This window comes from Cavia porcellus, unplaced genomic scaffold (genome assembly GCF_034190915.1).
Source record: "Cavia porcellus strain 051 isolate PalLab524CR breed Dunkin Hartley unplaced genomic scaffold, mCavPor4.1 scaffold_14, whole genome shotgun sequence".
NCBI lineage: Eukaryota > Metazoa > Chordata > Mammalia > Rodentia > Caviidae > Cavia > Cavia porcellus.
This window is the reverse complement of record NW_026947497.1, coordinates 54890498-54962586: the sequence shown is the minus strand read 5'-3', so window position 1 is coordinate 54962586 and position 72089 is coordinate 54890498. Positions and strand designations below refer to the sequence as shown.

The following is a 72089-nucleotide window of genomic DNA, read 5'->3' as shown; positions in this document are numbered from 1 at the left end:
GAAAATTCCATGAGCCAATGATTTGGTTCACTGACAAAAATCAGTGGGCAATGTTATACTAAGATGCTAAAAATTAAAATAATTGATTAAAAGATAATTAACAAAAATAGTTACTTAAAAATATAGTTATTAGTAATATTGTTATTCTGTACTGAGCTCATTAACCTAGTAACCAAGCACCAACCACATAGTTATAAATTAACTGACCACGTAGTTCTGCTGTTCTGTAATGCATCATCTCCCCCACCTTAGAGACCTGTGTACAATGTCAACTTTTGTTCCCCTTGTAAGAGACAAATGATGCTATGTCAACCATTGTTCCCAAATGATGCTATGTCAACCAAATGTTCCCGGAATTGGCAGACCAAGGGCTATGAATTGGCTAACCTCTCACTGTGAAATGCCTCTTACCTCAAGCAAAGGGGAACAAGGCCCACCTTATTTCTGTTTCTCATCACTATGTACTTAATGATCAATGAGCTAATCATAAATGAACTATAAAAATCAGTCAAAATGCTAACTCAGTTGCACAGCTTTGCAAATTCCATATGCACTGTGTCGCTGGGCCAGCTAAAATAAAAGTGCTTCTTTTAAAAAAGACGCCTTACCCCATTTGTCATCTTGGGGTCTTGCCCCATTTTTCATCATGGGGCCCTGTTTTTTTAAATAAAGTACAACACTCTTAAGATGCCAGAGAATTTGCCAGTGTCTCCTGGTACTCAGGATTGTAGGATTCCAGAGGGAGGTACGGAATGCTCATTTCATTTCATGATTTCTTTTCATTTCTTTTTCTTTTATTTTTATTTGTTTGTCTTAGTCTTTCTTTTTATTTCTATGTTCACTTTTTCCCTGTCTCTTTTTCTTTACTTTGTTTTTTCTTCTGAGTGTCAAGATCTACTCTCCAATTTTTAGGCAAAAGGTTTTCCTATCTTGATGCTTGTGATCTGCCAGATTTTTTTCTTTTCTCCTTTATTTCCTTGAGATGGTGCCTCATTGTTTTGCTCCAGGTTGATCTCAAACTCCTGGGCACAAATGATCTTCCTGTCTCAGCTTCCCAAGAGCTGGGACTATAGATATGTTCTTCCATTCCCATCCAGTGTTTTAACTGTATGTAGGACTTTAAAAATTTCCATAAATTTCTGACATTTCTGGATTCCATTATTCATCCATTAGGTTACAATAATCATCTGATTCCTTCTTTAGTTTCATGTACTACATCCTAGATATGCTTAAAACCACTCATCTTTGTGCCTATAACACAAAATTATAAAGCAGATCTCAATATTGCACACAGTACAGTGATTTATCTATTTCTTTAAAAGTGAAAAGCCTCAAGTTAGGATGTAGACATCCAGTGAACAGACACCACCCAGTGAGGTTCTCAAGGTCACTGTGTTTTCATTTCAACAGGTTCCCACACGAACAGCAACAAGTAATCAGTTACTTATAGATACCTGTGGCTCAAGTGTTACTCTATGAGATTTAGCTCAGTGGCATAAGTGCCTGTCATGCAAGTGTGCGGTGATGAGTTCAATCCCCGGTATCCAAAAAAAAAAAAGAGAGAGAGAGAGAGAAAGAGGGAGAGAATTACTGTAAAGAATATAATGCCAGGTGTGGTGGCACACTCCTGCATCCCAGAACTTAGATGATGAGGATATAGGGCCATGAGTTCCAGTTCCACAGGGGAAAATTAGTGATTTAGTGAGATCCACTCTTAAAATAATAACATTAAAGGGAATACAGATGTAACTATATATGAAAGTATTTTCAAGTTTCAAGGCTGTCTCTGGGAAGCTAGAATTAAAAGTGGTAAAAAATCTAATACTTCAGCCTTGGTAGGAGAAGTAGATGCAGGAGTTCCAGGAAGAGGCAGAAGAGGAGCTAAAGGGGTCAAATTCAGGAGAGCTGCACCTGCCTTCTGCCTCCAGACTGATTATAGACTTGCATATGACTGACCTTGGGCTTGTGTAGATATTACTGTGGAAAACACTGTAAGACCTCCAACACAAGCACACAGCAGGCCACACAAACACATCCGAGCTCAGTGAATGCAGCCTCATTTCATAATCTTTTGTTCTACACACAGGAAATCCTGGCAGCAAGAATCCAAAATAGCAATAAAAATCTTCCACTTTACAAGTATTTTTTTCCTAAAAAGTACAACATATGGCAATACAATTTTATTTGGTAATGTAACTCTACATAATATCAAGCAGATATAAGTATATTCAAATAATTATAGTAACATTAACTTTATGTGTTTTATAATCATCAGAAGTAATTTTTAAAAATTGCTATATAGTTAAAATAGTTAATTGAGTATATCATATGACTTTCAAAATGCAAAGAAACCTGGCTAGTCCCAAACCTGCTCATTAGTTTAAACTGAACTAAAAATACATTACTTTTGCTCCTTTGAGATTGTGTTTTTTCTGAGGAATTAATGTTTAATATTCTAGTGAATGTCCACAGGAAAACTTGTGTACTTGCATAATCTTTGAGTGTGATACTTCATTGAAATATTATTCCTGCAGCACACAAACCCTAGTTATAGCTTGGGACACTGTTGTTGAGCAATTGCAGCTGCCAGCAGCCAAAGCAAGAAGCAAAGCTCTGTGAGGATCCCAAAAGCACCTTCCCACTAGCTCAGAATTGACACCTCCCCTGGAAAGAAGCACTACTAATAAAGGTACTCTTTCCCATTTAAATGTATTTATTAAAATGTTAAAATTGTAATATAAAATATACTTTCTTAATAATGTTATACAAAAACATCAGTAATTTATATCCCACTATAATTTCAAAGTGGTGTTAGGGCACATTTTATTTGAAGCACCTCTCACACTTGTGATGTGCTGGGAACACATGTCAGATGTACTAATGACAGGTGCATAGTCGCACTGCAATTATTCTGGTTTTCACCTATACTTACTGGTACTTCCCTCATCAAAAGGGGGAATTTGTGCTCCCTCTCATTGGAGTAGGGTGGACATTTGACCATGGAGCAAGGGAGGTTAAAGCCTTCTGTGTTAGACTGGTGAGACCTCCACCAGGCTCATGTACAGACTTCATCAACTGAGAAAACTGAGGGCCACCTCAGGCCAGATTCTGCAGCCAGCAGCACTGAATGGGGCTCCAGAAAGAGCCTGCATCACCAGCAGACATGGGAAGCAAGAAGCCTTCAGGATGGAGCCAGCCCAGGTTCCATGGGACCTTAAGGCCCCAGGGCTATACCAGCAACCTTTAGAAATGCAGGGCAGTACATATATGTGGGTTGCTGTTCTTTGATGTCACAAATTCAGGAAGTGATTTTTGCACAACCAAATGAACCTAGCCAAAGTTTGTACTTGAAAATGCTACAGTGGCAATGCCATGTCCTCCATGCAGGAGGAGCGTTGCTGAAGGGTATCCACAGGGGCTTCAGCAAGTGAAGATTCCAGGGTGGGAAGAAGGTGTAGAGGGAAGACTGGAGGGCACTCATGGGGATGATGGCTGGGAGGAAGCCCTGTAAAACTCTACAGGACTCTCATGTGGCAGAAGGTTTTGCAGCTGTTTTGTGTGGTGTTTGTAAGAGTGTTGAAAGCGTAATGAAGATGGAATACTGACGTTTTCTGTTGCCTCTTCTAAAGTGTCAGGTGCCAGAGAAGAAGAATCATGTAGTTTTCCAGTAAAGTTTAGATGCTCTCCCTAGAAGACAAAATCCACTCAATTATAAATTTTGCTTTTCCTACTTGAATCTGTGGACTTGGAAGAGGAAAGACTTAGAGCCAAGTGACCATGGCAGGAAGGCATGCAGCCACACATAGGCACCCTCGTAAGTGACATCAGGTAACTAAAGAAACAGCACCAGCTGAGGTTCTCAAGCTCCTCCATGAGAGTGGGATCCTCAGGTGACAGCACCTACTGTAGTTGCATGAAAATTCCCAGTCAAGAGCCACCAGCTGAGCCCAGCCAGGCTTCACTCCCTAGGCAGTAGCAATGGAGCAACCCCTCTCTTCAGAGACCAGAAGCATTGAGGTTATTTGCTGTGCAACAGTGATAGCTAGAAAGTACAGGAGGTGCAAGAACAGAGTGCAATTGGAATGTATTAGTCAAGTGTACTAACATCTTTTGTATCAGTGGTTCACTTCTAGCCACGGCTCACTGTGGCTTCTGCACAGTATTAGACTGCCTGATACCACAGAATAATTGGAGATGGATTATCAGGTGATTTCAGATGCTAATAATTGTGCTTTTTGATCTATTTGCTGCTCACAGGTAGAAATTCATGTGAGGCATAATTTGTTTTTCATTTTGCTTGCTGCTAAGTCAGACCATGTGATGATTCTTCTTCCTAAGCAGACCTCTTGGAGGATGAAGGTTCTAAGGCGGGCAGATGAGCGAGTGTGGCGCTGTAACATGCTGAACTATTCCACCTTCTTTATGTCTGAATCTTAAAATACATCACAATTTAGATATGACTCATGATGATTCCTTAACCCCAAACTCCACTGCATCATTACTGTTAGAAGTTACTCAATTTGTCTCATGTGTCTGATGTAATAGGGTTCTGTTGTTGTTGCTTTCCTGTTATTTGATATCTGCAAATCAATAGACATCACTTTACTCAGCCAGTGTTTTAGAAGGTCACTAGTGTTTTGTGTTGAAAGACCTTATTTTGTATTCCCAGAAAATACTTTCTTTCTTCTGTACATAGACTATTAAGAAGCAGTTTACAGTTTACAAACCATTTTAATTAATACATCCAGTGTTTTCCTTTGTGAATTAAACACAATTTCATGAGGTGGGAGAGCATCCATCATAAGCTTTAGTTCAAAGAGGCTTAGGATTTCACCTACAAAATAATCCTCTTTTAAAACTTCATTTAAGCTTTATCTGGCATTACAAAGGCTCAAAATCCTATACACTACATTCAAGTAGAAAGTAATGGAATTTAAATTTTGCTACACTGATTTCTGAGTGATGCTTGAAGATTTTGAATTAACTAGATAGATGAATTAAAATCATTGGGCAGTAATCATAAAAATACATTTTGGGTGTGTATGCTACATTATTTAATGGAGAATTTTATTAGTAGTTGTATATTTTTAATGAAGATAGAAGAAGTTGCTATAAATTTCAGTATGAATTGTTAGAGGAGATGATTTTCTGAGAGATTAAATGTGTGTGTGTGTGTGTGTGTGTGTATATATATATATGGAATCATTTCCCCAGTGAGGTTATACACAACTTTTCTTGGAAGTTAATAATCTTCATGGAATCCTATAGATAAAATCCCAAATGCAAGTAAATCATGAGAGGCATTGAATCACTTTGCTCATATTCTGATTAACAGAATTTGGAAAATCCTGCCCTCTCTCTTACACATTTGTATACCTTCTCTCAAATTTTTCATTGCAAGTTTAATTAGTTCACAAGAATTTGTAATATATTGTAAATGTTGGCATTTAAAATGTAACTAAGGGAATATAAATATTACATTGATTTTTAAGCAATTACTATTCATGTTTAAAAAAGTATGTAACAGTTCTTTATTAACATTCAGAATTTTATACATTCCTTTAACCCTTGAACTTTTTTTAGATTCTGTAGACTGTAATAGTTTAAACAATTTTAAACAATGTGTCTGTTTGGAATTTGTTTATTCAGCAACATAATGCATTTAAAATGTCAGTATAATTATTTCCATCCTGCTGCCTAATACTAAATTTTGTAATTTGATGTTTGTTGTGTAACTGGAAGTCTTTAATGAATCATTCCATAATTCTTTTTTTCCTTTTTTATATCATTCCATAATTCTTACACAGAACACACACACACTCACACACATGATAAAGGAAAGAGTTCAGCTGAGGTTCATACATGGAAGCCCAGGCTCCCACCATTAACTCACATCTCCAGGACAGAACAGGTGTGCCAAAGTGCAACTGGGTTACAGTTTTTTTAAGTACGTCTTTTCACAGGAAGATCATGAATCATTACATGGTTTTTCAGAATTTAGATAAAAGTTCAAATTATAATAAATAGAATTAAACAAAATACATACTTTAGAAAGTATTGAAATCTAAAATAAAAATATCATAAATATGATTAAGCAAACCAAACACATGCTTAAGGAAGCTGATGGAATAGTTATAAAAGACAAAACAAGCTGTAAGATCACTAACTCACATGCAGTGAATAAAGGGAAATGGCACGTCCTTAAAAACCAGTTAATATAGTGACTTCTTTTTGCTTCTTAGTTGATAGACACCAAGAGATATTCCGTATTTTAAATGAGGGAATGTGCAGTGACTCACTTAGACTAATTGTTTCATATTTGATAAAGTGAGTCACAGCCATGTTCTCAAACAAAATCTAACTTGAATGAGATTACACAGATGTTTTAGTCTGGGTTTTCATCTACCTTAACATGTTTTGTTTTTGAAGTAATTATGTACTTTGATTGCATTTGAAAAATGAGTGCTGTTTGAATAAATGTCCCTAGAGGTCTCTGTGTTGACAGCCTCGTCCTCAGCCTGGGTTGCTGTTGGGGTGGGGCCTAGTGCCATGTCCTGGTCCACTGGGGTTTGTGCTTTGGATGACACTGCTCTTCACTTCATCTTTCTTTCCATTTCATGGACACTGTGAGGTGAGCAGCTTCCTCTGCACGTGTCTGCTGTGACTGGCTGCTTTTCTAGGCCCAAAACCACAAATGCCAACAGGGCCAACCAGCCTTGGATGACACCCCTACTCTGTGAGCCAATGTAAACCCTTCCTCTGTTTCAGTTGATTGTCTCAGATATTTTACACAGTGCAAAACTAATACAAACATCAAGAATATATATTGATTTATCTGTTTGAAGGTATTTTGCTCTTCAGAATTGTCTGAATAATGTGTTTAAAAATGACTAAAGACAGTGTATAATCTGGCCACTGTGTTCTGACTTGCTTGGGGACCGCCTTCACACTTGTAGGGTTCACATCTTTTCCTAGTTTTACCTGGCCCAAAGTTGCTCTGTGGAGCCTGTTTTTCTTTTCTTTTCTTTTTTTTTTTTTTTTTTTTTTTTTTACTTTAATGAACTTTTGGCACCATTAAAAATTTATGTATGCATACTTAAATTTGATGCTAAATACAATTAAAAAATAACAAGGAAAAAAGAAAACTTTCAAAGCAAGTTGATATTTTTCGCAACACAGCATTTGATCATATACTCCATTTTTAGGCAAATATCAAAGAAATATGCATGAACAAGGAAAAAAAATAAGTTCTATGGATTTATTGTAAGTTGATTATATACTGTAAGAAGTTGCTTAACTAAGCTACCTGGGTGTTTCTGTATTTTGGAAAAATGAGCCATAGTGAAGTCCAAGTATCTCATGGGTTTATGTGAAAAGAGATCCCTGAACTCACTTCAGAATTTAAGGTAGAATGAAATATTGGTGGAAATTAATTACCTTTGTAGACTGTAAACAGGTTATACAATGAGAGAAACCTGAAATAAGGTAATGGTAGGTGCTCAGGAGAAACTGGCAATGTGAAAGTGTTAGGGGTTAGGTGAGGAGAGAGAGAGAAAAGCCATTTTTCTCTTGTTCTTTCTCATTTTGACTGAAAAAAAGGAAACTAGAGTTGAGAATTGCTAGTGCTTATACATTTTAGGTGAAGATGATTTTTGTTTTTAATGTTGTGACATTATGTTAACTGTGGGATATTATGTTAGCATATTCAAAAAGAAATATGAACTGGATATACAGACATGAGAGTTGTGAAAATATTCACGATTAAAGCCACACATTTGAAAATAAGTGGAAGTGAGTGTAGACATGAGGGGGATGATACATTGGAAAGTAAATGGTGATGTGTATGTTGGAGGTCTCTGTAATATTACTAATTACAGCCAGAGCTCTGTATTCAGTTTTTTTTAACATGATTCAGTATAAAGATCATAGCATTTATTTTAATATAGTCATGCATGTTTGTATTCCCTTTCTCAGTGGTGGCTATTTTCACAGTTATCACAGTGGTTTGATTAACCCATCCATTGCCTGGTTCCTCCTTCCAGCATCAATGAGATAGAAAATCCAGCCTGCATCCCACCACCTACAGGGTTCCAGGGATCTCACACTGCACCCTACACATCTCTGTGAATGACCGCCCACATCCACGTGTGTCTGTACACAGGCCACATTTCCTCCACAGTAATAGTCGCAGGATACTGTTTTAATAATCTTGCTTTTGGATTTATGAAAAATTTTATGAATCTATTTTTCTGATGATTATGTAAAATCTCTAAATACTAACTCCATATCACTTTGTTGATTTAATTTTGAAAAATACGTGCAATGTTTTAGTTTGAATGACACTGTCAGATGTGAATAGTGTAGTACCCCCTTCCTTTGTACTTATATCAGGAAAAAGATGGTCTTTTCTCACATCTTTTAGTCAGTATTTCTCATGAGCATAGATAAAAAAGTATTCAATAAAATAGGAATAACTTGTACCCAAATATGGATTAAAAGAGTCACATATCAATACCTAGTGAGATGTATAGCAGACATGCAAGTCTATTTCAAAACGGGATATAATTAGTAGTAGTAATTATAGAAAAAGGCTATGAAAGTCTATTAAAAGTTAAATAAAACCATTTGATAAAATCTCTAAGAACGCTTAACACAGAGCAGCACAGGCTTCACTAGAAAAACTCCTATGAAGGACCTGCAGTTAGCTTCATAGTGAGAAGTTACATCTCTGTGCCAACCCAGGTGATAAATCAGAAAGCTGATCCCACAATTCCTGCTCAGTACTGGAAGTCCTAATAATCACACTATCACAAAAAATTAAATAAAATGTGTACAGCTTCAGAAGAAAGAAATAGCAATGCCTTTGTTTGCAGTGACTTGATCATCTACGGAGAAAACACAAAGAACGAACAAAATTTAAAAATGAATTGTAACAGGTGATGGCTTACAAAATTGATAAACAAAATCAGTTATTTTCCTCTATAAAGATAACAAACAACTAGAATTTTAAGTCAAAAGCACGATGCTTAAGATACTTTTACAGTAATTTGTAAAAAAGAGAAAATATTTAGGAATGATTCTAACAAAATGTATGTAAGACCCTTGTGAGGAAAGCACAAAACTCTTATGAAAGAAATCGAAGTATAAATTTAAAAAGTGATGTATTACTAAATATTAAGTAGACTAAATATTAAATAATAAACTTTTATCTCTATTTTAATTAACAATTTGGAAAGAAGTAAAAGTGTACAATACAGACACAATAGTCTTTCAACAAATGGTGCTGGAAAAATTATATGTGGCATGTATTTAAAAATAAAAGAAATCTACATCACAAACATACTGTTTTGACAATATAAAAAAATCATGAATAGAATGCAAAATGCAAAAATTAAAAAGATACTCTAAGCTAACGATAGAAAATATACATACATAAATTTTGTTTTGGCAAAGAGTTTTTATGTACAACATCAAGCACATGCTTCTTAAATAAAAAACTGGCAAGGTGACAGTCATTAAAAATCATGAGTTCCCTTTCTTTTCTTTTTTTGTCTTTTTCCTTCTTATCGGTACCGGGGATCCAACTCACAACTGCCTGCTTTCAAGGCAGGCACTTATGCCGCTGAGCTCCCCAGCCTCAATGAGCTCCCTTTCTAAGAGAGACATTTAAAGAAAGTGAAAAGACTTGGAGAAAGTCATAATCAACACGTATCTGGTATCCAAAGTATGCAACACCTATTGGGGAATGGGGGTGTATGCCAGTGATCCCAGCACTTGGGAGGCTGAAGCAAGAAGATCTCCATGAGTTCAAGATCAGCCTAGGCTACAAAGTGAATTCAAGGCCAGTCTAAACTACATAGTAACACCCTGTCTCAAAAAAAAAAAAAAAAAATACACATGACCTCTTAAAACTCAACAAGAAGAAATAAGCTATGATTCTATAATGTTTCCTCTACATTAGGAAATAACCTAATTATAAATAAGCAAGAGACAGAGCAAACATCTCATCAAAGAAATTACACAGATGATGAATTAAATATTATCAAATACTTAACATCATTAGCCACTGTGGAACCACAAATTGGAGCAAATTAGTTGCTCTGCTCACCAATCAGAGTGGCCAAATCCTCACATGCTGACAGTGCCAGGTGCTGATGAGGGTGTGGGAAGGCAGGACCTTTCTTTCATTGCTGGTTGAAGTGTAAGATCAGACAGACTCTTTGAACTGCATGAGTGTTCTTAACTCTCCTCTTCCTGTGTGATCAGTCCAGCGATCTCTGCTGTGGTCTTTACCCAACTGAATGTTGTGTCCATACCAAATGCATGCATGGATGTGGAGGTGGCTTTATATGCATAACTGCTAAAGCTCTGAGGCAACCAAGATGCTCCTCAGTAGGTTACTGGGTGAGTAAGCTGCGGTACATTTATATGGCGGAGTAGTGCATTGTAATAGAGATAAAAGAGCCACGAAGCCCCAAAGACAGAGAAGAACCCAAATACCACACTGCTAAGTGAAAGAAGCCAATCTTGTAAGAGCACTTATTATATGATTCCAAATATATGTCACTATGGAAAAGGTGTAACTAAGGAGATAGTTAGGAGAGTGACTTCAGGGGCTCTGTGGACTGGGAGGGAGGAAGAGCTGGCAGAACACAGGGTGATTTCATGGCCATGCCAGTATTATTTATGGTACTTTAATAATGGACACATGTCTTTATGCCGTTACCAAAATCTAGAAAATTTATACTACAAAGAGTAAATCATAATAAAAACCACATAGTCATGCCATAGTCATGTAACAATATAGACTCATCAATTATAGAAATATATAAAATAGAACAAGGCACTGCTAATAAGGAAAACTGGAGAAGGAGAGAGTGACTAACACATTTCCTCCATGTTTGTATTTAAATCTAAAATTGACCTAAAATGCACTCTATCATTTTAAGATGATGTGACTCAGAGGCTTGGCTGAGGCCTTATTAGCACACATGACAGGTTCCATCGCTTCTGTTTCACAGACTTCACCACAATGTGCCCGCTCATACCGAGTTTGTTTTTGGATGCATTCCTAGACATCCATGTGTTCTGGGACTTTGTATCAAGATAACTAACTTGATATGAAAATGAAGAAGCAGATATTTTAAATATTACCTATACCAAGCTTTTTAGGTAGACAATATGATATTTGTACAGATCTGAGTAATTATTTATGTTCAATCTCACTTTCCCGTTGCTCTCTATTACTCTGAACAATTACATACTGACATCAGGTTTCCATTACATGTTTTATTGGTGAGAATAAACCCTGAAAATTCTGATAGTAAGTGAGTAGAAAACATCCTCAAACTCAACCTCAGTCCATAATGATTTGGAAATCTGTACTTTTACCTAGAATTTTTTCATTGTTTTATCCAATATGAAAAATTGAAACATACCGAAAAATTGTACACAGAACATACCTGCATCTGTGATTCAACTTCTCTTTTCTGGGAGGGAGAATGTGATACTGGAAATTGAACTCAGAATCTTATCTTAGCCAGGCAGGTGCTATGCTGCTGAGCTATATCCCCTACAGTACCTCTTTTGATTAATTTGCTTTATTACCTATGTGTACATCAGCACACACTCTTGCCTGGCAACCCACTGGTACATTCAAGTGTAAGCTGGAGACATCAATATACTGCATCCTTAACCACTCAGTATGTAAATAATATAATGAATTTTTTGCTTAGTTCTAATTTCCAAGAGGAACAAATGCTAACTATACTACTGTATGAATTTTGAGAAACACTGCTCCATTACTCAGAGCCTGTTTTAGTTACTTTTCTCCCATTGCTGTGACAAAATACCCAACTTACAAAATTAAGGAAGGAAAAGCTTATTGATCTCACAGTTTGTGGGATTTCTGTCCATAATCAGCTGGCTCTGAGGCAGGGTGGCTTGACACAGGGGCAACAGTTCACAGTGGTGGAAGACAGCAAAAGCAAGAGCAAAAAGGTGGAACATGCTTTTTGTGCCCCTTTTATTTTATCCAAACTGCTGGGATTAAGGTGGTGGCAGTCCAGTGGAGTGATCCAGAAACCACCCAGCTTTAGTCCCGGAACCCTTAACCCCAGCACTGCGCTATCAATCAGTCCCAAAGTCTAGATTCAGCTGCCTCTGAAAAAAGCTGCCTCCCATGTCTGCATGAGGTTTTGAAGAGACATCTAGATAAGCCATAACATTCCACTCCCAGCCCCCCCCAACATCCTCAGTGTAAAAGATAGTCTGTCCATCTCTAAGAACTGCCAAGGTGCTGACAGATTATACTTATCAGGTGCATCCATTGTACTGAACATTTTAGATACTCATTTTGAATTTACCTAAGCTCCACATAAGTAAAGCCAGGTGGAACAAACTGTTGCTAAAGGTTTGTCACATTCATATTTTTAAAGACTGATACATTTCTTTATCAGTTAATGTAATACAATTTGTTTTTCTTGTTTTCTATTTATAGTCAGCCATGACCACTTTGAGTTCGGGGTCATTGTTTGAGAAAGCAGTAATGCACATTTTTGAACTAAGTCTGGTGTAGGAATTGACAAAAGCAAATGGTTTGCCTGCACATTAGCAATGAACAAATAAGATTTCAAAATAAGAAAAAAATATTTATAAAACCAAACTGAATATGATATAGTTAGATATAAATCTGTCAAATTATGGAGACTTTCTGTTTGAAAATTGTTAGGACGTCAATGAAGGAAACTGATTATTTAAGTGAATAGGGAGTTATTTCATATTCCAAAGACTGGATGATGCAATATTGAAAGAAGGAAGAAAGGGGAAGGTATGTAAAACTCTAGAGGACACTCATGTGGCAGAAGGTTTTGTAGCTGTTTGGTGGTGCTTCCAAGAATGTTGAAAGTGTATGAGGATGGAATACTGACCTTTTTTGTTGCCTCTTCTAAAGTGTCAGGTGCCAGAGAAAAAGAATCGCAAGTTTTCCAGTAAAATTTAGAAGCTTTCCCTAGAAGATAAAATCCACTCAATTAAAAATTTTGCTTCCACAACTTGTGCTTGTGGAAGGGAAGAGATTTGGAGCCAAGTGACCATGTCAGGAAGGCATACAGTCGCAGATAGGTACCCTAGTAAGTGACATCAGGTAACCAAAGAAACAGCACCAGCTGAGGTTATCAAGCTCCTCCATGAGAGAGGGGGCCTCGGGTGACAGCATCCACTGTAATTACATGAAAATTCCCAGTCAAGAGCCACCAGCTGAGCCCAGCCAGTCTTCACTCCCTAGGCAGTAGCAATGGAGCAACCCCTCTCTTCAGAGACCAGAGGCATTGAGGTTATTTGCTGTGCAAAAGTGATAGCTAGAAAGTACAGGAGGAGCAACAACAGAGTGCAATTGGAATATATTAGTCAAGTGCACTAATGTCTTCATACCAGTGGTTCACTTCTAGCCACATCTCTGTACAGTATTAGACTGCCTGATACCACAGAGGCTTTAGAGATGGATTATCAGGTGAATTCAGATGCTAATAATTATGCTTTTTGACCTAGTTGCTGCTCTTGGGTAGAAACTCAGGTGAAACATAATTTGATTTCATTTTGCTTGCTGCAAAGTCAGCCCATTTGATGATTCTTCTTCCTAAGCGGAGCTCTTAGAGGATGAAGGCTCTAAGGAGGGCAGATGAGTGAGTGTGGTGCTTTAACGTGTTGAACTGTTCTACCATCTTTGATTCTCTGAATCTTAAAATACATCACATTTTAGATATGATTCATGACGATTCCTTAACCCCAAATTCCACTGTGCCATTACTGTTAGATGTTATTCAGTTTGACTCGTGTGTCTGATATAACAAGGTTCTGTTGTTGTTGTTTTCCTGTTGTTTGATATCTGCAAATCAATAGACCTCACTTTATCCTGCCAGTGTTTTAGAAGGTCACTAGTGCTTTGTGTTGAAAGAGCTTATTTTGTATTCCCAGAAAACACTTTCTTTCTTCTGTACATAGCCTATTAACAAGCAGTTTACAGTTTACAAACCATTTTAATTAATACATCCAGTGTTTTCCTTTGTGAATTAAATACAATTTCATGAGGTGGGAGAGCATCTATCATAAGCTTTAGTTCAAAGAGGCTTAGGATTTCACCTACAAAAGTAATCCGCTTTTAAAACCTCATTTAAGCTTTATCTGGCATTACAAAGGCTCAAAATCCTATACACTGCTTTCAAGTAGAAAGTAATGAAATTTAAATTTTGCTATACAGATTTATGAGTGATGCTTGAAGAGTTTGAATTAACTAGATAGATGAATTGAAAGCATGGAGAAGTAAGCATAAAATATATTTTGTGTGTGTATTTTGGGTTATTTAATGGAGAATTTTACTAGTAGTTGTATATTTTTAATGAAGATAGAGGAAATTGCTCTAAACTTCAATATGAATTATTATATACAGAAGATGATTTTCTGAGAGATTTTATACACACACACACACACACACACACACACACACACACACACACGGAATAATTTCCCCACAGAGGTTATAAAAACTTCCTGGAAGTTAGTAGTTTTCAAGGAATCATGTGTATAAAGTCCCAAATGCAAGTAAATCTTGAGAGGTATTGAATCACTTTGCTCATACTCTGTTTAACAGCATTTGGAAAATACTGCCCACTCTCTTACCCATCTGTATAGAGCCTCTAAAATTTTTCATTACAAGTTTAAATAGTTCACAAGAATTTGTAATATATTGTAAATGTTGGCATTAGAACATAACTAAGGGAATATAAATATTAGATGGATTTTTAAAATTTTATTTAAAAGGAAAAAGAGAAAACAAAACAAAACAAAGTGGTATAAGGGTACAAGTAATACAGACTACAAAAGAAAAACAGTAATAAATCACCAGTTAATAGATTTCACATTATCATCTTAGAGATAGTTGCTCAAGTGACAGTATCAAAGCATACAAAGTGGACTGTTTACAGTGAGACTGTAAACAGTAGTGTTCAATGATCCAACCAAAAACATTAATATGGTCATCTATTTAACACCCCTAAACACACTTTCAGTTGTATCCTTTAGAGCACTTTCCCCCCTCTCTTTTTTACAACAAAATTTACACATTTTGGGTTTTATTACTCCTTAGTTCTTATTACTTTTTTTGGAAGAGAATAAAGTCAAATATGGCAAAACAAAGCTGTCCGTCAAAACCAAGGATAGACATAGTTCATGATGTAAAAACAGAGTACAAAGTTATCAACAAAGGTTATCAACAATGTCTTTTGTTTCCTTAAAAAGACTTGTCTATCTCATTAGGTATTATAATGTTGAACTAAACAGTAGAGAATAAGACCAATAAAACCTAAACATTGTAAACATTACAGGACTTCCAAAGGAGATAATAGTCAAAACAGAATGGGCATCATAGTGAATCTTATTGCCTTCTAAGTAGTTGCCTATACCCTCAAACTTGATACTATCATACATAATGGAACAGAGTCTAATCAGCCAGAACAAGATAGTGGGAGTATTACAGGACTTCAAATCAAGTTAATAGGAAATCAAAAAGTTACTATAATATATCCTGCTTTTTAAAAAAATTTTCCCCTTAATTAAAACATCATAAAAACTAAATAATTTTTTAATGAATAAGGGATAGATTGAGATAAAAGAGGACATAACAACGTAACAATACAGATCAAAGCATGACTATTTCAGCAACCTAGTGCTTCACCACCAAATAACCCGACTTAATACTAGTTACCATAGTGTCTGTCTTTTTCCTTGAAATATTTGAATATAACTTCATATACAATAGCTTCAAATATTTCCATATCAAGCAGTCCAGAATAAAGACATTCCAATTAATAAGTGAAAACTTTATAAGGCTTCAAGGCCACATAATGAGGAATCATACTTTTATATATTTGAATCATTACTTACATTAGAGAAACTATTTGGTATTCACACATGCGAGATTGATTTATTTCACTTATGAGTATGGTCTCAAGCTGTGCCCATTGATTGATAAATATCTCAATGTGATCCTTCTTAATAGCCAAGTAATACTCCATTGTATAGAAATACTACAACTTTTTTATCCATTTCTCAGTTGATGGACACTTGGGTTGTTTCCAAGATCTGGCAATTACAAATTATGCTACTATAAACATAGGTGCACATATATCACTGTGGTATGATGCTTTCAGTTTTTCTGGGAATATGCCTAGAAGTGGAATAGCTGAAACAAATAAGACTTCCAATCCCAGCTTTTTGAGAAATCTCCAGACTGACCTCCACAAAGGTTGTACCAGTCTACACTCCCACCAAAAGTGCAGGAGAGTTCCTTTTTCCCCACAGCCTCTCCAGCATTTGTTGTTGTTGGTTTTCTTGATCCTGGCCATTCTTTCAGGAGTGAGATGGAATCTCAGTGTGGTTTTAATTTGCATTTCTCTAATGACCAATGATGATGAGCATTTTTTCATGTATTTATTTGCCATTTGTATTTCTGCATCTGAGAAGTGCGTATTAATCTCAGATGCCCATTTTTGGATTGGATCTTTGAATTTTGGGGGTCTGAGTTTTTTAAATTCTTTATATGTTTTAGACAAAAGTCCCTTGTCTGAGGGGGAGTTCACTAAGATGTTTTCCCCATTTGTGGGTTTGCTTTTCACTATGCTGGAGATTTCTTTGGACATGCAGAAACTTTTCAATAAGAGGGTCCCAGATATTGATTCTGGGAAGTATTTCCTGTGTGGTTTGAGTCCTATTCATGAATTGTCTACCTATCTCTATGTCTTCAAGGTTTCTACCCAATTTGTCTTCTAATAGATTTAGTGTTTCTGTTTTAATATTCAGATCTTTGACCCATTTAGATTTTAATTTAGTACATGGTGATAGACATGGGTCTAGCTTTAGTTTTCGGCAAATGGAGAGCCAGTTTTACCAGCACCATTTATTAAAGAGACTGTCATTCTTCCAGTGAATCTGCTTGGCTCCTTTATCAAAGATAAGGTGGTTGAGTGTGTTTGTAGTTGTGGTTGTATCTTCTAATCTATTCCATTGATCTTCGTCACTGTTTTGATTCCAGTACCATGTTGATTTCACTACTGTTGCTTTGTAGTATAACTTCAAGTCAGGGATTGTGATGCCTCCTGCCTTGCCTTTGCTGCTTAGAATTGCCTTTGCTATTCTAGGTCTCTTCTGGTTCCAGATGAATTTTAGGAGTGATTTCTCTAGATTTATAAGGCAGGTTGATGGTATTTTTATTGGGATTGCATTGAATCTGTATAACAGTTTTGGGAGAATGGCCATTTTCACAATGTTTGTTCTTCCTATCCATGAGCAAGGGATGTCTTTCCATTTTCTGAGATCATCTTCAATTTCTTTTTTCAGTGTATTATAATTTTCCCTGTATAGGTCTTCCACTTCTTTCGTAAGAGTAATTCCTAAATATTTCATTTTTTTGCTTACTGGTGTGAAGAGTATGGTTTTCCTTATTTCCCTCTCTGTGATTTTGTTGGTAGTGTATAGGAATGCTATTGATTTCTGAGTATTGATTTTGTATCCAGCTACATTACTGAATGTATTTATTATATCTAAGAGTCTTTCAACAGAATTTAGGGGGTCTTCCATGTAGAGTATCATGTCATCTGCAAAAAAATGATAATTTAACTTCTTCTTTTCCTCACTGTACCCCTTTTATTTCTATCTCTTGTCTAATTGCTCTGGCTAGTACTTCCAGTACTATATTAAATAGCAGTGGTGATAAAGGATATCCTGCTCTTTTGCCTGATATTAAAGTAAAGGCTTTCAATTTTTGGCCATTTCGTATGGTGCTGGCTGGTTTGTCATAAATGGCCTTTATTATATTGAGGTAAATACCATATATTCCAATTTTCTGTAAAGTTCTTATCATGAATGAATGTTGGACCTTATTGAAGGCTTTTTCTGCATCTATAGAAATGATCATGTGATTCTTACTTTTGGCTTTATTGATATGGTGGATTACATTTATTGATTTATGTATGTTGAGCCGTCCCTGCATTCCTGGGATGAATCCCACTTGGTCATGGTGTATAATCTTCTTGATGATTTGATGCATCCTATTTGCCAATATTTTCTTAGCATTTGTGCATCTGTGTTCATTAGGGAGATCAGTCTATAGTTCTATTTTTTATTTGGGACTTTCTCAGGTTTTGGTACTAGAGTAATATTTGCTTCCAAGAATGACTTAGGAAGGATTGCTTCCCTTTCAATTTCATTGAATAGTTTGAAGAGTGTCCGCATTAGGTCTTCTTTGTAATTCTTGTAGAATTCTGCAGAGAATCCATCTGGGCCTGGGCTCTTCTTTGTAGGTAAGGACTTAATTACATTTTCAATTTCATTAATAGAGATTGGGTTATTCAGCAGTTTTATTTCCTCTTGATCTAGCTTTGGTCCTTCATATGTTTCTAAGAATCTGTGTATTTCTTCTGTGTTATCAAACCTTTGAGAGTAGAGGTTTTCGAAATAGGTGTTGATGATCTTCTGTATTTCTGTAGTGATTTCACCTTTTTCATTTCTTATTGCATGAATTTGAGCTTTTTCTTCCCTTTTTTAAATAAGGTTGGCTAGGGGCTTATTGATTTTATTTATTCTGTCAAAGAACCAACTCTTTGATTCATTGATTCTTTGGATTGTTTTCTTAGTCTCTACTGCATTGATTTCTGCTCTGACTTTTATAATTTCCTCTCTTCTTTTGGCTTTGGGCTTGACTTGCTCTTCTTTTTCTAGCTGTTTGAGGTGTAGCATCAGGTTATTAATTTGTATTCGTTTTGTCTTCCTGATGTGGGAACTCAGTGCAATAAATTTTCTTCTGAGGACGGCTTTCATTGCATCCCACAGATTCCGGTAAGTTGTATCTGCATTTTCATTTTCTTGTAGGTATTGTTTAATTTCTTCTTTAATTTATTCTGTGACACACTGATTACTCAAGCGTGTGTTATTCAGTTTCCATGTATTTGTGGGATTTTTGCAGTATCTTTTATGGTTAATCTCCAGTTTTAGAGTGCTATGATCCAATAACATGCAAGGGATGATTTCAATTCTTTTGCACTTGTTTAAATATGTTCTGTGAGCTAATATATGTTCTTTTTTGGAGAATGACCCATGTACTTCTGAGAAGAATGTGTATTCTGATGTTGTTGGGTGGAACATTTTGTATATGTCTATCATGTCCATTTGTTCGCAGGTGTGATTCAGTTCTGTTATTTCTTTGCTCATTTTCTGTCTGCTTGATCTGTCCCTTGGTGTCAATGATGTATTAAGGTCTCCTGTTACAATTGTGTTACTGATAATTTGACTTTTTATTTCTGTTAATGTTTGTTTTATATAACTGGGTGCTCTGGAGTTTGGTGCATATATATTTAAGATAGTTATCTCTTCCTCTTGGAGTTTTCCCCTAACGAGTATGTAGTGACTGTCTTTGTCCTTTATGGTCATTGTTGGTTTAAAGTTCACATTGTCTGCAGACAGAATGGCTACTCCTGCTTTTTTTGGATTCCTGCTGCATCAAGTATTGTTTCACATCCTTTGACTTTCAGTCTGTGAGTATCCTTCTGGGTCAGATGGGTTTCCTGTAAACAGCCTATGGTTGGATTTCATTTCTTGTTCCATTCTGCTAGTCTATTTCTTTTGATTGGTGCATTGAGACCATTTACATTAATGGTTATAACTGTTATATGCTGGTTTATTGTTGACATGTTATCTCTCTACTGTTGCATCTTTATCTTTCTGTTCTGTTTAATTATCTGCTTTGCTTAGTGGTTTTTTCCTTTGTGTATCTAAACTGTCTCTCAATATTTTTTGCAGGATTGGCTTGGTGTACATGAAGTTCTTTTGCTGTTCTTCGTCATGGAAGTATCATATTTCAACATCAATTTTGAATGATAGTTCCTCAGGGTACATCAGTCTGGGTTGGAAATCATTTTGCTTTAGGATCTAGAATACTTCACCTCATGCTCTTCTTGATTTTATTTTTTGTGCTGAGAAGTCTGCTGTGATTCTGATAGGTATTCCTTTGTAAGTGATCTGTCTTTTCTCTATGACAGCTTTTAATAATCTATTCTTGTGTTGGATTTCTGGGATGGTGATTATTATTTGTCTGGGTGTAGTTTTATTTTGGTTATGACTATTTGGAGTTCTAAAGGCTTCAGTGAACCTGATATCAGTTTCTGATCTCATGCTTGGGAAACGTTCAGCTATTACTTCTCTAAATATCCTCTTGACATCCTTTATGTTGCCCCCTTCCTTTTCATTAATCCCTATCAATCTTATGTTATTTTTCTTTGCATCATCTTGCAGTTGTTAAATTGTTATTTCCTGATTCATTGTTATTTTAAAAGATCTTTCCTTTCCTGTTCATTAGCTGCAATTCTGTCTTCAAGGTCTGAAATTCTATCTTCACTTTCATTGAGGCAGTTTTTACAACTTTCAGTGGAGTTTTTGATTTCCTGTATATCTCTGTGCATCTGCATTATGTATTCTGTTGGTTTCTTATATTGCTCATCTACGGATTTTATCTTTTTGTTTACTTCCTCCAACTTTTTAACTGTTTTTTTTTTTTTTTTTAGATATATTCAGAATCTCTTTCATTTCTTTTATCATTTCTTCTTTTACCTGGGAGATTATTTCGAATGTGAATTCCTTGAAAGCTTCCTGGAGTTGCTTGTTAATTTCAGTAGCTATTATGTCCGATATTTGCGGTGAATGGTATATATTTTCTTCTATATACATCACTCCTAGCGTTTCTTGAGATGGGTTGGATGTTTGAGGTTGTAATTTGGTCTTTTGTTTTGTCATTTTCCTATATTTCTGTGTTTCAAGTGTTATTTGAAAGCTTCCTCAGTGTCTGTTGGAAATCCACTCCTATGTTTTCACTCCTGGGTCTCTGGCACCCAGTTCCCCCAAGCCACTGGGCCTCTAGAACCAATGAACCTCTTCTGCCTGTTTAGAACTCCATAGTTCCAGATAAGCTGGGCTCCAGGGACACTGCGCGCCCGCCTGCTTGCTGGAAGCTCCACAGTTCTCTAAGCGCAGCCAGAATGGGGAGGCGGATGTAGATGCCTTAGAACGACATAGCCACTTCACTGCATCTGGAAGCCTGGAGGGTACTGAACAGTCTGGGCTTGGGGCAGAGTGCCCTGGGCATTTACCACAGGCCACGGGGCCTCTGGAACTGGTGATGCTCGCCTGCTTGCTAGGATATCCACAGTCTTCCAGACACATGGGGAGGCAGATGCAGGTGCCTCAAATCCACCCAACCCTTCCTCTGCACCCAGATGGTGCAGAAGTCCCAAACAGGCTGGGCTCCAGGGATAATGTGCACCCACCTGCTTCCTGGAAGCTCCACAGTTCTCCCTATTAGATGGATTTTTAAGGAATTAATATTCATGTTTTTAAAAAATATGTGACAGTTCTTTATTAACATTCAGAATTGCATACATTCCTTTAACCCTTGAACTATTTTTTAGATTCTATATCCTCTAAAGATATTGTAATAGTTTAAAAGAGTTTTTAACCATGTGTCTGTTTGGAATTTGTTTATTCAGCAACATAATGCATAAAATGTTAGTATAATTATTTCCATCCTGCTGCCTAATACTAAATTTTGTAATTTGATGTTTGTTGTGTAATTGGAAGTGTTTAATGAATCATTCCATAATTCTTACACAGATCACACGCACACTCACACACCCACACACACACTCACACATGATGAAGGAAAGAGTTCAGTTGAGACTCTACATGGAAGGCCAGTCTCCCACCATTAACTCACATCCCCGGGACAAAGCACATGTGCCAACCTGTAGCTAAGTTACCGTTTTTTTAAGTACATCTTTTCACAAGAAGATCATGGACCATTACATGGCTTTTTTCAGAATTTAGATAAAAATTCAAATTATAATAAATAATATTAAACAAAATACATGCTTTAGAAATTATTAAAATCTAATAAATAAAATTATAATAAATGTAGTTAAGCAAACCAAACAAATGCTTTAGGAAATTGACTGAATAGTTACATAAGACAAAACAACTTGTATGAAGAATGGATTTATTACTAAGACTAGGATCAATAATTCGCACGTACTGAATAAAAGGGAAATGTCACATCCTTAAAAACCAGGTAATACAGTGACTTCTGTTTTCTTATTAGTTGATAGATGCCATGAGATACTCCGTATTTTAAATGAGGCAACAGAAAGTGACTCTACTTAGACTGATTGTTTCATATTTGATAAAGTGAATCACAGCCATGTTCTTGAGCAAAATCTTAGTTGAATAAGATTATACAGATGTTTACACAGATGTTGGGCTTTCATCTACCCTAACATTTTTTTGTTTTTGAAGTAATAGTGTATTGTGATTGCATGTGAAAAATGAGTACTGTTTGAATAAACGTCCCTAGAGTTCTCTGTGTTGACAGCCTGGTCCTTAACCTGGGTTGCTGTTAGGGTGGGGCCTAGTGCCATGTCCTGGTCACGGGGTCTGTGCTTTGGATGACACTGCTCTTCACTTCACCTTGCTTTCCATTTCCTGGCCCCTGTGGGGTGAGCAGCTTGCTATGTGCATGTCTGCTGTGAGTGGCTGCTTTTCTAGGCCCAAAACCACAAATGCAAACAGGGCCAACCAACCATGAATGACACCCCTACTCTGTGAGCCAGTGTAGAACTTTCCTCTGTTTCAGTTGATTGTCTCAGGTGTTTTACACAGTGCAAAGCTAATACAAGCATCCATAATATATATTGATTTAGCTGTTTGAAGGTGTTCTGTACTTCAGAATTGTCGGAATAATGTATTGAAAAGGACTAAAGACAGTGTGTCATCATCTGTCCACTGTGTTCTGACTTGCTTACGGACCGCCCTCATCCTGTAGAGTTAACTTCCTTCCCTAGATTTACTTGGCTCAAAGTTGCTCTGCAGAGCCTATTTCTTTTTTGTTTCCTTTAATGAAATTTTGGGACCATTAAAAAATCTATATATACATCTGTGCTCAAATTTGATATTCTCTGTTTTGCCCTCACATGAGTGTTTCGACAAAATAAAAAATAATAAGGAAAAAAGAAAACTTTGAAATCAAGTTATAGCATTTAAACATATACTGCATTTTAGTCAAATATCAAGGAAATATGCATGAAAAGAAAAAATAAAGTAAATTTATGGTAAGTTGATTATATATTGAAAGAATTTTCTTGATTAAGCTACCTGGGTATGTCTATATTTCAGAAAAATGAGCCATAGTGAAGTCCAAGTATCTCATGGGTGTGAAAAGAGATCCCTGAGCTCAGCTCATGATTTAATGGCAGAATGAAATACTGGTGTCAATTAATTATCTTTGTAGACTGTAGACAGCTTATATAAATGAGAGAAACCTGAAAAAAGGTAATGGCAGGAGCTCAGGAGAAAACTGGCAATGTGAAAAGGATTAGAGTTAGGTAAGGAGAGAGAGAGAGAAAAGTCATTTTTTTTTCCTTGTTGTAGTTTCTCATTTTGACTGAAAAAAAAGGATGGTCCCAGAAACTGGGATTGAGAATCACTAAGGCTAATATATTTTAGGTGAAGATGACTTTTGTTTTTAATGTTGTAACTTTGTGTTAACTGTGAGATATGTTAGCACCATTCAGGGATATTCAAAGAGAAATATGAACTGGATATACAAATTTCAGAGTTGTGAAAGTATTCACAAATAAAGTCATGCACACTTGAAAATAAGGTGAGTATGGACATGAGGGTGATACGTTGGAAAACAAATAGTGACATGTGTGTTGCAGTTCTCTGTAATATTACATCCAGAGCTAATTACAGCCAGAGCTCTGTACTCAGTTTCATTGAACATATTCAGTATAAAAATCTTAGCATTTATTTTTTTAATCAATATAGTGTTGCTTGTCTGTGTTCTCTTTCTCAGTGGTGGCTATTTTCACAATTATCACGTGGTTTGATTAATGCATCCATTGCCTGGTTCATCTTCCCAGCATCAAACCAGATGGAAAATCCAGCCTGCATCACATCACCTGCATGTTTTCAGGGACCTCACACTGTGCCCCACACATCTCTGCGAATGACTGCCCATGTCCACAGCTGTGTGTATGCAGGCCACATTTCCTCCACAATAATCTTCCCAGGAAACTGTTTTAATCATCTTGGTTTGGGATTTATGAAAAACTTTACGAATCTCTTTTTTTCTGATGATTACTTAAAATAGCTCTAAAATACGAACTCAATATCCCCATGTTGATTCAATTTTGAAAATATGTGCAATACTTTAGTTTAAATGACACTGTCAAGATGTGACTGGTGTAGCACCCCCTCCCTTATTCTTTACCTCAGGGAAAAGATGGTCTTCTCTCTCATCTTCAGGTCAGTATTTCTCATGAGCATAGATACAAACGTATTCAAGAAAATAGGAGTAATGTACCCAAATATGTATTAAAAGAGTCACATATCACAACCAAGTGAGATTTATAGCAGACATACAAGTCTATTTCAAAACCTGAGTTATAATTAATAGTAGTCATTATAGAAACAGGCTACAAAAATCTATTAAAAGGTAAATAAAATCATTTGATAAAATCTCTAAGAATACTAGACACAGAGCAGCACAGGCTCCACTGGACAAACTCCTATGAAGAACATGCATAGCTTCATAGTAAGACATTACATCTCTGTGCTAAACCAGGTGATAAATCAGAAAGCTAATCCCACAATTCCTACTCATTAGTGGAAGTCACACAGAAATGAAATAAAGTGTGTGCAGTTTCAGAAGAAAGAAATAGCACTGCCTTTGCTTACAGTGACTTTATCATCTATAGAGAAAACACGAAAAACCAACAAAATTTAAAAATAAAACGAATTACAAGGTGGAGGCATACAAAATTGACAACATCAGTTGTTTTCCTTTATAAAGACAACAATCAACTAGAATTTTAAGTCAAAAGCACAATACTTAAGATACTTTTACACTAATTTGCAAAAAAGATAAAATATTTAAGGATGATTTTAACAAGGTATGAAAGACCCTCATGAGGAAAGTATAAAACTCTTATGAAAGAAATCAAAGTAGAAATTTAAAAAGTGATATATTACTAAATATTAAGTAGACTAAATATTAAGTAATAAGCTTTTATTCCTATTTTAATTAACAATGTGACAAAGTAAAAGTGTACAAAACAGAAAGAATACTCTTTCAACAAATGGTGCTGGAAAAATTTTATGTGGCATGTATTTAAAAATAAAAGAAATCTACATAAAGACCATATTGTTTTAACAGTATAAAAATGTAATCATAGGTAGAATACAAAATGCAAAAGATACTCTAAGCTAATAGTAGAAAATACACATAAGCTTAGTTTTGGCAAAGAATTTTTACATACAGCTTCAAGCACATGCTTCATAAATAAAAAACTAGCAAGGTGACAGCCATTAAAAATTTTAAGAGCTCCGTTTCTAGGAGAGACACTGTAAAGAGAATGAAAAGACAGCCATAAACTTGGAGAAAGTCTTCAACAACATGTATTGGGTATCCAAAGTATGCAAGATCTGTTGAGGGGAATGGGTGCATGCCAGTAATCCCAGCACTTGGGAGGCTAAAGCAGGAGGATCGCCATGAGTTGGGGGTCAGTCTGGGCTACAAAGTGAATTCAAGGCTAGTCTAAACTACATAGTAACACCCTGTCTCAAAAAAGAGCAAAAAAAAAAAAAAATACACATGAGCTCTTAAAAGTGAGCAAGAAGAAATAAACTATGATTCTATAATGTTTCCTCTACAATAGGAAACAACATAATTATAAATCAGCAAGAGACAGAGCAAACATCTCACCAAAAAAATACACAGATGATGAATAAAATACTATCAAATGCTTAACAGCATCAGCCACTGTGGAACCACAAATTAGAGCAATTAGTCACTCTGCTTACTGATCAGAATCGCAGAATCACCACATGCTGACACTGCCTGGTGCTGATGAGGGTGTGGGGCGGCAAGACTTTTCTTCATTGCTAGCTGCAGTGTAAGATCAGACAGACACTTTAAAAGTGCATAAGCATTCTTAATTCTCCTCTTCCTGTGTGATCAGTCCAGAGATCACTGCTATAGTCATTACCCAAATGAGCTGTAACCTTGTGTCCATACCAAATGCATGCAAGAATTTTGAGGTGTCTTTATATGCATAACAGCTAAAGCTCTGTTTAAATTTGGGGTTATTGTTTGAGAAACCAGTAATGGTGAAGAAATTGGCAAAAGCAAATTGTCTGCCTGCACATTAGACTGGACAATACAATATTGAAAGAATGAAAATTGTTCTCATTTATATTTTAGATGCAATAGGATTCTATCAATTGTATCAATCACAAGTTATTTTGTAGATATTAGCAAACTGATACTTAAGTTCATATGACTAAGAAAAGAAACTTCCACTCTAGCCAGAATAAGACCAAAAAAAATCCCAACTCAGAGGACTAACAACTACTGATGTTAAGACATTTCACACAGCTGTACTAATCAAGTTAATGCAATACTGATGAAAGAATGGACCAACAGTTCCTGGGAACACGTTAGTGAGCCCAGAAATAGGAACCATAAACTTTATAAACCCTAAATTGCATTCAGGTAATCTTTAACAAAGGAGCAAACCCAGATCTAAGGGGAAAGTATTGTCTTTGCAAAAAGTGATGTCAGAAAAAAAAGGCCATCAAGATGCAGAAAGTGAATCCAGACAAAGACTTTGCAGCTTCCATTAATATTAATTTAAAATATGTTGCAGGATTAAACACAGCAAAATTCTTCATGAGCTCATGCTTGTCAATGAATATTTAGATACAACACAAAAAGCCAGAAGGATGCAATTTTTTAAAGGTAGATTGTTTTTTTGTACCGGGGATTGAACTCTCAACCTTGCATTTATCAGGCAAGTGCTTGAGCTTATCAAGCAAGAACTAATTTCCCAGTCCAAGAAAGACAGATTTTATCAAAATTAATGTATTTTGAGTTGCATTTAAGAAAATAAAAGAGGGATTTGTTTATGGTAAATCTCCAGAAGTGTAGTGATAAATCAGAGTTGGCCACAGGATATTATCTTTTTGATGTTTGGGTAAATTCAATTTGCTTACTTTTTGAGTATTTTTTCCTTCTGTGTTCATAGATATACTGGCCTGCAGTTTTCTTACCTTGAGGTGTGCTAGTCTAGCTTTTATATAAAAGTCATTTGGCTCATGAAGTGAATTTGACAGCATTCACTTCTCTTTAATTTTTGGAAGATCTTAAGAATGATTGATATCAAGTATTCTTTCAGGGCTGATAAAACCAATTAGGAATTTGCCCAGTCCTAGGCTTCTCCTTGTTGGAGCATTTTGTTCACTCATACATTGTTAGAGGAAATCTAAATTAGTACAGCTATTATGGAAAACACTGTGGAGATTTATTAAATAATTAAAAATGGAAGCACCATAAGATTCAGTACAATTCTGATGTGTATTTATCAAAGGAAAACCAGCATTTTTTTACAGATAGCTACCCCACATTATTCATTGGAGCATTATTCTCAATAACCATGATATGTGCAAATAGTCAACATAAGCTTTCATCATAAATACATGGGCAACGAAATTATAATCCATAGAAGGAGCTAACAGAATTGTGGTTGCCACAGACTGGAGATGGGAAGTGAAATGCTGGTCAAAGAGTAGTAAGTAATAGCCAGAAGGAATAGATGATTGGTAGTCAAGGTGATGAGTGTATTAATCAGCTTATTTCAATTATTCTACATTATCTGCAGGTAACAAGCTTTGAATTTCACAATTATATATGATAATTTGTCAAAATAAAATAAGTATAAAACTAAACAAATAGTTTAAAAACAATGACAGAAACGCCATATATGCATATCAAGATGTTTTTCAATTTCTAATTTTTATTGCATATAAAATCCATTTGCTTTTTGCTTTTGTCATCTTGTTTTTAAATCCTGTGACATGGTATGAACACAAGTTGTAGAACATTTCATGTAGATTTTGAAGAACTTTCCACAGAGATTATATGTCTTCTTTCTCTACTGTTTTGTTTGTTTTCTTATTTTTGTTTTGTTTTGTTTTTTGTATCAGGTTTTGAACTTATAAACTCACACTTGCCAGGCATGTGTTTATGTCACTGAACTAAATCCCTGGTCCTACTATGTGTCTTCTGAAAGTGAACTGTTGTTTACTTAAAGTAGTTTTATACTCCCATCTTCCCAATTTGTATCTCTGTTATGGCTTAACTTAAAAATATACCCCAATTTCTGATGCATTGGAGATGCAGTTTTTGAACTGTGATTCTGTGCCTCAATGCATTACTCTCTTTATGAGCTCACTGCTAAGAAGTGTGCCTGTCTGAGAGTAGGAGTTGGGAGACTAGATTCATGTTCCTGTCTTCTCTCCCTTTCTCTTTCTGCCTCCAGGTTACTGTGGTATGAGCAGCCTTCCTACACCAGGCCTTCCTACTGTGGTATTTGTACCCTGGAGCTCACCAACAATGCAATGAATCTTCTAAAACAGTGTCAGGTAAACACCCAATTTCAATTCAAGAGGGCCAGTTATTTTGTCCCAGCACTGGGGCGATAGATAATACAAACTTTGACAGCAGAAAAGTAGGGTCATGGCAGTTCAGAAGCCTTTGGAACTGGGATGCAGGAGGCGTTTGTAAAGGTCTGGAGAGGTGAGCTAGAGAAGACCTAGAATGTGATAAGCAAAGGTTAATGGGCGATTCTAGTCAAAGCTCAGAAAATCATAATGGTAATAAAAGTACAGACTTTGAAGGCCAGGCTGGTGAAGTTTCAGATGGGAATGAAAACATGATTGGAAACTGGACTAGAAGATGTGTTTGCGTCATTCTGACAGAGGATTTTGCCCCTTTCCCGAGACTCTGTTTGAGACCGAATTTAAGGGAGGTGGACTAATTCCTCTGGCAGAGGAATTCATCTATTTATAATCATTTTCTTCTTACATGTAGTTTATCTTTTTATCATTTTAACAGAATGTTATACTAATTAAAATGTTTTTAAAAAAATGTTTATGAAGACAAGTTTAATTTTATAGGATGTGGTAACAGTGCCAATTCTAAAAGCTCTTTACCTGGTCCTAAATTGCAAAGGTTTGGTGGGTTTAAATTATTCTTAAATTTTATGATTATTGAATTGACATGGACCCTTAGTCTGTGAGCTGCGTGAGTTACCAGGTAAGACTTCAATCCGTGTTCTCCCTACCCACTCCTTTCTCTTCTTTCCCCTGTTGTGCCCTTCCTTTCGTCCCCTTCCTTCTCTTTCTTTGTTACCTAGTCTAGGGTAAGTATGGTCCTCCTCCAGTGTTCATGGTTCTGCTTTCTTAGCTTCACTCTAAGTGAGATCACATGGTGACTGGCTTTCTGCACCTGGCTGACTTCACCCCCTAGTGCCTTCCCAGCCAACCCATGACCCAGCGACAGGACCTCCTCCTTTGTTATGTCTGGGTAGCAAGGTATGATGTAGATTTACCACACTCTCTTTATCCATTCTTCCAGTGAACTATTGTTGGTTGATGAAAATCATAGGTTAGATTGCTCTAACCTTGGTTGGACTACACATACAGTATGCTTAATTACACATTATCTTTCATAACTGCAGAAATAATTTAGTTCCCACCCAAGTGGATAACACTTAGAACATTATTACCACATTCTTGAATAGCTAACAAATATTTATAGGTAAAAAATAAATAATTGAAAAAATTGAAATAGTGTTCATCCTCGTGTCCACTTGAAGTCAGTGTACATCATTTAGCCGTGCATTATCTCTCTTTCTTTTCCTTGGTCAGCATCATATTCGGGACGTGGTAGGACTTGCACCAAGTTAAACAACCCGGCTTCCCTCGCAGCTGGCCCTGGGGGTCCCAGATGAACAATTACTGGGCTTACTCTATCAGAAGGAAAATTCTTTTCCAGCAGCATCACCTCCTGCGTCTTCAGATAGAATAGTCACTTTAGGAGACTATTAATAAAGTTCATCTTATACTTTTTTACTATCTGTGTATCTGCGTAAGAAGTGTGAGACAAGAAACCCCCCCCCCCAAAATAAAAATTCAAACACTGGAAACCAAATCACTTCTTTAGAAATGGAAAGATGGTTTCAGATGTGTGAGCAGCAGAAACATTAAAAGACAGGACGGGTTCTGTAAAAGACAGTCATGAGCACAAGGTGAGAAATTGGGTTGATTTCCTGCTCATAACTTTCCCTAGTGAAAGGAACTGCATGGCTTCATAATCACCTCAGTGCTTGGTGGTTCACAAGTCACACGAGATGCTGCTAAGTTTTAAGGAGATTCCCAAATAAAATAATCTGATTCATTCCATTACAGGTCTATTTTCTATATATTTTGAAAAAGAGCCCCATGATAACGTTCATATTTTTCCATTTCATGTTGTGCCAGAGGTTATTGTCCTGAAAATAATAAATGTGTTGTATTCATAAATTGACAATTTGAGACACAGCTAAACTAAAATAATGTTACTAAAATAATTTATTATCAAAACAAGCACAAATCTTCATAGTATTTGTAAGCAGAGACAAAAGATGACCTTTACAATTTCAAAGTTTTGATAAATAATAAGATGTGGTATTACAAATAATCTCGTGCTGAAATTATCTTTTAAATTTAAATAGAAAGTTTGTCCTTTGGGCTTCACCCTGCCAAGATCCCCAGAGAACAGGAGAGAAAAGACATTCTTTTTTCCAGAAGTTTCTTGAAAGGTCTATTGATTGATCAGGTAATCTTAACTGTTACCCACAATTCAGAGTTCAGATGATCTTCTACATCACTTTATCTGTTTACTCAGAATCTTCAAGGTTGCCTCTATAAAATCTCTTGAGTCTGACAATTCGTGGAGAGATTTATGAAAAACAAAACACAAAAGTTTCTGTTCCACCTATTTTCTGTATAAGAACCCAGGTGTGTGTTATATTTGCCTCCATATCCTTTTTATAACTATATATGTAATCGTTATAAATAACAATGTAAAATGCTTAAAAGGATGTATTTATGCATCTACACATTTAGGTAGCCAAAATTTTTAAAATAATGGCATAGAAGGAAAAGCACACGTAAGATAAGTATCTGAAAAGAGTTTCAAAAAGCAGTAGTTTCTTTGAGGTTATAAATTTTAATATCATTAAAATAAAGCTCCTTTTTTATTAGAATGATGGTAACTGACTTAGGATTCAATTTTCCAGCACTTCTTTTAGACAGATTTAAAAAAAATTTTTTTTTAATCAGTACTGGGGATTGAACTCATGACTGCCTGCTTGCAAGGCAGGTGCTTATGCTGCTGAGCTAAATCCCCAGTCCCTAGACAGACTTCTGTACATAAGAATGAGAAAGATAAAAGCTACAAAGTGAAAACTCACCTTCTCATGTTCCATCTCTACAAACATATACTTTTATTTTTGATTGTTATTTTTAACTGATATATGAAATCATTAAAATTAGACACATTAGTGTCTAATGTGACGTTCTGATACATGTATGCATTGAAGAATGTTAAAAATCAGGTTGAATATATCTGTTTCAAAAAATATTTATCATTTCTTTGCAATAAACACTTTCGAAAACCTTTTCTTCAAGCTTTATGAAATGAATACCCACCATTGTTGTGCAGGCCTCCTGTAACCTAGCTCCCACTTGTCACCCTTTTTACTGGAACTATTTCTCTTTTTCACAAGAGATCAGCCCACATCTCTGGATGTTACCCTTGGAATTGGTCAGGGGCCTCTGCCATGCAGCTGCTTCTTGGTGACTCCCAGTGCATGAAGGAGAGAAGGGTTCAAGAAGAGCTCAGACCAAAATCAACTTCAGGTCAAAGACAGTGTGTGAGGCAGAGGGCCTGGCCTCCGCTGCCAAGACAGAAACAGGTTGCCTCACAGGTCACGATAAAATCAGACTAAAATGTTATGTAAACAATATGAGTATTGTGGGCATATCGTGTATATATAGTTTACTCACTTGCTGAAGTTTGAGAGAAATAGCTGCTTAGGTAATTTCAGTCACAATCCTGTACTCACAGGATTGTTTTCATTCTTTTAATCAGATTTTTCTTTTTTCTTTTTCTTTTTTTTTTTTTTTTTTTTTCTCCCAATCAGGCTTTTCTTGCATCACTGAACTTTACTTGGATTTAGAGGCATACTATTATGACAGCAAGTGTGTTTAGGGGTGTTAAATAGCTGACTATATTAATGTTTTTGGATCATTGAACACAGCTGTTTGCAGTCTCTCTGTTTGAATGTCTACTTTGTATTCTTTGATACTGTGATTTGAGCAGCTATTTCCAAGATGATAATGTGTAGTCTATTAACGGGTGATTTCTTACTGTTATTTTTTTTTTTTGTAGTTCTGTATTATGTGTAACCTTACACTGCTTTGTTTTGTTTTGTGTTTTTCTCTTTTTCCTCTTAAATAAAAAAAAAATTAGAGGCATACTATTCTTTGTCCTTTTGTATAACTTTCATAATGAAACTCTACTACATTTTAAACAGAATTTTACCTGAAAGAAACTATTTGTTGTTCTACATACGTCCAACTTATTTATAAGGATCTCTTTAGTGAGTGGTGAATTTTAATTTCATCTTTGAGATAATCTGTTTGTCCAGAGGATAGAAGAATTTTTTTTTCAGGTCGAGAGAGTTGTCACTGTGATAAGACACATGGTCATACGAAAAAGAGACCATCTGAGACATTATATGTATTTTAGTTTATTTCACCGACTTTTTAATATTTTAGTATATGGAATGTGCAGAAGTTGTGGTGACCTTTCTAATAGTTAAGATTGGCTAACAGTGGTCAAAAGTAGCAACCAACCACAATTACAGTAGATTTCAAACTCTAGGTAGATAAGTTATATCCTGTCCCACTGTGGAAGCTACAAATACCCAGCAGGAATGTAAAGTGATGTTCTCTAGCAGCTAGGAAGGGTCAGAATACAGGGAAGGAGCATGGACCATGGCTTCTGCAACACAGAAGAACGAGTTTGAGTTCCGCCGCGTAATGGGTAAGCATAGCTCACACTAAGTATCGATTATGTTATGAAGATCTAGAAGAGGAACCCAAAAACTCCAGACACAAATTAACCATTAGGAGGGAAAATGCTTATCACCAGACTAGGTAATGCACACACTCTTTGGATGCACTGAAAGGTCACACACACCCCCCCACTTATGTGTAAAGTCATTGCATGTTAATTAAAAAAGTAAAAAGTTAGAAAAGCCACAGGATGCCTTGAGAGCGGAAGACACTTGCTGCAGTCTGGAGCTAGGAGCGCGAAGCCTGCTCCCCACTTCTGGGCATCTGAGGATCATTCTCACAGAAGCCAGGGTCTGCATCCTGTTCCTCCCCAACCCTTTGACCTCTGCTGCAGCACTGCTGTTCGGTGTCCTCTTGTATTCGCAGTGTTTTTCCACTGCACCGTGGTCATTAGTGAAAAGCCCTTGCTAAGTTTTCTACTGAGGGTTTTTTTTTTTTTTTTTTTTTTTTTTTCCCCTTGAATCATTTTGTCATCCGTTCGTCCCTGCAGCTCTTGCCCTCCCTGTGGACCAGGTCACACTACTGTCCTTCCTGGTCTGTACCAAGCACTGGGGCTTCGCTGTGGTCACAGCACCCAGACCCACTTTGCTTAGCCCGCAGCACCTCTGGGGCGCCTTCCCCTCCTGAAGCCTCTCATCATCAGGCCTGCGTGGGTAGGGCCAGGTCCTTCAATGGGACAGAAGTTATGGTTTTTCTTTCAGTCTCTGTCACACTTTGAAATCATGTTTGTGTTTGTGTATTTAACACCCTCTACCCTGGTCGGAATGTCATGTGGGTGTGCACAGTGTGCCACTGAAATGTTAGTGATACCCAACGCTGAACCCTGCAGTTTAGAAAGCACAGTGAGTGAGCAAGGGAGTGCAGATATTTCACGGACACACAGCGCCACGGAATTCCTAAGAAATGAGAAAGGAGAGTGGATGGACTTTCTCTTCTGTACCTTTAAAATAATATTTTAGAAAAGATTTATTTCAGCCTGTCTAGTGGAATTTAAGAGAATCTACGGCCATCCACCAGATGCGGTGTCTTCGCCTCTTCCTGTAACAGGAAGCTAATTCCAACACACACAATTTAAATGAGATGAGGTCTCGTTGGACGCACGGTTTTTACAGGTTGCAGCATGTAACTGGCTGCCTCCTGACAGAAATGGCGGCACAGGAGGCTGGGGGAGCAGAGCTACGTGGGTCACGGTGACCAGGAAGTGGAAGTAGTGAGGAGGTAGAACTTCCGGGTCATGCCAAGAGAGGCAGCCTCCTAACCAGCTGGACTGGCCACGTGGATAAAACACCATCTAAAAGCATTCAGGGGACATTCTTGCTCTCAACTGTAGCAAGAAGATTGAGTAACATGTGCTCTTAAATATAGGCAGCATATGAGATATGGAACAGCTGGAGAAAGCAATATAAACCATGGTCTTGCTTTTCCAGTTGTGGGAGGAAAACAAATGTTATGATAGTTTCAAAGAATGTATATATTTTTTTATTCTTCAGCTAGAATTTCACGAGTTTGTAATATTGCTTCTAAAAACTTTCATCAAGCTAATATTTCATAGCATTTTCTTTTTTGATTTCTTTTTTTTTTAATTATCAAACTTGGTACTGTAGGTTGTTTTGAATATTCTTGCTTTTAAAATTATTACCAGAGCACAAATTGCCTTCAATTTCCCTGCAGATATTCTGCAGAATGAACTATGTCTTCCAAACTTCAGAGCTCTAGTTGTCCTCCGTGTACACTGGTCTGGATGATAGCATTTTATCTCAGCCAGGTGACTGCATGGGTGGTATCAGTGTTCTGTCACTTACCACACAATGGCAGCAACAGCAGTGGCCACAACAACAGAAAGTATGACTCAGGTGGGTAAGGGCTGTCTTCATTCCCTGCTCCCTCCCTGAGACCCAGGTGATGCAGCTTAGTCTAAATTCATCTCTAAAGATGAGGCTAAAAATGTGTACAAAGTTTTCTTCTTATCAAAGATACCTGGAAATTCTTCCAAGAAAGCCTTACACAGACATTAGGGTGCCTGTGAATTTAAACACCGAGATTTGAGAGTAATAGTTTAGAGCAATGTTTAAAATGAGTACTGTGTGCCCAATTATATCCTTAATTTTTATGACACGGTCTACTACTGTAAATTATGTGGCAGTACTGTGGTATTAGCTATACAGTGACAACATCCATGATGATCAGAGAAATTTTTGGCTTCCTTCTCTCTCAAAGACTAGTCCTAAAGCTGCTATGACTTTTTCTAAATCAGCATCTATCTTATCTACCTTCAGTCAGTGAAAATACCAGTGATGGGCTTCTCTCACCCTAGATCCTAATTTAAACTGAAAAATGTACCTTACAGTCAATTTCTAGTGCATCTTCATCTTATCAGCCCACGTTTTACTTTGAGTTCACCGCAGTCCTGCTTTTACCCCTTAATTGGCAATACTGCTCGTGAGAATAATACTGTTGCTCTTTTCTCTATATGACTTTGGGGTCCAATTACTGAGATTTCAGGTTCAGTGCTAAGGACTTGCCTCTGTGTCTGTCCTTCACCTAGAAGAAGAAAGGCTCATCCTGGAAATTGGACTTGAGTTTAAAAACCTGCTGGGCAGAGTATAAATGCTGGGACTCTCACCATTGACCATGAGTCCAGTTGTCCTCTGTCTTGTTGATCCCATTTTTTCTTATCTTGCAGGATTGTAGGTAACTTTCACTATGGCACAGTGCACTTAAGATAATGATGACCACTTCTGTCTGAAAAAACAGAATGATGAATGTGCATGGAATGTTTACAGGATCCATTTTCACACAATCAGAAGGGATGACACAGAAAGTGCCACATGTGCAGCTCCAGTGGAGTTCAACTTCTTAGGGTAAGTAGGGTACAGGCAGGGTGAGGAGGAGCATGTGGGAGCTCAGCTAGACCGCAGGTAGGAATGGTTCGGAGCTGAATTCCCTCAGAAGCTTGGAGGTTCTGAGCAACTAGGTGCCGCATCTGCAGAGGTCCTCTGCTACTGGGACTGTGACCTTGTGGGCACTGTGGGACTGAGTCCATCTCTGCTCTGGCTCTCTTGCTGGCCATGATGTCACTGCTTTCCCATCGAGAGCTTCTGCCATCATGTGCTGCCTCCTCCAGGCTTTCAGAGGCTGCTGACCATGGAGGAGACCTCCAGGCTGTGAGTGAAATGTGCTTTCCTCTTCACAGGGCCATGGTCCCAGCATCCTGGTGTTAGGATGGAAAGCTGGTGCCTGAGGTTTAGCAGTAAAGTACAATCAGGAACCACCGAGAGCAAGTGAGAGGACAAGCTTTTGGTGCTGACCATCATCTCTGTCCTTGTCTCCATCTCTATCTCTCTGCCTCCCTCCTGCCTTCTGTTTGGTGGCCTCCCAAAGGCAATGAATCCAGATGCATAGTTCTTTGCAAAACGGCCTCTTCTCTTGGCGTTCATGACAAGACTCTGGGCTTCTTCCAAATGCACTAATCTCACTTCCCCAGCTTTCTCTCTCTGCTCTCCCCCTTGGATAGTCCAGGGTCCACTTCACCATCTCTTCCTGGCTCCAGGCGACTGCTAGTGACTGAGTTTCTAGCTGAGCTCTACTTGCTGCCCTGAGCCCTGCTGAGAGCTCTGGATCCCATCCCCCTGTCCTTGCTGCATCTCCACCTGCATGGCCACAGCTGGAGAGTTCTACCTCTTCCAAAACCTTTCTTTCTTAGCATTTTACATGTAAGGAAGTAAGTGTATAATCTGTTGCACAGGTCCCACCCTTTGTAATAAAGAAGAAAAATAAAATTCCCTCAGAATCACCAGCAGCCTCCCTTGATTTTATACCTTGGTCAACCCGATTTCTTTCAGTTATCCTCTCCTCTCACCCCAGCAGCAAGTGGGAACACAGGTGGATCATTGTCATTAACCTGAGTTATTAACTGACTGATAAAAACATAAAAATTGTGCATGTTAATTTCTGCAAACCGGTGTGTGTTGCGGTTCTCATTGGCTACGCCATAGAGATGTGTGGATTTTAACTGTAAAATAGCTTTCAACGTGGTTTACTTCTCTTCAGCTCATTGTTTGAGCTTAAACAGCTACTATGTTGAATTTTAAAATGAATGCCAAAGCTTTACTTCTACCTTTATCACAGAGGTTTAGAAACAAAACTTGTATTGCAAAGATGGCTGTAACTCAAAACTAATCATTGACTTCAGTCTTCTCCTTAGAACCCTTCTGGGACTTCCTATTCCACTGAAGAGAAAAATCAAACCCTTAACTGTGGTCTGTTGTCATGGACCTGGGTAATTCTGCAAATTCTCTTTCTTAAAATTAAACAATTTAATTTACTTTTGTGGTAGCGACTGGATTGAATGCAAGGCTCTGTGCATGCCTGGCAACCCTGCACCTCAGGAGCAGCATTCCCAGACCACAGAAACCTGGTGCCTCCTTTCCTCTAGTCAGGCACACTCTTGTTTGGCATTTGTTTTAAATGTACACAGCTTTCCCCAGATTTTGTCACTTTGCTCTTCGTTTTCCTTGAATATGGAATTTTTTTTTTTTTCTGTAGTGAGCAAAGCTCAAGCCACTGCTATTTAATGAGGCCTTTCTAACATCTCACCCAGAGAACAGATCTCACCTTCTTGTCCTGTTTAGCTTCTTTCCTTCCCTGCAATTAGTATGGTGGGCTATTGTTTTCCACATTTAATTTGCTATCTTATTCTCTCTTGTCATCTTATCACCAGTGCAATTTGTCTTGCAAGGGAAGAGGCTTCAGCCCTTGTGCCCATGGTGGCTCTGTGGCTCTGTGGTCTTGTGGCCAGCAGGACCTCCTCATTAAATAAAGGAGCAGAGACTGGTGGACCAAGGAAGTTCCTGGACCAAATCTCTTTAGCTTCCTATGACTGGACCTGAACTTTTAAATGTAATGGAACCTAAGCTTTCATCCTAAGACACATCCCTAGCCCCTTTATATTGTTTATTATGAAGCACGTTCTCTTTAGGTATCTAAATTGTGTAAGCTGGACTCAAACTGGAATCCTCTTACTTCCCAGATTGCTGGAATTATAGGTGTGTACCACTATGTCCAGCTTGAAGTATTCTTTAAATATTTTACTATAAATATTTTGTTACCAGCAGCTGAGTTAGATAAAAATATTCTAGGCAGTCAGACAGGGCTGGGCCCTTGAAGGAGCCAGTGCAGAAGACCAGGTACCTTGCAACTTTGGAGAAAACAGGTAACTCCTTGGAGGCTAGACTTCAAAATAAAGATCACACAAATGTACCCACACACTTCCTAAGGGTGCTCCAGGTGACACTGGCAGTAATTCCTTCTGGCTCTATTTTAGCCAGAACACAAGCCAAAAACTTACATAAAATTCTTTAATTTTAAATAAAATACTGCATTTTTCATCAACTTTCTTTATATGAAATGCAGTAATTCTCATTTATTGTATATCATAATCATCTGTTGAGTTTTAAGAGTATATTTTTTGAATCTCTAAGTGATCCTTGGTAAACTTTATATCCTGCCTTTTGTGTTTCATACTTTATTTGGATATAAAGTTGTGTTTGAGAATAATTTGTCTTAAACATGTGAAAGTTTTAAAAACACTATTACATAAAAGTGGCTTTTCAATGATTAAATAGTGTTCTCCCTTTTCAACTTTCTGTCATCTTTGATGCACAGTCTTAAGGTAATTAAAAGCCTATTTGGGTAACTTAGAGGATGTGTTAGACATTGAATATGTGTGGCACAGCTCTAATTAACATTGGGCAACCGAGTATGTTTACCATCATCACACACATTCTGTAGAGTATGATCCAGAAGTCTGAATTTCAGATGTCACATTAATCTTTTTTCTCACAAATCATCTTTTGTCATTTACATGACAATACAGAGGGGTTTTAGCCCTGCTGGTGATCAGAATTAAGGAAGGTGCTTGTTAAAATTCTATTTTATACAGAGTTACTAGGCCAAGATGTGGGCTTACCTTTCTTACTCTGCAGGACAGATTAGACCACAGCATAATGCTACAAGGATACAGGGAACCCTAAAGTGTCAGACAAGTTGACATGAGGCAGTAAAACTACAGAGAAAGAAACACAGTAATAATTTCTGACCACAATCAGCAACAAAGGGAAGTTAAAATAAGTTACAATAGAAGTGTGTGTTAGAAACATCAGTGAAGTTAAATTTCCACCTACCTTATTAGGACAGTAAATACTGCTCTGCTCCATGAGGATGCACTTGGCCTTTGGACAGTAGACTTGAAGGGAGTGACTGTTTTATATGTTAAGTGCACGAGACGATAGTTTCCTGAACAGAAAAACTAGCGCTGACAGCGAGTTTCCTGTATGATGTGATAAAAAACTAGCACTAGAAACAAAGAACTGCTTCTGAAACTACCCTGCTGTCCTCTGAGAAGAACTCCACAGCCCTTTACTTGCCCTGTTGCTCTCGTAGCCAGAGGGGTCACCTGATCGCTTATAGGAAGTAAAGGCCCTCTGTGTGCCTGGTGGGCAGAAGCCTGCATTGCCTGCCCCAAGAAGCCATGGCAGAATAGCCCAACAAACTCTTCTGTGTTGCCTCTCTGTATTTTCTCTCTCTGCATTTTATGAACTTGAATGTGGCAACCATCTATGGGAATCCATTTTTGAAGACAGTGTTGGAAATTTATGCTGCTCAAAGAGATGCCTCTTTAGCACTGAATTGGCCAATGCATTTCTAGCTTCAAAATACTGTTTCAAATACTGCTGTGGTATGATGCTTTTAATTCTTCTGGGAAGGTAGCACAAGGGGAAATGCTGGATCAAATGGGACCACTGATCCTAGACTTGAGGACTCTCCACACTGGTTTCCAAAGTGCACCAGTCTGCACTCCCACCAGTGGTAAGGAAGAGTTCCTTTTTCCCCTCAGCCCTCCAGCATTTGTTACTGGCTGGTTTCTTGATGGCAGCCATTCTTTCTAGGGTGAGATGGAATCTCAGTGTTGTTTTAATTTGCATCTCTTAAGTGACCAGTGATGGTGAAGGTTTTTTTTGTTTTGTTTTGTTTTGTTTTTTTCCTGTCTTTATTTGCTGCTTGAACTTCTGAGAAGTGTGTATTCATCTCAGATGATCATTTTTGAATTGGGACTTTAAATTTTGGGGGCCTTGATGTTTCTATTCCTTATGTATTCTATATATTAGTCCTTTATCAGAAGAAAAACTGGCTGAGACTTTTTCTCACTACATGGGTTGTGTCTTCACTCTGTTGATAATTTATTTTGCTGTGCAGAACGTTTTAATGAGAAGAGATCCCAGTTGTTGATTCTTTGTGATAGTTCTTTTGTGTCTTCCAGCATTTTGTCTGTTCCCTTTCAGCAGATTTATTGTTTCTGCTTTAATATTTAGATCTTTTTATCAACATTATATTTTTTAAAAAATTAGTTTATACACTTGAAATTAAACTTTAAATCTGTTAAGTTGCATGGGTTTATTTTATTATCTGCAAGCCAGTGAGGATGTTCTAGAATCATGGTGAGTGAAAGCTAGGTGGAACTGCTGTGTGTTTGCATCAAGCACTTTGAAACTGTGGAGCAGACAGCACATACCGGTGTCACTTTCTCTGTGTGGCACAGTACCAGAAAAAGCAAGAAAGAAAAGTCACATGCTTTCAACAAAAGTCTGCTATCTACTGAGTATCTGAGCCAAACCACTGTTCAGTGTAATAAGTGATGACAGCAAAGTACCTTAGAAGCCCACTAGCACAGCTGCGGATACGTGTGATTTTATAGTGCTTTTCACTTTACTCTCTGCGTTTTAACTTTCAACCTTTATACAACACGAAAATCACCTTTTCCTGTCACTCTCTGCCCCAATGCAGCAGCTGGCTAGAACAGGGCCTGAAGCTGAGTTGAGAGTAGTCATTTCCAATTCTGTTTTCCCCATTTGATTGGTTGAACAGACAGAATTTAAGCGTTCTATGAGTCTGAATTAATTTTTTTTTTTTTTTTTTTTGAGACAGGGTCTTGTTATACAATTTAGGTTGGTCTTAAGCTCACTGTGTAGCCCAGAGTGGCCTGGAAGTTTTGGTGGTTCTCCTGCCTTAAGCCTCCTAAATGCTTTGACTAAAGGTATAATTGCCTGACCTAATTAATCTGACTCCTGAAATAAGGATCTAGGTGAATTCTAATATTCTTTATTTTGTAATGTCTTGATTTTGTAAATGTTAGCTATATAATTTTGAACTGAGTATCTACCTCTTCATGTCATAATTTAATAATCTGTGTTATTAAAATTTTCATGTCTTTTAGAGCAGAAACTGACCATTTTTTCTCTACAAGACCAGATGATAAATATGTTCTAGCTGTCAAGCGATGTAATCTGTTTCATAACTGCCAACCCTGCTGCTGTACCACCAAAGCAGCCGAGAGCTTATAAAGTAATAAGGGTGTTTGTGTTCATGTCAGGAGTTTAGGAAGATTGGGCAGTACACAGGGCCTCTGCAGGGGCCTGAAGTGGGTGGTAAGTACTACAGGACAGTTTGTCGGGCACTTTTTCCAGAAATAAAAGTTTGAGTTAAGTTTGAATAGCATTAGAATTCAGCTGATATTTTAAAAAATCACTGATTTAGCAAATCATTTTTGCTTATTCATAAAGTACAATATTTTTAATGAATAATTTTTCTTCCTGTGTATTGTTAGTTTTCTTACATATTCTTTTCAGTGTTTAAGTGGCCAGGTCTCTCCAGGTTAGAGGTAATAAGTTATAAAAAGCTATAGACTTATTCTGTATTAAGTATTAAGAGTATTAAGCATTCTGTATTCTATATTAAGATGGCAATTTAAAATTCTGGTAACATTCCAGTTAACATTATGCTCTTGAGATGCATCCTTTTTCGTACAAATTGCTTGTGTCTCTTCTTCTCAATGCAAGCAGGTACGCTGTTGTGTATAACTGTCATAATTTCCTTATCCACCTCTTACTCTTACATGAGAAACTCAAACTATAAATAAGGAGCAAAATAAAGGACAGGTAACAGGAAGTGGGGAAAGACTGCCTTAGAGAAAGTGGACCAGGTGCCGGAGCAGGGGAGGGCCGAGGAGGAGACATGGGCTGAGCTGTGTGTCAAACACAAACACACACACACACACACACACACACACACACACACACAAAACTCCTCACGGGAGGGAGAGTCTCATGATGCAAACACAGACGGATAAAAGAGAAAAACTGGAGAAGAAGGAAAAATTCTAGTAATAGTTAAAAACCAAGCAAATTAAACCCCACTAAGATGCTGCCTTTTCCCCTGCCATGAGTGTGGCTTATTTCAGTGGAAAGCTTTTAACTTCTTTCTGGGAACTTGCTCAGGAAATGACTGAAATTATTTTGAATCATTATAAAATGATATAAATATAAATGTGTATTCCATCAGATTTTGTTTTGTCTTCACAAAGATTAAATCAAACTCCGAGCAGCAGTGCAGATTGTTGGCGAAGTTCCCCATTGGCCTCCATTCATTCAAGGGTTTTTACTGTTGCTGTATATTTTCTGACAGCTATTTAAAATAATGCTCATGAAGTAAACACAGGGGATCAGAACTTAGTGAATACCACATTGCAATTTTCAATAAAGCAATTTTCGTAGTTTGAGTTTTTAAACATCAAACTTTGCCCTTAAAGTACATGACTAAAATAACCATAAGCTATAAAGGCATTTAATCTATATAATTTGCCTTCATTTTCTACATACAGTAGTTATTTCTATAAAGTGTTCACTAAAATTCTGGCTAAAAATATTTTTGTAAACATAATTTCATATGTAAGAAAAATCTATGGTTGACAGGAAGAAATTTTTCTCCTCGCCACAATTAACTTTCTGAAATATATTTTGATTGCTTTAGGTAAGATAATGATAAATTAAAATTTCTAGTCAGTGTAGGTGATTTAAAATTTTAATTTCTATGAAATGTCATTAAATATCAATTTTCAAGTTGCTTAAATATCAGTTGGTTGAATCACATTAGAGTTGTTACCTGGTCTTGGATTTATTTAACAACATCAAATCTCGTTAACATTCCAGATATATAATTTTGCTATTATTTATCATGGATATTTGTGAAATATACTGTCAACATAAAGTCACTGGGAGATAAATGCCACATGAATGTCATGTGCACCAAACATTTTATTGCTATGTGTGTAATTAAAGTTTTCTGTGGGAAGGCTAAAATATAACTCACATTCAATCCTTAAAAATAGACTACTTATTCGAAGACCGCTTGTTTAGATTTTAAGATCCAAATGTGTGTACTTTTGGCTTTGGTGATAATGTGGAAAGATTAATCATGTAATTAAAAGTTCATTTTTATTTTACTGTTTTGAAGATCACTGTATTATTTATAGGCCATATTCACCATTACTTATAATGGGATTATACAAGGCACATTTAACAAGATAGAAAAGCTGAACAGTTCCCACAAGGTGACCTTCCCATCTTCGGTGCTTAACAGTTGCTTCTGAAAAGTGGTTCTCACATCGCTCATGTGTAACAGTAGAATCCCTTACATCTGTACAGTGACTGTAATAAGGACTCCAGATGCATTTTCCAACACACTATACTTTAGGACAATTAAAACATCAACACAGATCTTCTGAGGGATTCCTTTACACTCTTCTTCCCCCACCTGCAGGATTGCCCAGCCTGTGCCCCCCAGCTCACCTCGCCTCTGGAGTTGCGTTTCTCACTTTTCTCTCTGCTGCTCTGCAAATGCTTGTCAAAATGAAGAAACCAGTGAGCTGCTTCCTGGAAACCCACAGGACCTGGCGTGGCTGACTGAGTGGGGTCCTAAGACAGCAGGGAATTCTCTGAGAATGCAGGTGCTCTAGGTGGGAAACACCTCAGATCCCAGTGATGCCCCAGAAGACAATGCACGGTGTAGATGGAGCCCAGTCCAGGTCACTGGAGTGGGGACACTGCCCATGTGACCACACTGCAGTTTGGAGGGAAGAGCAGGTGCCCTGGGGCTACCCTGATGTCTCCCTTTCCCTGCCCCATTTGGCACTGGGAACCCCGTGTCCCCAGGACTTCCTGTTCAGCACTCAGTGGGCCAGGGACCCTGCACACCCCGGGCTGCTCCGTCAATATTACTTTCTCTTTTGTGCTTATCTATCCCAGATTTTAAATTCTTCTTTTCACGTTCTTTTCCTATATTCTACCCTATCTTTCTCTCTCAACTTCTCTACTCCTTTGGCTCTTCCTCCCTGAGCTTAGCCCCATGTCTACACTGCCCCTCTGCACCCTTGGGCAGAACCCACCCACAAGTCCCAGCACCCCCAGCTGCCTGACCCCCACGCCACAGTGGTTTCCTCTGCACCCCACCCTGCAGCATGGAGCCTGCATGGAATTCTAGGCTATTGTTGTTTCTCCTAATCACCTACCCTCCCTGGATTTCCCCTGCCTCACCCATCACACCTGGACCTTTGCTTTCCTGCCGCCCTTGGACAGCTTATGACAACAGCACAGGTAAGCTGTGATGAGGCTGAAAAAGCACGAAGGTGGAAATGTAATGCACAATCTGATCTGTCAAGGCTGCTGTAACCAGCAGTACTTCTCTCCTCAAGACACAGTAACAGAGTCTAAATCACTGAAATTAAAAGAATGAAGAGATGAACGTTATCTTTGGACAAGTAAAGCCACCAGCGCATCACAGGATCAACTAAAAACATCTTCATATCAACTGCAGGCTGTCCTCTCGCAGCTTCACCTCAGACCCAGCATCAAAGGTCACATGCAGAGGAACATATGCAAACAAAGCAAGAAAAAGCCTCCAAAATCCCCCAGATCTCTCAAGGGAGATCCAGGGGCACTAATGGAGACCAAAGCAACTTGGGTGTTTCCCAAGTTGTCTAAAACAAGACAAAGAAACTTGCTGAATTCCAAGAGGCCATGGCTCAGAAGTTTGTGGAACCATCATACAGACAGGCTACTGTAGATGTGGGGAAAAAGAGGTAGAAAATCAGACAGCTTTTTTTCTCATTGCTGGGACAAAATACCCAATACTCAGAATTAAGGAAGGAAAGGTTTATTTAGCTCAGTTTGTGGAGGTTTCATTCCATAATCAGATGGCTCCAAGGCAGGGTGGCATGGCACAGGGGCAGCACTTCAAGGCAGCAGGCAGAACAAAAAGGGGGAGAGAGCAAGCCTGCTTTCCTCCCTTTTATTGTATGTAGGCCTCCTCCACCCATCAGCTCCCATTTCCCTCTCCCCCCCCCAATGCCCCAGGGCAGGCTTAGCACTGGAAAAGTCTCTGTGCCTTTCTCTTGCACAGGATGAGGATATTTACAAAGTAACAATTCTGGCTCCCTGTTAAATTTCTGAGTTAAGTTTATGTACTTTTCAAGTTGACACAATGTATCAACCCTAACACTTGCTGAGTTCAAAGTGGCTCAGAAGTTTAGTGGAACTGTCATACAGATTGGCTACTGTAAATATTAAGGGAAACAAATACAAAATCAGAGAGCTAATCAAAATTGTTCAAAACATAAAGGAAAATTTACCAAAGATACAGAGTCCATGAAAAGATGTCTGAAAGGTACTGGAAAAAAAAAAAAGTTGGGGTGGAGCCAGGATGTAATGTAATGGCAGGAAGAAGGTGTATCTTGCTCTTTTGCAGTTTCCTGCCTTGTTGTTATATATTAAATAACTTATGCGATCACTGCATTTCTGAAATTAAGGAGAAAATAGTGAATTACAACAAGTTACTCACAGAAGCATTGAAAATGTTTAGAGAAGAGGTCATCCAGTATGCACTAGATGATGCTAAGAACAGAAGACAGCAAATGTGGAGTAGAAGATGTGTTTACAGAACCTGTAATAGAAAACCTTGCATGTATGAGGGAGCAGCTCATTATTCAGGTGAGTGAGACTTACAAGACTCCATTATAGTTTAAAAACCTTAAACTCACCAGGATACATCTTAGACAAGATCCTAGGGGTCCAACTGAAAGATCGAACCTTAAAAGATGTCAGAAGAAAGCAAAAATCATATAAACGTAAGCCCATAAGGGTTATGGAAACTTCTCAACACAAAGCTGAAAAGACAGGAGAGCCTGGATGAAGCAATTTAAGCTCTAAAAGCAAAGAACTTCCAAAACAACACTGATGACATCTTACCTTAGAAAGAATGGCAACCATCAAGAAATCAAAGAATAATCAAAGCTGGCCTGGTAGCCATGAAAAAGGAGCACTTCTGCTTTGTTGGTGGGAGTGTAAACCCATTCAGCTATTATGGAAATCAGAACTGAGACTTCTCAGAAAACCAAACTTTTGCCCACTATTCCCCTTGTAGTTACCTTCTCTGAGAGGTGAAAGACATCATACCACAGTGACCCATGCATAACCATGTTTATAGCAGCAGCACAGTTCACAACGCTAAATCCTGCCAGCAGCTTGTGTGCCCATCACCAGGTGAGTGGATATCCAAAATGTGGTATTTATACATAAGGGAATAGTACTTTGTTATAAAGAAGGATAAATCCAAGACATTTTTGCATCTCAAAAACACAGTGTTAAGTGAAATAAGTCAGACACACAAACTGGGATAGTGTCTGTCATCTGAGTAATCCAGTGTTTTCTAATTTATTTATAAAAGGTTGATAGTAGAAGGCAGGGAGATCAATTTTACTCAAATGTGAAGGGGGATGGATGGGGAGGAGTAGAAGAGGCAAAAGGACTTAAGAGATTTAAAGGGTATCATATGCATGTACCAACCACCCAGAATTACATCTTGCATAACAACAGGGCCAGGTGTGTGGCAGATGCCTATAATCTCAGCTCTTCTGGTGGCTGATGCAGGAGGATTGCTGTGAGTTTGAAGCCAGCCTGGGCTACATGGTGAGACTCTATATTAAAAAAAAAAAAAAAAAAGCTACAAACCATGAACTGATGATGGTGCTGCTGCTGATGAAGATGTAGGAAGATGTCATGCTTTATGTCTGTGGCCCCCAGGCCTCATGTGATTACATTATGCATCTGTGATTGCTTCATTGTCTAGAGCTTGGATTGATGGTTTCAGTGCTACACCCCCAAAGGGGTGGAGCCAGGATGTAATGTAATGGCAGGAAGAAGGTGCGTCTTGCTCTTTTGCAGGTTCCTGCCTTGTTGTTTGCAGCTGCCATGAACTGCGGCCCAGTCATGCCAGCCTGCCTTGGAGCCAACTGAGTATGGAGTGAAACCTCCAAAAACTTCTTAGAAATAAACCTTTCCTTTCCCAGCTTTGTTCATCAGGCATTTTGTCTCAGAGACGAGTAAAAAGTAACTAAGACAGAAGGGCTTCTAGAAGTGGCAGGAGGCAGGAAGGTGGAGAGGGAAGGCGGGAACAGACTGTGTTCTGCACCAGCACAGTGCCCCTGAGGAAGGTGACTGTGAGACAAATGCACTGCTGTGTCCTGCGCTGGCCTCCAGCCTTCTGCTGTGTTTTCTGCTGGCCCTCAGCCTTCCTCCACCCTGGACGTCTTCCTCCCTCCCCCTTCCCTTTCTATCCACTGCTGCTCCCCACTACGTTCCTTCTCTCTGCTACTGCAGCACCCCTGAAACACTGGGAACCCCTGAAACACTGCCACGCTTCTGTCTGCATTACTAATTTTAGCTTTATATATTTTTAAATTTTTGGGCATGTAATGGGCTTCCGAAAGATATTTATCGAATCATTAGGCTACTTAAAAATGTAATAGACTAGAACCTCTGTAAAGAACAGGACAGGTTTAAGCTGGTCTCCTCATAATTCTGATCCCGAATTAAAGTCCCAGAGCTGCCAGCTGGCACCCCTCATCCCACCTCCCTTGGCTGCCACTGTGCCCTGTGGTCTCCGCACCCACTGGGTCAATCCTGCCGCTGCACAGCCAGTTTGCTCCTGTTTTGGGAAGAACCACACGCTGCCCCATTCTTGGTGCTTTTATCTCTTCTTTGTTTTGTTTACATTCTCTGCATGGTCTTCCTGGCCCATGGGAACCACTTCCCTGACAAATATTATCACTTCCTGAGAAGAAGAACAATGGGTACCACTTACAGTTCAAGAAAGTTAATTTGTGTTCTATCCTTTAGTTATTATCAAACCCTTTTATTGCTTTCCTATCACAGGTAAGGAAAACAGTCTATGGTTAACTGCAGTGGAGTCAAGTTACAAATGCCTGGTGCCTGCAGATGCAGCCAGGCAATGCTAGACAGTGTTTCTTTTACTTCCCAACTTCTCCTAACCTGTATCCAACTGACCTTGAGCATTTGTGTTTGAAATGTTTTGTACACAAATGCAGCTCAACTTTGGAAAAACAAGTGTCACTCACATCTTTACTGCAACTGCTGGTCTTTGAACACCTCTGCGTCCATTTGGCGGTCCCTTCTGGGAACCTCAGAAACTCTCTCATGCTCCCTTGTCATGTCTTCCAGTCCTGTCCTCCTGTTTCAGAGAAACCCCTGACTTGAGCTACTCCCTTCCTGCCCTGAGTGTCCTCTCCATTCTTAACTAGTCTAAATGGTTGTATTCTGACATTCATCCTCAGTGGAGTCCATGAACCTACTTGGCAGAAAGAATCATTTTAAATTTATTTTTATGGGAAAGCTATGGTCCTTGCCCTTGTTTACCTGGTAAACACCGACTCCCAAGTGAGGACAGTGGCCCTTCAGAATCTCCCGTGCCTGCCAGCTTTTCCCTGGTCCCACTTGCAGAAACACCACCTCTGGACCCCAGAGAGCTGTGGGGCTGTGATGAATCCTCCTCTGGGTCTTTGCTCCTATTGTTCTCTTCCTGAAAACTTATTTCCTCCTTTCCAACCCAGTGGAATTCACTTATCCTTCAAGGCATGGCTCAAATTACATCTTCTCCAGCGCCTACTCCCACCTTGGACAGAACCTGGTTTTCCTTCCTCAGGGCTCCCACACCCCTGTTCTCTCTCACACCTCAGAACAGATCACAGTCGATTTCACTGTTTTTTTTGTACTCTGAGGTATGGCTGTCTTCTCCCTTGACATTTAAAAAGCTTTGCTGTAATCAATTTTCTATTTTAATCCTGAATATGAATACAAGAGGTCAAAGGGACAAAAATGTTTTCTACATATTACAGTTGAAACTACATAGACTATGCGTTGCCATGCTTTAGTTTCTTATACTTCCTGAATTTATTCAGTTTGAGAATATTATTATAATGGTAATAGATAAAAAGCATTTTGAATGAAGAAAATGTAAACTTTTACCTAATTTTATGCATATACTAGAAGGTTTGTGTTTGATCACTTACTATATAAATCTTAATCAGGATTTTCCATCTTATCAATAGAAATCAACATAATTCCCTCATTCCCCTAAAGGCCACAGTTGGTGAGCAATTTCACATCCATTTCCCCCACAATTTATAATTTGAAACATAATTTGTCTCTTTAGGTTAATAATTACTAAAAGCTCCCTTGCTTTATATTTAAATTTTCTTTACTAAATATTATCAAGAGCTTTATTAAGTAGCACTGTGAGAAGAAGCTTGAAGTACTTTAAAGAATAAGGGCTTTGAAATAAGAGGGGCTTGGTACGTAATCTTAGTTCCACTACTCACTTGATAATGAGTGTGTATTTAACCTTTTCAATCTTTGTTTTTTGTAACATGGAATAAGACCCGCATTTGAGAAACTCTCTCTGAGCAGTAAAAGTGGTGCATGGACAGGTCCCAGCTCAGGACAGCAGGCAATCTGCCAGGGGCAGGTGTTATTATTAGCTCCTGCATGGCCATGATGAATAGCCTGTCCACACTCTCTCACAGTGGTTTCACTATCCACAGTGTCGTCATACAGCCTCCCGTGGCATGGTCTACTGAAGTCTTGTCTTCATGTTTGATTGAATAATATCTGATATGTCACTAGAAAAGTCACATGACCAATGCGTGCAGAGAAACTATTTTGGGAAAACTGATGTATGTGTGTCCTCTTCCAATCAGGGGAGCAGTGTTGGTGATGACTGTTGGAGTTTGAGTTACCTCCCTGCTCTGCTCCTCTGTTGTAGGCACAGTAGACCTTGAATGGCATCTAATCTATTTTCTAAGATCTGTAGAAGTTAGTGGCTGTTGCTTACTGCTGAGCCTCCACACTGTTTGCTTCAAAATGGGCTTTGTTTGTGCAAAACTACTGTATTTTACCTTCCTCATTTATTGTTAGAAAAACTCTCCAGTGGCTTTTCTTTAAATTTGAATGCCTATAACAAACAATCTAATTAGGTGTCTGTGCTAATTACCTAGTAATAGGAGAGCAGATACACCATGTACAACAGCACACTCAAACAGAAGGAAAAGCGGGAAGCTGACACTGGGGTTGTTACAGTTGAGGGTTAAGAAATGAAAGGTGCAGTTAAAGGAAGCCTTTGAGGCAGGTCGGGCCCTGCACATGGCACCTGCATCTTAGGAAGATGTGGGATGAAGCAGGACAGTGCCTTGCTGTATTTTCTTAGGGTCAGGTTTTGGGTTTAGTTTGGCAATTGGAGAGAGGTAAGTAGAATCATTCCATTAGTTAGTTGAAAAATGGCATGGGTTAGAAGCATCATTGGAGAAATAAGAAGAGGTTGTCAAATTCAGCGTGTATTTGAGCTAAAATCACTAATGTTTCTGATACAACAGACAAAGGAGAGCCAAGGACAAGCTCGAGCCTTTGCTCCCAAACTGTTGGACAGGATAACTTGCCTTTTATTGTTTAGTGGATGGCTACAGAAGAGAGGATTAGTGAAAAGACAGACACTCAGGATTTTAATTTCAGTTATGCTGAGTTTGAGTCATTCACTGACTAGTAAAATAGGTCTGGGGACCATCAAGGTGTAGGTGGCATTTAGTTTGCAGATGGATGTGGCTATGGCAGGAGTCAAACACACAGAGAGGGGAGCATGCCCTCCAATGTGGGAAGATCTGGGTGAGGAGTCCGCCTCATGCAAAGAATCCTGAGCTATGAGACACAGCCAGGAAGGTGGTGTGACCCATGTAACTCTTAAGGTTTCCAGAGTAAAGGACTATGAGAGGATAAGAAAAAGAAGAGCAGAAAGCTCTCTCAGGTGGAGCCCTTACCCTCCAGATGGGAGGAAGGGAGCTCTTCCCTCACTTAGGGGCGTTTATTTATACATTTAGCAACTTAATGTCACATGACACCCCGTAGCTTAGTAATGAACGTGTGTGGCAACATAGGGCTGATGTTTTGGAGTTGGAGTTTCTTCTTTTGTGACTCACTCCAGGCAGTCTCTGTTCTCTTGTTCTCTGACCAGCTGGCTGGCTCGCACAGTTGTGCTCAGTTTTCAACTTTAATGGCTCACTACATAAACTGAAGAGTATTTAAGGATTCTACAAAGTACTATCTAAGTCAACTGTAGGTGTGGGGAGATGAGAACTGAACTTTGATCAGAAGAATTAGTAACAGAGAGGTCCATTGCCACATCTCTTATAGGAGTAGATTTAGTCACATCTGGAGGGCAATAAATATTTAGGGTCTGTAAGTTCCAGAAAAAGAGGCAGTCAGAATGTATGACAAAAACATATAGATATGAACATACACACTTGCATATTTATGAATGTCTATATCTACCTGTCAATCTATTGATCAGCCATCTATCCATGTATCAACTGCCTCGGATAAAGGTCGGATAACTTTCTGTAAGAGGCTTAGATTCGACCAGGGGCTGTTGCTTTGTTCCAGCACTGCAGAAAAAATAAAGATACTTACACAGAATACAAATCCATTGATGATGCAGGCGTGGAATTGTGGGATTCAGTGTACAAGTGCAAGGTAGGCTGACTTATGAGCTAAGACACTCAACCTGTGGTTTAGATCTACAGTGTCCCTCAGAAGGCTCAGGTGTTCAGAAGTGGGGCTTCTGTTAGGCGGCTGGATCATGTTGGGGTGCTAACACTTATCGGTAGATTAATCCATTGATGAGTGCATAAGATGAGGGATGTGGTCACTTGTGCCATGACCTGGATGGGTGTGTTCTTGCTTCCACCCTCTCTTCCTCCCCTCCTCATCCCTCCCCTTCCTTTTCCCCCTCCCCCTCCCCTTCTCTCTCTCTCTTTTCTACACCAAACTTCCAGTTGCCTTAGGTCAAGCAGCTTTCCTCTTCCATGCCCTTCTGCCTTGCCATTTGTATCTTGGAGTCAGCTGACCATCAACAGAACCCTCTGAATCTGTAAGATAAGGTAAATCTCACTGTAACCAGGGGATGTTGCAAGTTCTGTCTCAGCAATGAGAAGGTAACTGAGGCACAGGGGTGGAGATACAGGCATGCTGGTGTGTGTCATGGTGGGGCTGCTCTTTAACATGAGCTTGTTTTCCCAGCATCATTTAACTGCACTCTCACATGGGCAGCCTTTAGAACGAATCATTACATTGAATTCTTCTCTGGGCATTCCATGGATTTCTTTTTCTTTGTGATCTGTTGCTCAAGTCACTAGGTTCTTTTGGAGGCCTTGTGTCACTTTGCTGTTTCATGGGTCTTGTTGATGTGTGCACATCTGGTAGACGCCGGGTCTCCAGGAAGTGAGTGGGGAAACGTGAAGTTCAAAGGGCTTTTCTAGAAAGTATGTCTTCTAGGTTGACCTGTAGGCTGCTTTGGCTTCGTTTCCACAGGGCACAGGAGTGTAGCTCTGCACAGCCTCTCCAGCAGTGTGGGCTGGCCTGGGAGTGCAGTGTAGCCGCAGCAGGGAGCCTCCTAGTCCCTTGGCTGTGAGTGTGGCAGCTCCTGTGGAGACAGTGGGTGTGATGTGCAGCTTGTGGGCAGGAGGTGGTGAGCAGTTGCTCTTGGGGCTGGGCAGGTACCAGTTTACTCAACATAGTACAAGTCAGTGAGTTTGCTGTAATTACAGTTTGTAAAATGTTTTATTAGAACACATTTGCAATACACTAATGACTACATTCACGTGAGGGTTGGTGCATGCACATAACGCAACTTAATTCTTCTCACTTCCTCTTCCCTCGGCTCCCACTCTCTAGTTGGAGCTATTACGGAAATTATATAAACTTTGTTGTTTCTTGTTCAGCTATTCCAAATGGGACTTGAAGAGGTTCAGCCACAGTTAAAATTTAACTGTAGCCTACTAATTTAAATGTAATTTTTATTTTTATTGTTGATAATTTAATATAGGAGACATTTAATAGACACTTTCGTGTATCTTAAGTATATTTGATTTTGTCAATTATATGCAATAAAAGTTAATTAAAATTAAAATTAAAATTTAGTAAGTAGAAGAAGTGGTTTCTTTGGCTTGTTTTTCTCAGGGATAGGAACTAAACTCAAGGCCTTTGCATTATGCTTCTTCCCCAGTCTTTTCATTTTTTTTTTTTTTTTAAATTTTGAGGCAGGGTTCTGCTCTGCTACTTGGTTTCCCAGGCTAGGTGGGACTCAAGATCCTCCTGCCTCAGCATCCCAAAACAAAGGGTTATAGGCATGCCCGTCTATATAGAGGAGTTTAAATGTGATGTAAAGAAACTGAACTGTATTTACTTCTTACTGAAAAACCCACTGGAAAAAAGTTATTCATTTAAAATATATTATTTGTTTTGAAATTCAAACACAAGTGACAAACAACTGAATGAAACTTTAGTTTAACGTTAGGGTTTTCTTAAGCAAGTAGTATTGATTTATATCTCTTCTGTATAACTGATGTTTACTCTATTTTTGCTCTGTCTTTGAAAAGCACCCACAAGGATGCCAAGGGAGAGGTAACCTTGTAGCTGCTGTGGCAACGTAGAGTGTGAGGGACATTTTGGAGAAAAATATGAAGGTCCCTCAAGAAGTGAAACCAAAATAACAAAGGTCAAAACACCAAGAATATCACCCAGCTGTCCTACTGGGTGAGCACTAAAGAAAGTGAAGTGATTTCCCTGGAGAGATGTGCAGTGTCCTGTGCATGCTGGATCCTTAAGGACTGCCGTGCTATGCAACCCACTGAGTGCCCATTGCCCTTGGACAGACAGGAGGGACAGAATGTGCAGGCCATGCACACAAATTGCACCGGGCCACAGGAAATGAGGAAAGCTGGTCACTGGCAGCAAAGCTGCTACAGCCTGGAGGGCACAGCGTGAAGGGAGGTGAGTCGCTGTGGATGGACAAAGGCCACACCTTTTCTCATCTGTGGAAAATTAAGGCTGAACTCAGAGAGTGGCAGAGAGGACTGTGATCCCTCCTGGGTGGGAAGGGGAGGAGGAGTAGAAGACTTGATGGTCAAACAGTCTTGCAGGAGGAAATGAGCTTTAGGCTTCACAGCATAGATGGATTGCGGTTCGCAAGGAACCATTTGTATTTTATACACAACTTAGGAGAAGAATCTAAAGCATCACAACCCAAAGAAATGACAGATGTTTAAGTAGGAGAAATGTTAACTTCTCTGAGTTAATCTCTGCATATAATAAGCATGTATTAAATGTGCTGTACCTCATAAATATAATCACTGTGCTTCCATTAAAAATAAAAGAAGTTACTGTGATGAATGTTTCATGGGACTTGAGAAGAGCCTGCAGCACACACAATGTGAAGATCCTTGATTGGTCACAGAGAGGTCACCTATTATTCCTTCCCTGCGGTGCATTAGCTTCTGTTTTAAGAATTTCAATTGTGCTCATTAATGAAGTTCTTCAATAATACTGTTATTAGAATTCATTTTCTAGATGACAAAACTGAGGAGATTAAGGAAATTACTTGCAATCACATAGTCATGACTAGAATTCTGGTTCCAGAGATTACATCTTAATCCTACATTGTTTGCAGATAAACAAAAGCTTTAAGCACAATACATAGTTTAAAAAGATGTCAGATCAACAGTCTTTATCACTTTCTTGCCACAGGGACAAAATGCCTGGCACACAGTTCACAGGAGGAGAGCTTTACTTTGGCTAAAGTCACTGCCCTCGATCAGCTGCTTTCAAAGCCTGGAAGGGAGCAGTGGAAGAACCTGGCTCTCATATCAGGATGGTCAGGAAGAAGAGAGAGAGGGGAGGAGCCAGGGAAGGAGATAAACACTTCTATGTCAGGACCTCTGAGGCCCGCCTCTTCCTTCCAAACCCCACCAAGGAAGAGCCAGTCAGCCACAGTGTCCCCGTGGTTCAATCCTTTTCCAAAAGCCCAGCCTGTGAGCATATGAGTTCTTTGGTGGACATTTTTTATATAAACCATAATAGCAATTAATATAAATGTTGATATAATATCAAATGTATATATATATATTGGACATTGAACCCACAGCCTCAGTAATACTTAACATGAAATACAACAACATTATTGTTATCTTAAAACTTTTTGTTCAATACAATTTTTTAAAATGATGTGTATTGTTTACTTAAATTTTATGAAGACATTTATGTAGGGTTTATGTTGTATATATTTGGTTCACCTATATTAATTTTTTCCAAAAAATTTATTCCCAATTAGAATCAGGATTAGTTATAACTTCTTTATTTTCAATGGATTGAAAGCCATTGAGTGGGGAGAAGCAGCAGAACAGATTTAAGTTAGAGAAGTGTGGTCAAAATATGCTGGGGGTATTTAAATTTAAAGAATTAAATTAGGGGCTGGGGATTTAGCTCAGCGGCATAAGCACCTGCCTTGCAAGACGGTGGTCGTGAGTTCGATCCCCGGTAACGATAAAAAAAAAAAAAATAAATAAAATAAAAAAAGAAACTAAAAAGCTATGGCTATTAATCCCCTGAAACACTCCCTGGTGCACCAGGAACCCTTAGCCATGGCTCTACCACTTTGGAAGCAGTCCTGGAAGCCTAATGCCTCTCACATATTGATGAAAACAAACACAATCTGGGAAGCCTGGCTCTGGTGCAGCCCAGTCCAGTGAGAAGGCGGGTCACAGACACTTCTCTGTCCTCACTCACCTCCACTCTTCCCTCAGGTCAGACTCCGCATGACAGGAAAACCTTGACAGAGCACCTGAAGGCACTCAGGGAAGGGGCTCCCGGAAACGCATAGGAAAACAGCCAGAGTGACTGATAGGCGCGGTTGAAGCAGGTATGTAAAGCGGTTTCGTGGCTGTGTTTCTTTAAAAGTGTACACATTTGCACTGTATTTACCAATCAAACCTTCTGCAGAACTGCATTGCTTTCAGTGTTACGTCCCGGGCCTACCTGATCATCTGCTGGAAGCGCTCCTGAGCTGGTGTGCAGCTTCTGCGTGCTCCCTAAAGAGATGGATGTGATGGTCAGTGAAACACTGCAGTTTCTGTGGCTCTTTTAGTTAATGAGGCATTGTGGACTTGCTAAATGAGTGCATCAGTGAAACAGCCTCTGTTTTCTATGTTTTGGCAGAGAACAATTTACATATTTTAACTACTGGATTTAGGGAATACATTTTAAATCATGTGACTTCTAACCATGAGAGAAATCTAGTGTTTGCTGACATGATATATGTTTTATGAATAACATAGGTCTCTACATCCATCGTTTGAAAAGTCTATTTTGCTAAAAGAATGGCAAATTCTTGGTATTTCTGTTTCTATTAGATTTAAAAAGAATAAAATAAAGAAAGCACAATTGTTTTTCTTTCTTTTTCTGATTTAATTCAGTGTGGCTGTCATGGCCATCAGCCAGCCAAGCTGCTTCTGCAGGTTTACTTCCTGGATGCTTGGTGATTTATGAGCCTCAGTCTGGAGCTCTGCTGTGCAGGTACATTCTTTGGCTTACACAGCACCTGTGCAGACCTCTGCTGACAGAGTTTTATTTATTTTTTATGCAACTTTTAGGGAAAGTAAAAGGTAAGCTGGTTCAGAGGTCATTGGTTCCTTTAAAGTCGAGCTATTTGGCTTCTAGGGTCCCGTTGGTAATACTCTCTTCAGTATCCTCAGAAACAGGGCAATCCAGTCAGCTAAAATGTAACGCAAAATGTCATGGCCTTTGGAAAGTAGATAGCCTAAATGAAAAGAAATTTACTTAAGACATGGCATTCCTGTTTATCTCAGCTCACCACTTTACAGCTGTTGTGTGCTTTGTGGACCAGGTAGGCACATGGAGCATCATCAGTCTCCAGAAAGGATACTCTGGAAAAGGGGTTTTGCCACGTTGGACTTGACCATTAGTTATCATTAGAGAACTCTTTTCAAGACACAGAATTTTCTTCTCAGCTGACAATGCAGAAAACCTCAAAGACCTAAATAATCAAGGCTCAGGAAAGAATCTGGAGCTCATCCAACACTCTTGCCCACAAAGTTTTCTTTGTACCTTGGTGACACATGTGGTTTGGACCATTTTCTACAAAATGTGAGTCCTGACACAAAGGAATCTTTCCAGAGGTTACTCACAGTTCTTTCATTTTCAGAGATAATTGGTTGAGCTACTATATAACAATTTTGTTATACTTTATGGAGACATAAACATTTTTAAGAAGATCCTTGAAGTAATTTGTAAATTTCAGATGTTTTTTCTTTAATGTATGCATTAATGTCAGTGGTGAGATTTGGAGAATCCCTCCTTGTAAAAATATTTAATTTCCCTCTTCAGCAAGTGTTTATTTGAGCCAAAGCTTGGCTGTGTTCTGTAGAAGAGCTGTTCCTCCTATTCATCCTTCTCTATGACTTGTACCATCTTAAATCTGGTCACCATAGCAAAGCAGCAAAGGTTCCATCCTGTCCTGAGGCCCATCTAACTCCAGGGGTCCCCATGAGCCACACAGAGCAGCCACAAGCTCATGCAAAGTTCCCAGGCATGTGCGACCCACTCACCCATGGAACCCAGTGCCTTTGCACTGAGCTACATCTCCAGCCTTTTTTATTTTCTATTCTAAATTGCTAAGTCACCCAGGCTGTGTGCAAGCTTGTGATTTTCCTGCCTCAGCCTCCCAGAGTGCTGGGGTTACAGACATGCAACCCTGCACCCGGCTCCAGGGCCTCCTTTTACTTGATTATTGTTGCAGTCCTAGGTGGCCTTCTTCACTTTGTCTTTACTGCCTGTCTTAGTTACTTTTTATTCATTGCTGAGACAAAATACCTGAAACCCAAAGTTGGGAAAGGAAAGTTTTGTTTCTTATAGTTTTTGGAGATTTCAGTCCATACTCAGTTGGCTGCAAGGCAGGCTGGCATGGCTGGGCCACAGTTCATGGTGGTTGCAAACAGCAAGGCAGAAACAGGCAAAAGAGCAAAACACATCTTCCTGTCATTACATTACATCTTGGCTCTACCCCTATGTGAATATAGCACTGACACCACAAATACAAGCACTAGACAATGAACCAATCACAAATGCACAATGCAAACTCATGAGGCCTGGGGGCCACTACCGTAGAGCCATTCCTTTACCAAACAGCCAAGGGCCACACTGCAAAAAGTGTGAACCTTCTGACCCATTCTTCACTAAGGCGGTTTCCTCTTCTTGATTCAGTGGCGGGCAGTTCCAAGCTCCCCACTGTCTCAGGGGCAGTGTGATCTGCTGAGTGCTGCTATCACACATCACCTGCCCTCTTGCTCATTTTTGCGGCTTGACTATGAAGAGCATTCACATCACACCCTTCCTGCTGCCCTCATCTCCCAGCCAAATGCCTCACGATGCAGGAGAAGGGTAGATGGGGAGACGGGAACCTGTGTAGCCTTGGGAGTCCTCAGCCCTGCTGTGACAAATTCTCTTGGGAACCACAAGTCAGGGTCCCTGCTGTGTTCTGAGCTTTCCACTGTGGACCTGCCTGAAAACCAGGCCAGTCTGAAAGCATCATCATGATATAAAACATCAACTGGCCTGCAATGGAGGGACTGGTGCCTCCATCCCAGGATGCCTCATGGCTTGGATTTGTGATTCAGCCCCAGAATTTGTCCTGAACTTCGGGGAGATTCTTTCTCAGAAGGCATATTCTAAAATTCCAAACTAGTGTTTAAGTGAAATAAAATTCTCTTGACTTTATATCCTTGGATTAAATCTAATAACTAAAAGATGTTTAAACTCAATCATCTTATTGAAATGTCTTATACATGCTCTGTTGAATGGTAAATCTTAAAGTTCTGTTACATAAATCCATCTATAGTTGTAATTTTAGTTGTATCAGTCAATAAACTATTTACATTTAATTCATTTACCAATGAAAGCAAACATGATGTTTTTCACTTTTCAAGCAAACCCAGTATGACATATTTTTCAATTTTCTCATGATCTCCTTTTATTCTTGTAACTGTGTTTTCTTTCCTGAATAATTACTGGCGTAAACATGAGATCAGACCGTGATGTTACTTACTTCTGGCATTATAGATACCCATGGGACACATATTCGGTATTTTTTATTCTATCAGCTTCTACAACATGTTAGACTGTGTGCGATAACATTTAAAAGGATAGAAGAAATAGATTTAATCTCAAGTAGATTTTCAATCAGAAAGGAAGTTGGATTGCTGTGGTTGAGTTTAGTAAATTCTGTATTTATGGAAATTGTCTCAGCACTGATCAAACTGTCATTAAAAATACAGGCATTCATTATGTTAAAAAGAAGCCTGACATTTGGTTTGTATGCATCAGTGTTGAAGGAAGTCCACAGTTAGATGTCAAGAGCAGGAAAATCTGTTTTGTCCCCTGCCTCAGTGGAAACTGTCCCTCTCCTAACTTGCAGTGTGGGGTCCCAGACCGACTTATACTCTCATTGACCTGCGTGGAGTGCTCAAAGGACAGAGTCATCCCTGTCAAGGGTACTACAAGTTTGATGTGAAGTCACCCCAGGAATATGAGCACACAGTCCCCGCAGGTACCAGTTTAAGCACCACCTGTTGCATCTGGCTTTCTGAATGCAGGGAGCAGTCACATTAGGACAGAGTGAGCAGGCCTTGTGGCCTGGGCTCCTGGGGTAGGATGAGGTGAGACTGGGCCAGGCGCATATAAGAGAAAATGTAGATATCTTACAGTGTACTGCATGGCAGAAGCTGGAACACTCTGCCGAACAATTTTTGAATTCTCCTAAAATGTGGTCTCCTCAAGTGCATTCCAGGTTGCTCACCTCTTTTTTTATTGGATTCCTCATACCACAAACCAAGAGCACATTTTGTGTTACTGCCAGGTTCAAGGGTCAGACTGTCAAACTGCCTGGTTCACATTTTGACTCTTGTGGACAATTGTTGTGAGAATTGCTTTACATCTCTGTGCCTTGCTTTCCTCTTGTGCAAAATAAAGATAAGAATACTGTGCATCTTCCAGCTCTGTAGGAAATCTGTACTGTGTTATGTGTGTGAAACCCTTAGAAAAGTTCCTGGCGTGCTGCACTGTTTTGATACATGCTAATTTAACAGCTTTTAAAATGCATTAATTTGGATATACTGGCTCTGTGCATTTGCTGCTATTTTCTTCTTCTACGAGACTGAACATCTTGTCAGTGTGTTGCAGAAAACTGTGTTTGCAAACTCTATCCATTACTGTGTGTGGGGAGAATGTCATTTGCTGTCATTCACTGTGCTCAAAATAGTTGCTCAGTGGTCACTGTGTGTTTCTGACTCTATTCCGAGCTTCTGGACAGAAACAAAATGCTAATTTAGCTCAAAGAATGTCTGAATATTGGCTTACCTAGTGACCACCATGGTAGTCATGGGGATATGGCACTACCAGATGGCGTGCAGTCCTGTGTTAGCTAACTTGGGCAGACCTCAAGCTCCTGGTGTTCTTCATTAGGATCCCGTAGTGGGGCTCCTCAGCTCCTTCTTGCTTTTGTCCCACAGTGCTTACCGTTTGTAAAAGTGGGTTGACTTCCTGATTGCAAGTGGCAGGTTCTCTATGCCTTTTGTGCATAGTGCTGTGTTAGAGCCTGGAAAAATAACCAGCACTCGCACTGCCGGGACTCGAAGACAATCTGCTTTGTGTTACAAGGCTTCTGTTGCATTTGTTTACTTAAAAATGACAACTAAGCAAGTTAGACATCATATTTAATGGTGAAAAGTTATAAAGACAATGTCTTCAAACTAATACCTGGAAAGGTACCAAGTTCTTCCTAGGGAAATAGCTGCCTTAAAATAGTCAACATTGCTGTGTGGCGATCGTTAGGAGAGCAGGTAATTAGCCAGATTGCTAATTATTCTGGGTGAACTAAAGAGAGATAGGCCTATTCCCACACCTAGGACCATACAAAAACTGTACACCCCTGTTTCCCTACTTCGGTACCCACCACAACATCACACTACAGGAAAATAGGGTTTTTCCGTGACTATCTGAGCTTGGAATTGAGCCTCTACTGTATATGGGTCGACTCAATTTGTAGGCCTGTAATCTGTTCTTGGGGAGTTGAAAAGACAAATTGGATAGCGCTGCTGCATCTCCTGCAGGAGACATAAGAGGGTGATGGAAAGCCAGTCTTCGTGGACAAGCGCACCGAAAGGGTTGTGCATCACGGCTGCTGTGCGGGGTGGACAGGACATCCCTGCCGCAGTCTCCCGGCAGCAGGGGCTACTACGCATCACTCATCCGCGAGGCCCTGTACGGAACCCAGCTCACATCTGTTCTCTGAAATTGGTTTCTAGACCAGTGATTGCATGTATAGGAATCCTGGAAAAACTACATGAAATCAGAGCTGTCTCAATACTGTTAATCCTATTTCTCCTGAGCCAATGTAAACACAGGAGATAAGAAGAGAGTAACATGAAAACAATGGTCCAGGGATATATCGAACTTCTGCGGCAATTTGTGCAGGTTCCTGGAAACCAGGGGCTCCCCACACATCCACGGACACTGAATGCAGATGGAGCCGGTCTGCAGCTTGGTCTTCCCAGCTGGCTGCTGCGTGACAATCTAATCAGATCTTGTGAGGGCTAGAACTGAGGCAGGGGAGGGGCAGGCCTGTTAGACACAGCTTGCCTTTAGCACAAACAGCTAGTTATTCATCATCCCTGCAGTCCATTTAATTGCTCCTGGAAAAGAATTTTTTATCCACTTAGCAATGGGGACCAAACCCATCAATAACAATTTAAGCAGGAACTCATAAAGGTGTTGCCGAAATCACTGCTCTGCCACTTTCTGAGCACCGTGAGTTTGACTTCTGACACCCGGTGTCCCCCGATTGCTGCACAGCTCCTCAGAGCCTGTGCCCCTTTTGGTAGATCAAAATCTGGAAAGACACACTTTGCATTTGTTGTAATGTGTTTGTTAAGTTTTCGCTTTTATTTGTATGTAGCTCTCTAGTAGTTTGAGCCCATTGAATCATTCAGTTTTAAAAGCATAAACAATTGTATTGTTCGCTGAACACCTAGTTTACTGAAATATTAAGTAAAAGAGACACTGATAATATTTAGTAAAAATTAAATGCTAGAACAAAACAAAAAGATGTTTTTGACTAATACATGTTAATGGCATGATTAAAATAAATACTATCAATCAATCACATAGGTACAACTAGTGGTAACTTTTTTGTAATGAATAAAAATTATTTTTGTCTCAATTTGTATTATGGAATGGTATTACAGAAGAGAGAATGAAGAAAAAAACAAAATTTAGCATTAATTTTCACTGGAGTTTTACCTATGGAAAGAGATTCACAGCGCATCATGTCACAAGAATTTGAGGAACGTGAATGAAAGGAACGGTAGTGAGACCCGGGTATAGTGGAGAGAGCCTGGCGCCAGAGCTGAGAGTGGAAGCTGGTGACAAAGGCAGCAACTAAGGATTAGACCTCAGATGTCCCCTTCCAGTCTCCTGTGTTTAGAGGTGCTCCAATCACAGGTGCTGCACTCATCTGGGGGCTCATCTGCTGCCCATCAGCACATGGTTCCTTTACACAGTTCAGATGGAAATTATAACTGGCAAAGTGCTGTTCTGTCCTTCCTGACATTGCCAGATGACACCAGGTAATGAATGCCAACAGTTGGCAAGCAGCTGCTGGCCACTACTGCTGCTGGCCATCCTGGTCAAACACCAGCTCAAGTCAACTCTACTGGGCTATGGATCTTTGAAACAGTTTGGTCCACGAACAGGTGATAAATGTGACTGCAGCTGTCTTTCCCACATAGATATAAATGTGGCTATCTTTTCCAAAATTATAGAACAAATTAAGTCCATGAATCAAAGCATCACTGTATATTATAAATTACTCAAGGTATGTATGTATGCGTGCGTGCGTGCGTGCGTGCGTGTGTGTGTGTGTGTGTATGTATGTAAGGCAGTGAGGAATACTGACCTGTGATTCCTTCCAGGTTTCAACTTGCTATTTTATATCACTTGTCCTTACAAACTTTACCTTTTCCCAAATCAGTTTGGTATAAAATTTTACTTGCTATTCCTGCAACACTTAATGTATTTATTTGTATTGACACTGACAGGTGACAGATAAGAAACATCTTTACAAGAAATGTATGGATGGTTAGCAGTTATTTTCTGTGTGCAGAAGAATATAATCTTAGTCCTCCTAAAATGTGTAAGATTTAAGCACATAATCTGTATGTGATGTAGAGCATAAATTTTGAAAAAAGTGCATTTGTTTGCATATCTATCACAGAGATAAACTGGGTGGAAATACTGTTAAAGATAATAAGTGAAAGTATTAATAATACTAAGTAACACAAACCTTAGTGCTCTGTCATGAACATAACTGGATATAGCACGGTGTTCCAGAGAAATGCAAGTTATTCAGCTCTCTTTACAACAAAGCTGATAAACGTAAGAAAGAAAGAAAGGAAGAGGAAAAGGAAAGAATAGAGGGATATGGAATAGAGGAGCTATGTGAAGATAAGGAGGAGGGTGGGGAAAAGAAAAATGAGTGTAACTACTAGCTATCCAGGTGTGTGAGATTCCAAATATTGCATCAAAACCACAGTTAATGCTTATTTCTGGCATAGAAGACTAGGAGATATTGTAAATGGTTGCAGTAAATATGGCTGAATGTTGGTATTAAACGAGTAAAAGTAAAGAAATCGAAGAGATTACCAAAAAAAGGACCTATAAAAACTCAGAAAGAGAAAACTCAGGTTTATATTGTGCTTAAAATTAGAAAATATAAAATCCATAGTGGCAAAGTGTTAAATTTTAGATTTTCACATAAGTAAGACATTTACAATACATTTATTTGAGTGAATCTTATTATACTCATAAAAACTTTGCTTTTCTAGAAAAATATATTGTATTATAGAGAAGTAATGTTAATAGCTCGAAAATGCAGTCTAAGTTTTTTCAGTAATTATAAAATTTTAAACTAGATGATCTAAACTGCTGTCTGCAGTTGTGTGAAAAATGTTAACAGACTGTAAATAAATTATTATTGATCTGTGAACATGTATTGAATTAAATATTAGAATTACTCTGCCACTTGAAATTTAATGTATTAGCAATTCATGTCTCAGTCACTAGCTTTATACCTGGTCACATTCTATGGAGCCTCTCTGGAGTTTGAAGTTAGAGCACTGGGCTGGGTGTGGTGGCAGAGCTTGTAATGCTGGCACTTGGGAGGCTGAGGAGGGAAATGGTGATTTGAGATCAGCCTGGGTTACATATATTGTCTCACAAAACTGAAAAAGTTAAAAAAAGAAATAGTAATATTGGTTTATATTTAGACCATTGGACCTCTTCTCCCTCAGAATTAAAAAGCATAATATTAAATGTTTTCTAGATACCTTGAAAATTTAAGAAAAACTCCCTAAAATCAAAAGATTTCCTTTAAGAATTTTTATCAATCAGGTAAGCAAAAATCTGTCTCAGGTAAGTTACTTATAAGTCTAAAGCAACATAGGAAGGTAGATTTAAAAACCCCAGGCTTTTCTCATTTCTGTCACTAAAATGTTATCTGATGTACTTTGAGTTGAGTGTTTCCCCAGGGAAATTCCTTAATTACTTTTTAAAAAATTATTTAAAGAGAAAGAAACAAAACAACATGGAGAAAAAAAGGGTAGAAATAATACAGAATTACAGAAAAATAAACAGTAAGAAATCACCAGTTGATGTTACATATTATCATCTTAGAAATAGTTGTTCAGGTTACAAAATTAAAGTATATAAAGTGACATTCAAATAGTGACACTGCCAACAGTTCTGCTCAATGATCCAACAAAAACTTAGTAATATGGTTATCAGTCCTACACACTTGTTTTTTATCTTAAAGAGGGTAAGATTAAACATATCAAAAGAGGAAAAAAAAAACAGTTCAAAAAGAAACAATTTAAAGAAATGCAGATTTCAAAGCAAGTCCACTGGAGATCTTCACTGTCTATCTTATTGTCTCTAGTTTTCTTCCAAATAGTTGTCCCCATCTTCACACACATTAAATATATGTTGCATATTATAGAACAAATCAAATCATTACAGGATGATGAAGGCTTTTTAGGTCTTCAAGATCTGACAATGGGGAAGACAATAATGTCTATCATAGTGTCTCTCATTCTCTTTGTAGTAGCTGTCCAATTTTTAATACATATAGCTTTAATACACTATAATAAAAAAGGCAAAGGTCATTGTTAATAGTGTATCAGGATTTAAAAGTCACAGTAGTCTTATGGCTCCATTTAGTTTGCATTTATTTTGTTCTGGTCTATCCACTCATCTCAGATTTGAGGGTACAGACATCTAACCCAAAAATAGCAGATTATACCATGGTAACTACCCTTAATTTCCTATTAACTTAAACTGAAACCCTGTATTACTTACATTGTCTTACTATGACTGATCTTATTTGAATTTGATTTGTTAGACGGCTGCTTGTCGTTGGCTGATTTTATTCGAATTTGGTATGCTTAATAGTGTCAAATCTAAAAGTAGAGGCAACTACTCTGAATATGACAAGATATAAAAGATATCCATAGTGGTTTTGATTATTAATGGCTCTCAAGTCCTACAATGTTTTCAAAGTTGTGTTTTTATAAAAATAGCTATGTAATACTATGCTTAATTATATTAAACCTGATGATGTGGACAAGTCTATTGAAAATAAGAGAAAGCATAGTAACTATGGTAGATCACCTTATATTGTGGTCTTATGTGTCTTTTTCGTTGCATGATTTTCTAGGAATTTGTTTTACTATCTTGTTATGATTTGTGTTTCCCTATAATACAGAGAGGGCATATATACATGTAGAAATTCACACATGGGAAGAATTTTTTGAACTATTTATGGGAACAGATTATATAATGCAAGATGTAATGAACAGATACTCTGAAGAAGAGGAGACACTAAGAAACCCAATGCTAATTCTGTAGCATTATGATATAAAATCTAGCAATACTATTATTCATTGTTCAGAGTGATATTACTTTAGTCTCTTAAATTCAATTTCAGCATATGTAAACATATGGAGCTCCTTAATTGCTGACGAGGTCCATCTGTCCAGTCAGCTTCCCTTCACAATACACTTTCACTGTGCACTTTCACAATAGCAATGCCACAATATACCACTTTTGTTTCTTCTAAAGGGATTAAAATTAAAAAAAAAACCTCTTGTAAAGCTGAAAACAATAACTGTAACTCTATGATGCTGAATATTTCCACAAATAATTGAAAATCACAATGTTCTTTTCTAATAATTTCTTTCTCTAAAAACACCAGCAGTGTTGATGCCTCAAGCTCTGAAAATACTCATGTATGCTAATGATTTGCTTTAAGTGTTTGAAGCTAAACAGTAGTTTCCATCCAGAGGTTATTAATTCTGCAAACAAAATATTGGAGCTCATATTAATAACAGTGGACATCCAGAATGTATTAGTCATGACAATAAACAACAACAGCTTTGTGGCTGTGGTGAAGGAAGACATCACTCCCGCAAACTGTTATTCATTTATCCATCTAATCACTCAGTAACTGTTGTCTAAGATTCCAACAACTCTGTAATGTTGTTCTTGGCTCTTGTGTGTTGGGTACTTTATGGCTTCTGTCTAGATATTTCCCAAATCCCCATACACTTGTAGGTGGCTGGATATGGGATGTGTGATAACTAATTTTGTTTACAGTAGTCCTAGTGTGGGTAGTGGAGGTGGCCAGCATTGGTGTGAATGGCACCAGTCAACGGGCTTGAAGCCTGGATGTGATATAAAGGGAAAGAATAAAAGCAAGCTTCACTGTCACTGCCTCCTGCCTGCTGTGCCGTGGACTGTTTCTCCTCTGTAACAGCTATGCTGCCCTGTCTTAGAGCCAGGTGACTTTGGGTGGAAACCTATACAGATAGTGAGCTAAATACATCTTTCCTCTTTTAACCTTGGTTGTTGGGTATTTTGTCTCAGCACAAAAAGGTAACTGAGATAGGCATTTTTTAATTACAGTCCAGTAATGTGGGAGAAAGTACATTTCATATAGTTAATGCAAAATACACCAAAAAATGAAATAAAACACTGAACAAAATAGGAATATGTTAATTGCAATATATTCAGCAAATATCTACTGAGAGCTACTAAGTGTGAGACACTGTGCCTTGTCCTTTGGATAAATCCCTGCCCCATGGCCCTTAGTTTCTATGGAAGTAGGAAACAAAATACTTTTTTAAAAAGCACATTATTAAAACTGGTTAAAAGATAATAAGCTGTCCACAAAAATGCACAAAGAATTAGAAAAAGTACCAGGAGTCCTGAGAGGACTTCATTTACATACAGCAAGTCCCGACTTAGAAATGAGTCCTGTCGCAGGAGAACCTTTGTAAATGGGATTCCTTCATCACCTGACAAAATGAGTCTTACACAGCACACATGTGGGTTCCTCCTGCACCCTGGGGAGGTTCTCACTGAGGATGTCCCATAGTTAGGCTTTTCCCATGCTGTGCTCTGGCTCAACAATGATGAATGAAATGAAACAAGCCCAATATATGTAGAAGAGAGGTTTACTACAGTTTTAGCAGTAGGTGAGGGTGTTAGCAGACCGAAGTTGAGCAGGGCTGGGATCTGCAGACAGAGCTTTCTAGAATACCAGCTGGAGAGTGTACTGCACACAGCGGTCATTTTAATACAGCAGAGATGGTCACATAATTTTTTTAAAATTCATTTACTTGTAATAGGGCTTATTGCCTACAAACAAGATAAAGTAAGAAGGTGTATAGTTTAATTTAACACGTTTCATGGGCGAAACCTGAGCCAGTGTGACCCAGGGAGGAGGCGTAGGTTTCTCAGTGTCTAGCACCTCTGCACTGAGTCAGAGACTCCATGCTGATGCACCTGTGCACACATCTATGAGTGACCTTGAGGTGAATGAAAGCACAGCCCGTCTGCAAGCATCTGGCTACGCTTCCTTTAGGCAGCTGATCTTGAGTCTCCTCTCTGGGTAGTGATTTGTGCTTTGGCTCAAAGAGAAAGTGCTCATTTATTTGGGATGAGAACTTATTTATCTTGGATTTGACTTTAAGGCCTTCAAAATACAAATGCTCTTCACTCATTTATTCACTCAAAAGCATTTACTGAGGGTCAGGTCCTAATGAGTCACATTGGCAGGACCAGGCCATTCAGCTGCGAATCAGGAAGATACAGCCTGCTGTGGTAGGGCTTTGTGCTAGTGGAGGAAGAGGTGGAGCTGGCTGAGTGTGAGATGGTCTCACCGACAAGTGATGAACAGTGCTACAAGACAGAGTGGTGGAAGATGGGCTTTATTAGCACTAACTTTGTGGCATGCGAAATGTGCTATTTCACTTACCCATAAGCATACCCTTACATGAAAGGTGTACTTTGCTCTGCCTTTTGAAAGGAAGGCACAGGAAGTGTAAGATTGTTCAGACCATGATTATCAGAGCCACAGGAGACGCTGGACCAAGTAGATCTCAAACCGAGCTTCTCAATCAATTTATGATATAGGAGTTCCTGCATTTGCCATGGAATTATGCACAGATCAATCATTACAAGTTGCAAATATCATAAATCAGAAATGAATTTAATCCACTAATCCATCTTCTGTCACAATGTAGCCACACAGCAAATCACACAGTGTCAGATGTCTCTCCTTGTGGTCACCACTGCCTCTGCCCAGCCTGGAGAAAGAATATCACACTGCATACCACTGAACCAGGAAGACACCAAAACTCAGAATGTGGCTGTGGTTTCCATGGAGTGTGTATTGGGTTTGTATCTCTCTAAAATAAAAACATATTAAGGGGAGCCTTCCCAAATTACGGTGCCTGTGTGTGCTTTCCAGAGGTCACGTGTGAGCCAGAGTAACTAAGTAGGGACAGCAAACTCTTGCCAACAGCCCAGACCCAGCTGGCTTTTTTTTTTTTTTTTTTTTTTTGATACCAGAGATCGAACTCATGACCTTGCACTTGCCAGGCAGGTGCTTATGCCACTGAGCTAAATCCACAGCCCGAGCTGGCTCTTCTTGTAAATCACATTTGGAGGAATGAGGCCATATCTTCTCATCTGCATGCTGCTTATTGCTGCTTTTGGGTAACAAAGCATGTTAAGTAGCTTTGAGGGACACAGACCCAGTGATCCACAACCTTAAATATTATCCACCTGGGCCTTCTACAGAAGAAAAGCCAAATTCTGGTCTCCAGGAAGGGGTCAACTCATGTACCAGATAGAAAACATCCCAGAGAAAGAGAAACCCAGGTGGAAAAGCTCCAAAGTGGGACTAAACTGGGCACTTGTAAGGAAGGGAGGTGGATGAGGTTGGCATCATGGAGAAATAGCACAATGTTCAGGAGCCAGGTCAGTAAGGGAGCTGAGAAGGACCTCAGTCTGATTAGAAGAGGAGGCTGCTCGGGTGTTTTCAGCACAGAGTCACTTGAGGTGATGAGTGGGGCGCATGGAAGAAGTTTGTCCCTGAAACTCTTTCGAAACCCTACCTGGCTTGTGAGAAAAGCCACTAAGCACAGAGAATGTTCTAAGCATGGGAACAGGAAGGTATCACAGTGGTGCTCAGAAAATCTGGCAGTGATGTAGAGACCCATCTATGCGATGTGACACTCCCTACTCAGACTGCGAATTCATTTCGAAGGTTGCTCCTGTAGGATTTGTAGGTAAAATGGAGATAAAATGTGTGTGACAGAGAGGAGTCTGTGAGGCTGCAGCATTTTTAACGTAAGTAGATGCTGTGTGATCAGTTTGTTTTCCTGGGGATGGATGAGCAAGTAAGGAATGTATTTGCATCTTGGACCATTGTGAACCCCTTATAATTAAAGTGGTGCTGCTCACATGATAACAAATGAGCTCATGGCAGAGCACAATAAATAACTGTTCTAACCTGTAACCTAGTATAAATGTCCCAGGTTGGGTAATTCTAGGTTCCTCTCTCTTCAAGTTAGCAGAGCTGGGCTGCCTCTATTTCACTGCTTTGCCATTCAATAGCTTCAGGACCACCCCATGGCCCACACAGGCAGCAGACACAGCAGCAAGGACTTGCTATAACTTTTACAGCCGACACACAGCCTCAGGGCTCCCATTCACACTGTCACCCAGACTTGCCGACCTGGGTTCTCTTAGGAGAGCTGTTGGGGAGCATTCCCTGGAGACAGAGTTCTGGACAAGGCATCTCTTGCTAGTCAGTCTGTATTACAGGAAGGCTCTGCACTCTTCTCCAATCACCAGGCCATGTCTCCTTTGTCAATATTAAGTCTGGATTCTTGCTACAACTCAGCAGAGAGATGAAATGCTAAGCACTACATACAACTGGAATTTGGGGGAGATAACTGGGATAGAGAAACAAATTGGAGTTTCTGTAAAGAGATGGCATTGAAGTCAGGTGATGACATCAAATTCCCTAGGCAAGGAGAAGATGGCGGAGAGAGTGCAGCTGTGTGCCGGCCCTGGATCGTTTGCTGCTTGAAGGTGAGTGGATGAAGAGGCGCGGCCAGGAGGAAAGAGAGGAGCTGTCACTTGGGGGAGGACTACATGAGTGTGGATTCTCTGCAGCAAAGTGAGTCCTACTGCTGTAACCCTGTGTGCTGAGGCTGTGGAAACAACTTACCAAAACATCCCTGCTAAGTGGAATAAGGGGCATTCAGAGAACTGATGAAAATCCTGCAGCATGGCCCTGAGAGGAGCGGTTTTTGGTAGTGTTGGATAGTCAGGAGGTGTAGAAGGGACAAATAAAGTCGTCCTTTGGAGCATAAGCCCATGGGGTGAGGTCAGCGTGTGACCCACTGGAGAACAGGACACACTGAAGCACTGGGCACAGCTGTGGTGACCTCACTCACTGTCTTGTGGGTGATACATTATTTTAGCAAAGTCACAATACTGGACTTGAAGAAAACAAAAGTAAGGTACAGGAGAATCCATGCTGCTGCTTATTTTCATCCTCTACTTCCTGTTTCTACTGCTTTTATTATTATGAATCAACTTTTTGAGGTGTGTGTATATGTGTGTGCCTGTGTATGTGTGTGCCTCTGTGGGTGTGCATATGTGTATGTGCAAACTTCTTAGACATAGCATTGTGAATTATTTTTCTTCCTTAAATTACCCCTACTTGGATAAAGAGCAACCTTTTTTCTACATAATTCAAAACTGAGATATTGTCCAGGAATTTTTACTCCTACAGTAAGAAAACAGTAGAAAACCAGAATAAACTCATAGAAGATGTATAGAGCTCAGATCACCCAGTCCTGGTCTGACCAGCAAACAGCTCTATTCCATTTTCCTTCAGTCTCAAGCAGTCCAGATGCAGGAAAATCAATTCTCTCGTCTCTCAGAAAATTGGTGTTTCTGTGAACAGAGCCAAGTGGCCCACGGAGATAAGAAAACTACACCTAAGAAGACGTCCATTGACTGAGGAGAATGCTGGACTTATCCATGAAAATGCTGCTTCCACAACTGGCATAACCTTCAAGGTGAGTGAGTTGTGTGTGTGGTCGGGTTGGATAAATGCATTGTTCTTTTCCTGAAAGAGCAAGGATTTGATTATGAGACAACTTAATGCTCATTTCTTTATTGGAATTTTTTTCTATTACACAAACAATAAAAAACCTCAAGTCTAGAGAAATAAGAGTTTTCATCTAAAAAGCAAGGCTTGAGCCTCTCCAGTAGGACAATGAGCCAGCAGCAGAACTCAAAAGAACTGGAAGAAGGAAAGGGACAGAGAGGAACTGAATGGCAGTGATCATTCTAATAAATCCAGAGAAAAGCAAAAGAAATAGGAAGATGTAGCAAAGAAAGCATCATCAACATGAA

The 72089-nt window shown here is 38.9% G+C and overlaps 1 long non-coding RNA gene across 1 annotated transcript; it reads right to left on the bottom strand.

Moving 5' to 3' along the window:
- Window positions 1-33513: 33513 nt before the first annotated feature.
- LOC134478728 (uncharacterized) lies at window positions 33514-39410 on the bottom strand. Its single transcript, XR_010051525.1, has 2 exons — window positions 39300-39410; window positions 33514-36354 (listed from the first exon to the last, which is right to left on the bottom strand). It is a non-coding gene; the product is annotated as an uncharacterized LOC134478728 (long non-coding RNA).
- Window positions 39411-72089: the final 32679 nt, after the last annotated feature.